Here is a 60,948-nt window from a genome sequence, read left to right as displayed (position 1 = left end):
ATTTACCTTATCTATACTGACTGCTAATTCTGGCTTCAATTTCACAGTGATTGAGATTATTTATTAATTTAGCACTGAATGCTAAAGAACGTTTGTTTCCAAATAGCTTTGGTTTAAGTGTGTTAGATCACAAAGGAGACTTAATTTTCTATGTATATATCACATTATTATTCTCCTTTTAACTAACATTTACAAATAATTACAAATAAGTAAAAAAAAATTAACCAATGAATTAATAGTCTCAAAAACAACAATCCCCACAAATAGAGGAAAACACTAACATCTTAATTTCAAAAACAGGGAAAGTCATTTCTCTGAACCATAAACATGAGAAGGAAATTTGGGGAGGTGGGTGTTGGGGTGCACTGGGGATTGAACCCAGGAGTGCTTAACCACTGAACCATATCCTCAGCTCTTTCTATTTTTTGAGACAGGGTCTCTCTAAGTTGCTTAGGTCCTCACTAAATTGCTGAGACTGCTTTGCCCTTCCCATGTTGCTGCCTTGACCTCTCGAATCTCTGGGATTACAGGCGTGCACTACCTCACACGATGAGAAGGACTAACCTCAAACTCACAAAGTGAAGACATGAGGCACCTACTAAATTGCCTATTTTCTTTTTAATAGCAAGATTAATGCCAGCTTTAAAAAAGGGAGGGAAAACTCGCACTAGAGACGGTAGCCTGGGACCTGAGTCTTTAAATTTTGGGGACTTGAGTATAGCCCACAGAGCTGTTGCAAGGCTGGTATGGCACGATAAAGAGCATAAGTGATTGTTACTTTTTGTTCTGCTCATTCATCCATCCGTTTACTTTTGTCAGAGATCATGGAAAAGAAGTGGAAAATCAGTTCTTTTCTACAGGAAAATCTGCATACTTTGCTAGAAAATTGGGAGTGAGACGAATAGGAAATGACGTCACACCCATTACGATCGGGGAGCGGGAAGACGGGGTTCAAGCAAGCAGAAGCGGCCTCAGACAAGGAGGCCACCTACGGTGCGCTCAACCTCGTCGGCATCTCTGGTTCTGCCAGCCCAGCGAACCCTGAGCAAAGGCGGTGGGAAGAACAGAACCCGCGGCTCTGATTGGCTACCCTCGAGCAAGGGGCGGGGCGGACGGAAGCTCCCGAGGGCGAGCGAGCGGAAGGCCGAGATGCAGATTTCCGGTCTTTGTGGCTCGCCGCTGTGGGTCGAAGCTTGTGCCCTGGCGGCTCCTGGGCTTCGCGGTGAGGGACACGGGCCCCAAGGCGGAGGGAGGGTAGGGCTGGCGCCCTATTTGGGTGCCGGGGCAAGATGGAGGCGATCCGCTCTTCGGCTTGCCCACCCCCGGGTCAGGGCAAAGACTCCGAGAGTCCTGGGGAGGCAGCAGAGGCCAGCATTCAAGCTCTTGCCTGCCAGCGGAAAGCACAGTTGTGCCTCCACCTCCGTGACTTCGCAACTGCTGTGGTTTAACAAGGGATATAAAGAATAGGAGGGCTGAGTGCAGCCGGGCTAGTTGGTAAACCGGAGATTCGTAGTCTGCATATTCTAATTAGTTTCTAAAGTTACCGTAATATTAATAATTTTTACTGTGTCCTTCTGAATGAACATAAAATAAAAAGCATACGCTTCTGTGGCTATCCTTCCCATCCGGAAATCAGATAGTGTTTGGTCTATATCTCAAAACTTGGTATATAATTGTTACTATGTTTCGTTTATTTTAAAATTTTTGCTCCCAGAATAACCTTAAGCTTTTTGACAGCTGAGCCTGATATTTTTTGCATCTTTTGTGTCTATATCTGTCATGTTTTTGAACTCATGTTAAGCACATTTTACAGTTCTAGCTTTGTTGATTCCTCAATAGATTCATGAACTAAAACCTTTTTAACTCAATGCCACCTCAGGACAGAGCCTGTAATAAGTGCTTCAATGTTTGGTAAAGAAATTAAGTGAATAAATGTGAACAAATGGAAAATATCCTGTAATGTTTTTTAAAATATTTATTTAGTTGTAAATGAACACACAGTATCTTTACTTATTTTTATGTGGTGCTGAGGATTGAACCCAGTGCCTCACACAATTGAGGCAAGCACTTAACCACTGAGCTACAGCCTCAGCCCCCTGTAATATTTTTATTTAAGTCAACTCATGTTTAATCTGAATTTTTTGAAAATGTGCTATTACTACCTTAAATGAAAATCAGCATTACCTGCTATAGATAGAAGCTAGCTAAAAATAAAAAGTCAGCACCACCAGCTGGGGTTGTGGCTCAGTGGTGGAGTGCTCACCTAGTGCCTGTGAGACACTGGGTTCAATCCTCAGAACCACATATAAATAAATAGAATAAAGGTATTATGTTCATCTGCAAATAAAATTTTTAATTAAATTCTACCTAGATGTTATTACCCTTGGAAGTCAGTCTGAGGTCTATATTTTATTTTTAAAAGTAAATAAGTTTTATATACATGTTAAAGACAAATTTCCCTCCTTTGTGTAATCATGATTGAGAGGGAATTGAAAAGGAAGTATTTATCTCACTGTGTGAGTCATGTTAATGTTTCATTCTTTTGCTTCTAAAAATTTTAACAGTATGGGCTGGAGTTGTGGTTCAGCAGTAGTCTGCTGACCTAGCATATGCAGGGTGCTGGGTTCAATCCTCAGCACCACATAAAAATAAAATAAAGGTATTTCATCCAACTACAACTAAAACAAAATTTTTTAAAAAATTAACAGTAGTAGAAATTCTAGAGAGTAGGTGACACTGAGATGTAATGATTTTTTAATGATTTTTAATTGATCATTCTGTTGTTGCTTATTAGACTCAAACCTGTTCCCTTTAAATGTTCTTTGAGTTATTGATCTATATTATTACAACTTCCTGAGACTTTTTTCCCTACCATAAGTTAACTGTGATTTTATATCCTTTAGGAAAGAAGAGATTACCCCCAAAATCTCTCACACACAGAACCTGGTTATACTGAGGTTCTTGCTAAGCTGTTTCATTCCAGAATGGCTGTGGATTCCAGAGCAATTTCAACTCAGATACCTCAGGATCATCAGGAACAAGAATTAATACTAGTGAAAATAGAAGATAGCTTTTCTTGGGGTCAGAAATTTAAACAGAATGGGAGTATCCAATCCTGCCAAGAATTATTTCGACAACAGTTCAGAAAGTTTTGTTACCATGAGACACCTGGGCCCCGGGAAGCTCTGGGCCGACTCCAGGAGCTTTGCTATCGGTGGCTAATGCCAGAATTGCACACAAAGGAGCAGATCTTAGAACTTCTGGTGCTGGAGCAGTTTCTGAGCATCCTACCTGAGGAGCTGCAAATCTGGGTTCAGCAACATAGTCCAAGAAGTGGGGAGGAAGCTGTGACCCTGTTGGAAGACTTGGAAAGAGAATTTGATGATCCAGTGCAGCAGGTGGGAACAGACAGAAGTCATGTGCTGTGGGAAATGGAATTTACAGCCTGGAGCATGTAGTATCATAACAATAGGATAAAAAGTTACATATCTCTTGAACCATAACCCTGAAGTATATCAGAGCTATGCCTCTACTCTCACAAGGTCTGTTTTCCTAGAGATTTTGCCACAAAGCTAACCATATTTTACTAATTTCAGGTCCCAGCTAATCCACAGGGACCAACAGTGCCATGGAAGGATTTGACATGTCTAGCAGCATCCCAAGAGTCAACAAACATTCAACTCCAACCTTTAAAGGCACAACTGAAATCTTGGAAACCCTGCCTTTCCCCTAAACGTGGTGAGGAATAGGAACTTGTCTGGGAACTCATCAAACTTCCAACACATGAGCATCACTGCTGTTATTCTAAACCAGTGGTGCTCATTTTAGGAGCTTTGTATTCAGTAATGCACATGAATTTCAGTCAGCCCTCCTTGTGTCCATTTCCTTATCATTCACTCATTCATTCAAACTTTATAGAGTGCTAATACATGTCTAGTACTATGGTAGATACTGAGTCTTACTTTCAAGTCTAGGTGGGTGGTGGATGAACAAAAAGACAATTCTAGTATAGTAAGTTATGGACTAAAAGTAGGCACTGGGTACTATGGGAGCACCAAAAAAAAATGGCACCTAATCTTAAAAGTTCAAGGAACACTTCCTGGGGAAAATCATCTAAGCTAAGATTTGAACTATGTGTAGAAGAAAGCCAGGCAAATAGGCAGAAGGATAAGTGTCCCAAGCAAAGGCCTCAGTCTTGAAGGTGAGAGAACAGAACTCATCCTAGAAAGAGTAGAATTCAGTTTGACTTGCGAAGAGAATTAACAAGGGAGGAGTGTTGAGAAAAAATAGAGAAGAAAATGGGATTCACATATACAGTTTCTTAAATAGAGGGGTATAGTTGAAAGGTGTTGGAGGAAGGAGAGCCATGGTTGAATTTGTAATGTAGAATTTAGCTTTAGGGTGGAGAATGGATTTGAGGGAAGCAAGACTAGAGGCCTGTTAGAGTCTTATAATCCAAGTGGCTAAAGTAAATAAATCATGTGTTATGGTGAGGCATAGGGAAGATCAAAGCTGAAAACTGTTCTTCAACATTAAAATTGCATTGCAGTTTCTGGTCATTGTTAAAAGCAGAGTATGAGAGAGGAGTTGAAGGTGTTTCAGTCTTGATTACCTTGGTAATAGTGGTGTTGTGTTTTAACTGGGAAAACAAGCAAATGTATCTGATGATATACTTGGTTTGGAGCATTTGAATACTTAGGAAATAAGCACAAAATGGATTGGGATATGGGGAGGCATTAACTTACAATATAAGTAGCAAATGGAGCCTAGGGGATAGAGAGCTTGTAGAGTAAGGATACATTAGAATCCAGGAAACAGAAAAAAAGAACTGAAGGAAGGAACACTGGTGTTTGAGTTATTAGCTTAGAATCTGAAAAGGAATAGTCCGAGAACTCAGTCAAATATGACTGGAAGGAAATGTCTCTAAAAGGCAGATGTGGTCCTTAGTGTCAATGCTACAGAGATGCTGACTAAATAAGACCCTAAAATTACCTATTGATTTATGTAGGTATCAAGTTTGTGACCTTGATGAGAGTAGTGTCACTGGAAGTGGTGGTATGAGCAGTTAGGTAAGGCAGAAACTAGATTACAAAATGGAGATGAGAACATGTCAAGAAATATTCTGTGAGTTAGAATGAGGTTGCTTGACAATGTAAGCAAGGAAGAGACATGGACAGTGACATCTTTGTAGGTAGACCCTTCAATTATCTCTCATAGAAAATGAATATAGAGAGTAAATGGAAAACTTTAATGTGTTTTTTGTTTGTTTGCTGTTTATCATTTCAGATTGTGAGAACAATGAAACAACAACACAGGACATTTCAGGAGAAAATTCACAGGGACTCTCTCAGGAACCTTCATTTGGAGTGGTTAGTGAGCGTGAAAGCAATTTAGACTGGCAACAAGGAAGTGCTATGGGGCAGAAACTAAAAAGATCCTCTCCACACAGGAGTAGTTTTAGGCAGGTGATTTTCACACACAAATCTTTAGGAAAGAGAGACCATCATGATGAGCCTCAAAGATGCCTGATTCTAAGTACAAACTCTATAACAAGTCAGAAAGTTCCTTCAGAAGAGAGACCTTATAGATGTGATGTGTGTGGGCACAGTTTCAAGCAGCATTCATCTCTAACACAACATCAGAGAATCCATACTGGAGAAAAGCCCTATAAATGTAACCAGTGTGGGAAGGCCTTTAGTTTAAGGTCATATCTGATTATTCATCAAAGAATTCATAGTGGTGAGAAAGCATATGAATGTAGTGAATGTGGAAAAGCCTTCAATCAAAGCTCAGCCCTCATTAGACACCGGAAAATTCACACTGGTGAGAAAGCTTGTAAATGTAATGAGTGTGGTAAAGCCTTCAGTCAAAGTTCATATCTTATTATACATCAAAGAATTCACACTGGTGAGAAGCCGTATGAGTGTAATGAGTGTGGGAAAACCTTTAGCCAGAGCTCCAAGCTTATTAGACATCAGCGAATTCATACAGGAGAGAGACCGTATGAGTGTAATGAATGTGGGAAAGCTTTCAGGCAGAGCTCAGAACTGATTACCCACCAGAGAATACATAGTGGGGAGAAACCCTATGAATGTAATGAATGTGGAAAAGCCTTCAGTCTGAGCTCAAACCTCATCAGACATCAGCGAATTCACAGTGGAGAGGAACCTTATCAGTGTAATGAATGTGGCAAAACCTTCAAAAGGAGCTCAGCCCTTGTTCAGCATCAGAAAATCCATTCTGGGGATGAAGCTTATATATGTAATGAATGTGGGAAGGCTTTCAGGCACAGATCAGTCCTTATTCGCCATCAGAGAGTCCACACTGTAAAGTAACTTGTGAATACAATGAATATTATAAATGCTTCAGTAAGATTTTTTATCTTTGTTAGAAGTGTTTTTCTTGGAGCAAAACTCCATAAAGGTTAACTACTAGGTCTTGAGTCATTCTAAGGCTTTATGCAACACTACACAGTGCTAGTGCAAATTGTTCCTTAAAAGCTTTTTCCTGTCACTAATGAAAGCAGAGGATGAAAGAATTATTACTTCCAGCTTTTCGCTTACTGTTAAAAATACTCAGGAAATATGAAAAGCAGGAATGTGACATTGAAACCTCATTTTCTATGAGAATGTCGTGAAAGGGGTTAGGGACCCAGGTTCAGTCACTGCATCTGATTGTCAATATGCCCCCACTTTGGGAGAGAGTGGACATCGTAAAGGACTGTTTGTCTCAGGAAATCAAAATTTTTTATTAAATCAGAACTGACAGCAGAAAAAAAAATGTGGGGAAAGTTTTATCAGTGTTGAGTCCAGGGCAGGTCAGCAATTAGATATGCATGAGAAGAAATAATACAAATTAATATATCCAACAATTTATTTTGTTTTTGAGAATTTTCTTTGTACTTGAGACTTGAGATGCAATGGAAGATCAGGCATAGTCTCTTGTCATGTAATGGGCAAGGCAGTCAGTCATGTAGTAGCACCATGGTGTGGTCAGTGCTATGTGACTCAAGGAGCTCTCAACTTTGGGTAAGGGAATAGGGGAAATGACATGAAAGATGAAAGGACTTAGCCAGGGGGAAGTGTTCATAGTAAAAGGAGCAACAGGTAAAGGCCAATGAAGCATTTTCTGTTGAGCTCTTTTGAAGTGGAGTCATGTCCATAAGAAGTATGGGTAGAACCAGTCTCTGAAGCACAGTGCCTAATGCAATATATGAGCCAATCAAGAAATTTCTGTTTAAAAAGGAAAAACCTAGAACACTTGGACAACAGAGGAGTGAATAGCTTTGTCTTGGTTGATATGACCCAAGAGAAAGGGCTAATATGTGGTTTCCTTTCCCAACCTACAGGCTAGGCTAGAATTTCTATGGAGTAGGTGGAGGAAGTGGAGGTTAAAAAGAGCCTTGGTAAATGTTAAGATTCTGACTCCCTCTCCTAGGTATGAGGACACCTTTGTTACAGTATTGGAACTGTTGTCAGGTTAATCCCCAAGTCCCTGAGTTGGAATCTGCCAAATCATTCATTTTCAAAGCTCTGTCCTTATAGTTCTAGTATACTTCCTTGGACTCGGGTGCTCAAAAAATATGTCAGTTGCTGGGTCTGTGACTTACTCTCCAGACACCTCATGTGTGATATTTCATAGCTTTTGCAAAGGGAAATGACAACAAGTAACAACTGTGATCAGTCAAGACTTCCGCTCTTCTGAGGAACCTAGCACAAAGAAGCTAGTATTTACTATAAGGTGGAAAGTTGTACAGGTTAGTCAGCAACAGAAGTGTGGGTTCTTATAGACATGACCCCATTCAAAAGACCTAACAGGATAGAGGAACAACATACCAAAAACAGATGTGTGTGGAAATCCTCTAGAATCTTGTGACTAGAAAAAGAATTCTAATGAGAAGCAAAGAGAATTAATGCTCTTATTGGAATATAAGTAGGCATGTGGTAACTAGTAAGAATGACAGCACACCTAATGTCCATTTTTAAAGAGAATATGAGAAAATGGAAGAATGATATGAGTTGGAAATATGGTAAAATGCAACAATACATGGTGAGAGCTGCTCAATTCATTTTCCTCTTTTTCCACAAAGAAATACTCAAACTGAGAAGGAAAAGACATTAAATAGGAATTGATATATAGCAGAAGGAAAAAATACTCTAGAGAGCTCTTACATGTAAGAAATGTAATAGGTATTTGCTAAGGGTTCTGTATGTATACATTATTTATTTCTCATTATAGCCCATGTTCTAGGCAGATGAAGTGAAGGCTAAAGGTCATGTCTAGAAGGTAGAACTCATAACCCTATGTAAAATCACTGCTATCTTCCCATGAAAAACTTCTAGTTGAAAAACTAGCATTAAAATAGGCAAATCACAAAAGAGTAAGTGCCAAGGGATAGTACATGTATGTCAATCTCATAAAATGTTCATTGAAGCAATTGATATGGCACTTTCAAAATTGATAAGAAATTCAGGGAAATTGGGACTCTATTGCTGGTGTCATGTGAGTAGACAGTATCTTAGCAATCACTACCAGAAGCCTTAAGCATTGCCTTTGGACTTTGAAATTCTATCTGAAAATATAGAAACCATCATGAATGTACAAAATCTTAAAAGCTGTTAAAATTTGTTGATTAATGTTGAAATAAAGCATTCATGATAGATTGTTAAATATTAAAATTGTACTATATGACCCCATGTAAAAAATATATTTATGCATTAAAAATACTAGAAATGTGCAATCCCAGTGGCTGTCTCTGGGTTGGTGAGGTTATAGGAAATTTAATGATTTCTTGTGATTTTATGTATTCAAATTTTTCTGCACTATTTAAGGCTAGAGGACAGGATGGGAGGTGTAGCTCAGTGGTAGAACACATACTTATTAGCATGCACAAGACACTGTTTGATCCCCAGCAACGAAAAACTAGATAGGAAAACTCAAAAAGAAGTGCAGGATATTGTGGAAATATTATGAAAAAATACTTGCTTTCTACAGCATTTGTCCTTTCCAAATCTCAAGTTTGTTAGCAAAATTAGCTTATCCTTGGTTTTATCATTGATTTTTTTTTAAATGGCAGACTTACCCATTTTACTCATTATATATATAAACAAGTCCTCTTAAAATTATAAGTCCTGTACAAATAGAAGCCATTCCCTAAAGACTTATGCTTGAAAAAGGCAGTAGCCAGCCAGGCTCAGTGGTACACACCTGTAATCCCAGCAGTTTGGGAGGCTGAGACAGGAGAATTGCGAGTTCAAAGCCAGCCTTAGCAACTATGAGGCACTAAGCAAATCTACTACAAAATAGGGCTGGGGATGTGGCCTCAGTGGTCGTGTCCCCCTGAGTTCAATCGTTGGTACCAAAAAATATATACATATAAAAAAGCAGTAGCCTTGTGGTCAAGACTTTGGTTGTTGGCATTAAAGGAGCTGAAGAAGATAATCCCACAGTTGAAGAAGCTTCAACATTTCTGTTTATTTAAAGAGGCACTGTTAATAAGCTATCAAAGGAAATTTTTTTTCTTTCACTATCCTTTCCTGGGAAAGAAAAATAATGTTCCCCCTGCTCATGGCTGTCTTGTTTCTCTTGCACTAGAAGCAGTCTGGAGGAAAAAATGTCTGCCTTAAATGAATTTTAAATGGATTAAAAACAGAAAATGTACAATTGAGGCAGAGTATATTAATATTGGTTTCCTGCCTTCCCTTTCTCCCTCAGTTTCATAGACTACAACTAATGGTTGTCTGGAAGGATTGGAAATTTGAACCTTGGCCATGGTCTCTCTAAGTTTAGATTTCGATTGTAGACCTGCTGAAAAGAAGGACATGATGGTCTCCCAGGTCCTTGGTCCTACACAGCAGTTAATGTTGAGGATTCTAACCTGGTGTGTATACCACCACCACCACCACCACCACCACCCCCCCCAAGAAAAGAAAGAGTCTTAAATCTAATGGACTAGGAGATGCATATGTTTAAAGAGATTCCCTAGTAGTCTCATTCTCATGGTCCTTCAACACCACCACCAGATGTCACCTCTTATGACTTTGCCAGTGAACTGCAATCATAGAGACCAGATAGTTTCCTGACACTTTTTGGCCCAGAATATAAAAATTGAGAATACCAATTCCATGAATTATTCCTACAACCTCTTTATCTCCTATCTCCCACTCCTGTTAGTGTTCTCCCTATTTCTGAATGAATAATTCCAAAGCAAAACTTTAAAACTCAAATTTTATTACATCTTGCTTTACATTCTCATACTGAACAGTTAAAGGGTATACTCAACATATAAATGTTAAAATTAGTAACTTTTATTTACAATATTTTTGCCAAGAATGTTAGGATTGGAGAAGAAAACACAAAGTACTCTAAAATGTTAAGTGTTTCTATGGGTAAAGGGATTGTGGGTAATTTATATGTTCTGTATTATCAGCATTTACAATAAGGAAAAACCATCATGCTGTTTAAAACATTAAATCATTTGATTGTCACCTACAGGAAAAGGCAACTCACTGTCCCATATGAAGGATCCCTTTAATCTTGTGGTTGATCTCACTCAATGACAACTGCGTAAACTTTGGGCACAAAGATCCTTCCCAATTTCATCTCTATTACCCACAATAACTATGAACATCAAGTCTTCAAAAATGTTTTTAAGGGCCGGGCATGGTGGTGCACACCTGTAATCCCAGCAGCTCAGGAGGCAGAGGCAGGAGGATTGTGAGTTCAAAGCCAGCAATTTAGCAAGGAGCTAAGCAACTTAGTGAAACACTGTCTAATAAAATACAAAATAGGGCTAGGGATGTGGCTCAGTGGTCAACTGCCCCTGAGTTTAATCCTTAGTACCCAAAAAAGAAAAACGTTCTTAAGTATTATTTGCCCTTAGGTTAATTAAAACTGCCAAAGTAAAAATTAGGAAAGTATAATTTTGAGGAATCTGGTTAATTCAACAAATATTTATTGCCCTCAAGTGGCTTAGAGTTTGCAGAGCTGGTGCTGAGGGTAAGGGTAAGGGAATGAAGAATATAGGGTCTGGGAAGACAAACTTCTCATTTCTGGGTCCCTGGAAGTTTCCCATTTCCTGAGATCCAGGGTCATGAAACACACACTCTAGGCCTCACTGTCCCTATAGCCTCCAATGTATATTCTTTATTTGGTGTGCATCATGCCTGTTTCCATAAGATGTACCAGTCTTCTACTACTACCCTCATTCTAAGTACTTGAAGATGTAATAGGTTATAAGTTCTGTATAGTGATTATAAATACGAAAATCCAACACATGTCTTCTAGGCACATGTCCTGGCTTCTTAGCCACATGTCCTGCCAGACTATGACAACTAATTCCTGCTAAGTGAAGAGTCCTGATGTCTCCAGATTCTCTTCTTTTCATGCCCTATATGTCCTATAACCTCTGCCTTCTTCTGCCCTTGACCTGGCTAATTTCTACAGTTTAGGTCTCAACTGAGATGTTATCACATCCAAGAAGTCTTTAGAGATCAGGTAAGGTAGCTCTGCCGTGTGCTCCAAAAACACCCTGGATTTATCCTATCAAAGTACTTATTGCACTTTACTTACTTATTTAGTAAATATGTATATTCCATTAACCCTTAACTCTGGGACAGCAATAACCATATCTGTCCCAAATAGCTAAACACAGCAGGTGCTTAATAAATAAGCAAACCTGAATTGGCCTTGTAGGAAGCATAGGGCCATGGAGAGAAATGGGAAGTGGGAACAATGAACTACCATTCCTCAGATAATATTAAACTGCCTTGGATCTTGCTAAAACAAGCCAGGGCATAATTCAACATTCCCCATACAAGTCAACATTTCAGGTAGTTGAATAATTCTTAGTACATGCCTTCACCTACCAAATGCACAAATGCTGAGCAGGGATCTTATCCTTGCCATCATGCAAGGAGCTCTTTTAGGTACATAATTCTGGACTTGCAGAGTGGCAGTTATATTTGGGTTGGTGAGGTAAAGGTGGTATTGATGAGAGGCTTCATGCAGATAGTTAGGCATTTCTAGAGAATACCCACCATTCTTTTCAAAGACCTGATTTAAAAAAAAAATTATTTCCACTTAACACTTAACAATCGTAACAATCAGGTGGATCTCCTCTTACAGAACTGAACTGGGCTGGAAGGACAGACACCCTACTCTCAGGAAAATTCTATCTTCTGTTGAGTCTCATCCTTAAAGTGTAGTTTTTGCATTTCACAATTATACAACTCTTACTCAGACTTAAACTCTGGTGTGTGTCCTTTGATGCTGCATAAGACCTGATCTATGTCTAAATGTTTTCCTACATTCGCTACATTCATAAGGTTTCTCCCCAGTGTGGATTCTCTGGTGCTGGGTAAGGGCTGAGCTCTGATTAAAGGATTTTCCACATTCATTACACTCATAAGGTTTCTCTCCAGTGTGAATTCTTTGATGCTCAATAAGGATAGAGCTCCTACCAAAAGCCTTACCACATTCAATACATTCATAGCCTTTATCGCCAGTGTGAATTTTCTTATGCTGAATAAGGGCTGAGCTCCGGCTGAAAGCTTTCCCACATTCCCCACACTCATAAGGTTTCTCTCCTGTGTGAATTCTCCGATGCCTAATGAGCTCTGAGCTGCCCCTGAAAGCTTTTCCACATTCACAACATTCATATGGTTTTTCACCACTGTGTATTCTCTGATGTCTAACAAGGTCTGAGCTCAAACTGAAGGCTTTACCACATTCTTTACATGCATAAGGTCTCTCTCCAGTATGAATTCTCTGATGTCTAATCAGCTTTGAGCTCTGGCAAAAGGCTTTCCCACAGTCAAAGCACTCATAGAGCTTGTCCCCTGTGTGAATTCTCTGTGGTGTAATATCATTTGAGTTCAGATTGAGATTTCCTTCAATTCCATGACATTCAGGGAAACACTGCTCTGTGGGGATTTTCTTGTTGAACATTGCCAGGCTGTACTGTCTTTCCTGGGAAGGGAGCTGACTCATTTTGTTCATTGTAGCACTTCCCCTTTGCTTCTCAGTGTTGTCCAGACCATCCAAAGCTTCTTCAACTATCTGTACTGAAGCAATTTCCCCAGGAAGTCTTCCTGGAGATATCATAGCAGTTGAGGCTACACATTCAATAATTTCTTGCTTTGCTGTCAACATTTTGTCAGCTACCATCTTGCCATCTAAAAGTGTGAATAGAAAATGCAAGTGTCATTTACTCTCCATGTAGAAAGAAAGGAAATTATTGTAGTAAGAGCAGAAAATAAAACAAATGAAATAGGTATTTGCTTATTAGGAGGAAAATTTCTTAAAACTAGCTTCCTAATCTAGGAAAATTCAGTGAAGTGGCCTGGAGTAGTGGGAGGTGACCCCCCTGAGAGTGACAATGAACTAGGAAAGCCCTTTGTTAGAGGTGATAAATAGGAGTATCAGTGAGAAATCATAAAGCTAGGAGATGATTCTGGAGTAGAGAAGAATATATTTTAGGTAATGCAGGAAAGGAAAAGATATGATGCAGAATAATCAGGGTAAAGATGTCTGAGTCTTAAATCAATGATACTTCTAGCAAAGTAAGAGAGCAGGAGATATGATTATAAAATGCTCAGGAGGTTAGTATTGAACAAAGGTAGCTGGTCAAGAACTAGAAAGCATGAAGGCAATAGCAGATTCTAGCAGGTTTCAAATGGAACAAATAAATACAAGCAATATAATAAGATACACAAAGCATGAGAAAGGAATGTTTCGGGGTTCCTGACTCACTCTGGGTTAGGTAGGAGCCTTAGGGGTCCATCTTTTCAAGTGTAAGGGATCAAAGAAGGTCGATGGAAACAATTGGCAAATGTGACTGCCTGGATCCAAATCCAGTTCTCATACAATATGCTCTTTTTTTTTCTAGATTTCTAGTAATTTACAACAGAAATGGGTGATATCAATTGAATTATGTCTAGAACTCTGAAGTTGCTCTCATCCTCCCAAAGTCCTCTAAACTTATATACGTTTTACAGATCAGGAAGCTGAGACTCAGAAAGAGTATGAAAGGCTATAGAATTAATAATTGGTAGAGTGAGAATTCAAACAAATCTGCTTAAACCCAAAGTTTTCAGTCTTTGTCTGAGTTATTTGCCTTCCCTTTGGAAAGAAGCAGGACTGTAGCTGAACTAAAAAAAATAATTTAAAACTCATTTTTTCTTTGGAAAAGTTATGTTTTTGTATGAAAACAAGTCTTTCGTTTTATATTCTTTAAGAAGTAATAGGTTTCTGTTAGAATAGCTCTTTCCTTTATCACACCTGCTATCTGTTTAGTGACATGTTTGGTATAAAATCCTTTTAACTAAGAATGTGACCTCTGATTGCTCAATGACAGATGCTTTTAGCCTTAATGTTCTTTAGATGATGTTGCACTGCCAATGCAGACCTCACTACTAGTTTGATGTCTCTCGCCCTTGGCTGTAGTGATGTTGGCTCCTCCTATGGTCTGAATATCTATGTCCCCCCAAAATTCATATGCTGAAATCCTAACTCCCAAAGTGATGGTATTAGTGGGTGGGATCTTTTGGGAGATGATTAGGTCATGGAGGCAGAGCCCTCATAAATCTGACTAGTGCCCTTATAAAACAGGTCCAAGAAAGCTCATTGGCTCCTTCTACCATGTAAGTATACAGGTGCAATCTATGAGAGAATGGCTTTCCACCAAACACCAAATATGCCAGCACCTCAATCATGGACTTCCTAGCCTCTGGAACTGTGAAAAATAAATTTCTGCTGTTTATAAGCTACTCAGTTTATGACACTGTGGAATAGCAGCCAGAACTGACAACTCCAGCCAGGTATGGTGGTGCATACCTCTAATTCAACTATTGGGAGGCAGAAAGATGGCAAGCTTGGGCAACTTAGTAAGACCCTAACTCAAAATTAAACAAAAAAGATTGGGAGAGTAGTTCAGGAATAGGGCATTTACATGAGGGCCTGTGTTCAATCTCCAGTACTATTGAGAAAAACAAAGACAACTCCTAATCTTCCACAACGGCCCCCTTCTTTGGAGAATTGTCCTGGATGATGAAAGCCACTAGTCCAGAAAACTACTTCACCCTCACTGCCCCTGCTGCATCAAAAGAGCAACTCTGCAATGCAATCATGCTCTTAAGGCTCCAGAACCTTTCCAAGGATTCAACCAAGATTAAGTTTTATCTGAGACTATATCATTCCTTGCTCAGTTCCCTTTCTAATTCTGTAAACCCTCTATTAAGATTTTTCCCAAAGAACATGTCCTTAATAAATTACCTGCATCCATAACTCCACCACCAATTCTTCTTCTAACAAGACATACTGTTAGGCTAGTGAAGAGCCTACAGGAAAATTATAACCCAAGGTTGTAAAAAAAAAAGGCATGGTGACTCTTATAATCATATCAAGGCAGATCCTCCCAGTGATATAAACTTTATGACTTAGGTGAAAATACGGATTATGCACATTAATTCTTCAGACATCAGCATAAAGTGACTTATCAGGAACCCAGTCAAGTCCATCCAAGATCACACACTTGGACACCAGGCATAAATGAGGTTGATAAATTTTGCTAAGTCCAAAAATGTCTAAAAGACAATCACTATTGCTGATAATGTGATTGAATCTATAACATAATGTCATTTTGAAGTGAAAAACAATGAAATAAAGTGTAACAGATAAAAGTTGGGGAGAAAAATCTACGTTAAAATCTATATTTTAAAGTAATCAGATCCTCACTAAAATATTTTATTTTGTCTTTATCCCTGAACCTCAAGAGAATGTGGAGAATTTGAAACATGACCAGATAAATAAACAGAAACAAAGAATACAGGAGTCAGAGACGGTGAGAGGCTTAGTTAGACAAAGGTCAAAGGTCAGTTTACTTATTACTTCAAGTACAAGTGTTTTATTAAAGCTCTGCAAAACAAACAAAAGGAACCAAATTGAGGCTAGGAATATTTCATATAGACTTGGGAAATAACTTTAATATTAGTATGCTAGGCTTCTATAAAAAATACCACAAAAACAGGCTTAAAGAAGAGGAATTTATTTTCTTACAGTTCTAGAGGCTAGAAGTAAAAAATCAAGTATCAGAAGTTTTGGTTTCTTCCCAAGTCAATCTCTCCTTGGCTTACAGATGGCCATCTTCTTGCTTATTCTCATGTGGTTCATCTCAGTCTGTGTTGTTTGTGTACTAATTTCCTCTTATAAGGACACCAGTTATATTGCATTAGAGCCCATTTAATGACCTCATTTAACCTCTTTAAAGGCCTTATCTCCAAAAAATACAATTATATCATAAGGTACTGGGACTCAGGGCTTCAATATATGAATTTTGGAAATATATAATTTGTCCCTTTAAAAATGCCAATAAGAAAAATCCCCAAAGCACTTAAGGAATTATAATGGAGTCTCTGGCCCCTGAGACCTTAAATAATCTACCCTAAATGATTCAGACAATATATATTTTGAATACCTTTGGCCTTCAAGGGTTGATGTCTTGTGAGCTTGGTTCCCAGTGCCGTGATGCAGGAACTGATGGAGCTTAATAGGTGGTCCCTAGAAGCCTGTCCTGGAAATGGATAAGGTATTTCTCATGGGACCCTGGTGAGTTCTTGTGAGAGGATAGAAAAGCCTGAGTCTGACCTTTGAGTCACTTTCACTGCTTCATGTGATCACTTGCTCCTGCATGCTCTCCTATCATGTCACTGCCATGATGCAACACAGCAGAACTGAGCCAATGCAGGTGACATGTACTCGAAGCTCCCAAACCGTGAGCTAATAACTTCTTATCTTTATAAAGTTAGCTGTCCCATGTATTACATTATTGTGATGAAAAAACAATTATAATCCATTTAGCTGTTTTAAGATAGGTGATTTGATCATTTTTTAAAATGCATTTTAATGTAGCTCCTACTTGGTGCAAAGGATACTTAAGAGAGTAGTATCAGGGTCTGATGCATGGAGGAAGGTTGAGAGGGAGTTTTCAAGGACACTTCAGTGGATTAATAGAACTGATTACTTTGGTTAATTGCTAAGGTTCAGGATCTGACCTTGAAGTTTATGTCATTACATGCTTCTCAATCAACACACTAGGTATGGATTTCCCTCTTGGAGTAGAATCTTATAAACCAAGTTCATGAAACCGAGCAATAAGGCCATCATGAAAATTACTATGTAATCATTATACAAAACAGAGTGAATTAATGCTTTTTTATTATAGCTAAGTTTCATAGGAAGTTAATAAGATTGCTTGATGAAGATGAAATCAGAATGATAATGAAAGTCTAATGACAACAAAGTAATAAGCTGATGTAGCTGGTGCCCCTAGGGATGATGTTGCCTTAATCAAAGTCCTTTTTGTACTAATTCTCAGCACCCATGACATCTATCAATTTATTGCCTCCTAATTTAAAATCTACCCTTCATTGTACTATCTGCATTACTGGCATGAAGCTGGCATAATATGGGATTTAATAGATACTGGGCTAGAGGGCCAGTGGAGGAGGAAGGAACTTTTCTTTTTTGATCTGGTGTGCTCTCTCGGTTTCTGCAATGTGGGGGACAACCAGCAGTGCATACCCCAGTGAGTTTCAGAGGCACTGCCCCCTCAGCAACTTCCCTGCAAACTCTGTGTCATGTTACTTCCCCATTGGGGGCTTCTGGAACCCATAGGGTAGCCCCTCAGTGAGTGTGACCAGCTGGGCACTTCACTGAACATCTCCAACTAGTGGGTCATGGCTGTTACCTCTCCAGAGAAATGTGGACTTCAGCTCTGGCAGATGGGACAAAGACATAGCACCCTCTTGCAGATACGTTCCTTCCTTGGGCATTCTGCCTTAAGCCGAGAGCCCACGCCCCATGCCTTACTCCTGACAATTTAGAGTTTTAGTATTTAGTTATACCACTTAACGGTTAATGCTAGTTACAGTCCATAATTCTTTTATTTATTTATTTTAATTAAGTATATATGACAGCAGAATGTATTTTGATTCATTGTAAAACAGTTCATAATTCTTAATGTTAATAAGAGAGGTAAATAGGGAGCCTACATCCTGGGAACAAATCTTTACTCCTCACACTTCAGATAGAGCCCTAATATCCAGAGTATACAAAGAACTCAAAAAATTAAACAATAAGAAAACAAATAACCCAATCAACAAATGGGCCAAGGACCTGAACAGACACTTCTCAGAGGAGGACATACAATCAATCAACAAGTACATGAAAAAATGCTCACCATCTCTAGCAGTCAGAGAAATGCAAATCAAAACCACCCTAAGATACCATCTCACTCCAGTAAGATTGGCAGCCATTATGAAGTCAAACAACAACAAGTGCTGGCAAGGATGTGGGGAAAAGGGTACTCTTGTACATTGCTGGTGGGACTGCAAATTGGTGCAGCCAATTTGGAAAGCAGTATGGAGATTTCTTGGAAAGCTGGGAATGGAACCACCATTTGACCCAGCTATTCCCCTTCTTGGTCTATTCCCTAAAGACCTAAAAAGAGCATGCTACAGGGACACTGCTACATCGATGTTCATAGCAGCACAATTCACAATAGCAAGACTGTGGAACCAACCTAGATGCCCTTCAATAGACGAATGGATAAAAAAAAAAAAAATGTGGCACACAATGGAGTATTACTCGGCATTAAAAAATGACAAAATCATAGAATTTGCAGGGAAATGGATGGCATTAGAGCAGATTATGCTAAGTGAAGCTAGCCAATCCCTAAAAAACAAATGCCAAATGTTTTCTTTGATGTAAGGAGAGTAACTAAGAACAGAGTTGGGAGGAAGAGCATGAGAAGAAGATTAACATTAAACAGGGACAAGAGGTGGGAGAGAGAAGGGAAATTGCATGGAAATGGAAGGAGACCCTCATGGTTATACAAAATTACATACAAGAGGAAGTGAGGGGAAAGGGGAAAAAAAACAAGGGGGAGAAATGAATTACAGTAGAGGGGGTAGAGAGAGAAGATGGGAGGGGAGGGGAGGGGAGGGGAGGGGGGATAGTAGATGATAAGAAAGGCAACAGAATACAACAGACACTAGTATGGCAATATGTAAAACAGTGGATGTGTAACCAATGTGATGCTGCAATCTGTATACAGGGTAAAAATGGGAGTTCATAACCCACTTGAATCAAAGTGTGAAATATGATATGTCAAGAACTATGTAATGTTTTGAACAACCAACAATAAAAAATTTAAAAAAAAAATTCTTAATGTTAAACTTTCTGTGTTCAAGTTTCTGTTACTGATACAGTATTCATCTTCATCTTAGAAATTGCCTTGTTAATGGGATTCAAGTATTATTTTTAAAACAGAATATTAGTTTTGAACATTATGGTATTATAGAGAATTTATTAAAGACCTTTGTTTTTAACCCAAGTTAAAACAATAATTCAGAGCCAATGGAAAAGTATTTCAAGGCAAAGGGGCGTTCTTTCCACAATACTTAGTGACAGCTGCAAGTGACTTTTATTAAGTAAAATGCACCATGGAACACTTGATCACCCTTACCTCATCCTCAACCCCAAAAGGGTTAAAGATCCTCACCTCTCTCGTGGAAAGCTTGGGGATCCTGAGTCTCACTCTTGCACTGGCCCTCCAAAGATGGCAGAGGGTGACTTAGAGACTTCAGAACTCCTGTGCATGTTGTGTTCTTCCAGATCATTTTCTGGCCACGAGCAGAGTCCTAGAAGTAACCAAGTACTAGCACTGTGATTCTAAGGATTCACAAGAGGAAACTCCCTAGAACAATAGGGCTAAACAGAAGGAATCAGAAACCTATTCAGATGATCAGTGAGAAAACAACAGGTCTAAAAATCCTAATGACATGAACCAATGAGTGAATAATTAATACACTATAAAATAGAAGTTGGATAATTCCATGAGGAGTCAATGCGACTCATAACAGCTTCCCCATTAACTTGCAATAGTCAAGCAAACAAACAAAACACCTACTTCTTACCTGTTGCCTTGATCCATCGAGTTCTTTCTCCAACTCTTCCAGCAGAGTCACAGCTTCTTCTCCATTATCTGGCCCCTGCTCTCGCACCCAGGCCTGCAGTTCCTCAGGCAGGATGGCCAGGAACTGCTCCAGCACCAACAGCTCCAATATCTGCTCCTTAGAGTGTGCCTCCGGTTTCAGCCACCGAGAGCAAAGCTCCTTGAGCTGGCTCATAGCTTCTCTGGGCCCACTGGAGTCAGAATAGCTAAACTGCCTGAAACGCAGGCGGAAGACCTCCTGGCTCTGGGAGTTCCTCTGAAGGCCAAAATCCTGCCCCCAAACATAATTCTCTTCTTCAACCTTCACAATTATAAGTCCTTCTTGTTCTTTCGGAGCATGGTAAGCCAATGCTGTGATCTCTTCTGACATTCTGGGAATAGACAGTCTGAAAAAGCTATCCAGCTGAGGCAGAGAAGAGATGGAAACTTGTATCTGAGGAATTCCTTCTGAATTCAAACTCTTCAGGGAGGCCCTGAAGTGGATAGTGCTGGTGTTATACAAGCAAACCATGTGCTTGGAATGTAAATACAGGTTTTTGAAGGCCAGTTGCCAGGGAATATAGCACTATAAAGAAAACTGACTAAAAGGGAGCTTCCATATAAATGATACATCTATAAATGATTCAAGAATTTGGGGGGATGTGAAACAAAACTTTAATATAGTCAAAATCAATTTGACCTTTGGGAATAATGTTATGCACAAAATTAAGGATAATAAATAGTGTTATATAAAGATAATCCTAATTGTGCCCATTCTCCAAATTAGACTACTGAGAATCATAAGCTGACCAAAGGCATACAGCCAGTGAGCAGAGCACTGGGCTCTTCAATCAAAGTAGTTAACTTCCCAAAGAAAGGAACTCACACTTCATAAGTACCTAATATAGGCCAGGTGATTTACAAATTCTATTTTATTGGGGCATGACAGTAATTAACACTATGTGATATTTTGATCCCCATGTTTTATAGAAGATGAAAGCTTTTTGAAAGTTAATGAATTTTCCCAAGGCCCCAAACCTGTCAAGACATGACCTCAGGGTTGCCTGGCCTCAAGAACTTCTCCTTTTTATTCCATAATTGGTTAATGCCCAGGACAACCTTGATTGTTACTATAAACTAGGAATAATGATGAAAAGATTAGAAAGGAGTTATGAAGAATGGCTATACATGTACAAACAAGGAAAAGTTATTCTTGAATTTGTCACAAGATTCTGAAACAGCACAAGGAAAAGAGAGATTCCTTCATACATTTTTTCAACAAATATTTGAACATTAACTATGTGCTAGCAGGCATACTAAACAGGAGTCTCAAGATAACGAGTTCTGTCTTCAAGGACTCAGTTTATTTAGTATGTGAAATTGACAGGTAAATACAGATTGATAAATCTAAAGATGATGAACACAAGAGAAAGACCACTGACCAAACCCAGGGAGAGAGGGGAGAAGTGTGAGAAGATGTGGCCTATTGAAGAAACTGAAAATGGTTTAGGGAGGCCAGACTAATGGTTGCCACCTCTGGCTATGTCTTAGTATAGAGGCACCATGAGAGATTCATGGAGTCAGAATCTCCAGGGATGGGGCTTAAGTGAGTGTCCCCAAGTGCTTCTAATAGGTAGAAGCCTGGTTAAGAATAATGTGCCAGAGCCTGGGGTACAATTAAGGAGAAGGGATAACTATAGGGAAACAGCCAAGTCCTCCAGAGTCCAAGGGGTTGATCCCTCATGGCCACAGGAATGGCTGGGGGATCTATGTGCCCTCAAAGAGAGAGAAGAAGAGATGAGTGAGGGTTTGTTGCAACCATTTAGACTATGGGAGTCAAAAAATATAAAGATAGGACACATTGATTAAGGGTTTGGAAGAAAGGGGAATCTAGAAGGACTCAGGTTTCTGGCTATGCCTGGTGACTGGAGGTTGTTGGTGTCATTTTCTGAGCTATTCACTAAGAAAGTTATGTCTGAGGTACCAACAAAGCAGCATTTCCTAAACTGTACTTTACCAGATATTAACAGGTGCTTCAAATACACCAAAACACAATAGAAACTTGGGGATGTTTTTCTTAATTTTTTGCAGAAGAAAAATAATAAATATATTTTTTAGTTCTTATTATGTGATAATTGTAATTTAAGAAATCATAAGGTTAAAAAATAAACAAAAAGGAATCACATGATGCTGCACTGTCAGACCTGTGTACATAGCATTTACCAAGGGCTGCATCACACCTATGTATCCTTAGTGACTATTAGTTTCTGTTATGTCTCTTGCCCTTTTTTTTCAATGTTTGTGGTATTATTCAATTTTATTATAAATATTATGCCTCACTAACTCATCTTCCATGGATGTGTGGCTGAAGGAAGGATATAAACTCCTCCATCTCCTTCATAGGTCCACCCCCTCTAAATCAGAATTCTCTAAGATTAGTCCTAAATTCTCCCCTTTTTTAACTCTCCACTTTCCTCCAAGGCTACCTAACCCTCACCTTTGTTTACCATCTTCTAGTATAGACCTCCTATCTGAGCTTCAGACCTATTTACCCACAGTTCTTCACTCCCATCATAACTCCTCTTGAATTTCTCAAATGCATATCAAATAGTACATTCATAAACAACTCATGATTTCTCCCATATCAAATCTGCTCTACATTGGTTCCCTTTCAGGAAACAGGAATATCTTACCTGGCTGTATAGACAGAAATCATCCATAACAAAATTCTTTCTTTTACTCCCTTCCTTTATATAATGTATATTAGCCTACTGATTTCATTGCCTGTCTGCCCATCCTAAACTCTGCCACCACCATATCCATCTTAACTGTCCCATCTGTCATACTTTACAATAACTTATCTACTGACTTCCTCAATGCACTGTACCCCCATTACTCTATTAATCTACATTGTAACCAGAGTGATCTTTTCAAATTGCAAATCTGATATGTTCTTATAACCAGTTTTGTTTTGTTTTTAATGATTTTAAACAAAAATAGACTAGTATTTCTCACAGTATTGTTTATTGATCAAGTTTAACTATTAGTTTCAACTTTTTTAAAAAAAATTGTAGTTATAGATGGACAGCATGCCTTTATTTTATTTGTTTATTTTTATGTGATGCTAAAGATTGAACCCAGTGCCTCACACATGCTAGGCAAGTGCTCTGCCACTGAACTACAGCCCCAGGCCCTAGTTTCAACTTTTGATCCCTAATGTGGTTGTGATCTTTTATCAGTTGGGCTGGAGATTTGAAGGTTCCAGTGGAGAAGGTTTCCAAGGGGTATTACTCACTGTCTAGCAACTGATTGTGGCTAATATCAGGAAGCTTGGCTGGGGCTATTAATAGGAATGCTTACACATTTTCTCTCCGTGTGCCCCTGACCAGTTTTTGTTGTTGTTGTTGTTGTTTATTTGTTTTTTAATAAAATCAACGTACTTTTAGTCAAGGTAAAGCTCTCTTTGACTGCACTCATTGCATTTATCTGGAATGCACTAAAGCATAATCAGAATCTCCTAGATGAGGTCCCAACAATTATATGTATAATATATTCTGCAAGTGATTCTGATGTACAACCAGGGGTTAAGAACCCTGGATTAGTCAAGGAGACACAGGAGACAAAGTTTAAAAACATTTCTTTCCCTCAAATCACTTTTTTCACTTTGTCAGTGCATATACTTTAATGGGATCATTTGGTTAATACCTGTTTATCTATGACTTCACTGTAAGGTACATCAACATTTTTGCTCACTATTATATCTCCATCACTCAACCCAATGCATAACTCATAACACCTTCTATCTATATAAAAGAATGAACTGGAAAATTCAAAGAGGTAGTGGTCAACATTGTCAAGTGCCTAATATGAACTGAATATTGTTCCCACAGCATTTCTCATATCTACCATAGAAAAGTGATCTTGCTCACAGAAAGAGTACCAGTTTCAGGGATGATGGTATAGCTCAGTGGTAAAGTGCTTGCCTGGCATGTGTAAGGCCCTGGTTCAGTACCCAGTATGAGCTGGAGACCAGCTTTGAAGTCACACGACCCAATTTAGACTCATGATGCAGTCTCTAACTAGTTGTCCAACATCATTCACCAAATGAATCCTTCTGAAATCCCATTTCATCTCCTAAACATGGAGTTAATAATGTAACATTGCAGAGCTACAGGAATTGGAAACAAAAAAAAGTATCTGAGTATGTGGACTGGTGTATAAAACATGTCTTTTTATTATGATGCTTTGGCATCTGGGTATTTAATGATACTGGAGAGACTGTTCCTCCCAGGACTAGCCAATCCCTAGAGATAGTAAACAACTCACCTGTGAGCATACCTTCCAAATGAAACCAACAGTCCCAGAGCCCCACCAACTTCTCTAAAGGGCTCTCATACTCAAGCCATTGCTCCCTTCTACTCACAATTCAGGATCAAGTATCAAACAACTAGGAAGAACCCCTCTCCCTGAGAATTCACTAAAATTATCCACATCAGCCAATCCTACCCTTGCTTACCCTGTCTTGATGGTTTCTTCCCATAGAACCCACAAAACAGGCTCTTGCCCATTTCCCCTCATTCCCTCTGCCTCTTGACCAATTGGCAGAGGAATTCCACATGCTTCCATGTAAGGCATGCCCCCTTTTCTTGAAAACCATAACAAAGTACATTTTCAAAGGCAATCATCTTCTGATCTGTGGTCCTCACTAAATCTGAACAATAAAATATACATTAAAAAAAACTGAGTAGGTACCCAAGACATCACAGATAAGGGTAAATTCCACATCACAAAGTATGGGTTACAAAATAGACTTTATTGGGGAAAATTTGCCAGCCAGCAGTTAGTAAAAGAAAGTATAGGTCCACTGATTCTCCCATCATCCCACCGAGAGGAAGTTTGGAAAAGGTGTTCTAGTGTTTCAGGGGAGAGCTTCTGCTACCTTCTTATGGTGCAAATTTGAGAAAGCAGTCTTGTCAGTGGGGGTAGAAACCAACTGTTTCTCATCAGAATTCTGGATTGAGGTATTTATGCAGCTGTCTAGCAAACCAGCTTTCTAGTACCTGGTGTGTGTGTGTGTGTGTGTGTGTGTGTGTGTGGTTTTTGGTAGGTGGGTGGAGCCTTGGGGAGGTGGGAACACTGAGCTTGCCTATAGCCCCTTCCTCTGGAAGAAGGCATTTCCCTCCCTGGTCAGAGTATATCCAGGCAATCCTGCTTGCTGAGGCCTTCGGTTCTACAATGTATCTGCTTTCTAATGTATGCATTACAATGAATCTACTTAATCACTTAATTGTAACAGAAAACACCAATTGAAACTTTATTAGACTCCAGCATTATCTACCTTTTAAGTGTCTTAATTTATTTCATCTTCACAGCATTCTATGGTGTACATTCAACTGTTTGAAGAGCAACAGAACATATGAAATAATTTATCCTAGGCTATATGGCTTCTAAGTGATATGGTCTGATTGTTTTGAAACCAACTCATCTGACACCAGGGTACATCCTCTTGGATGCCTACTCTGAGGAAGTATTGTTTCATAAATGCATTCTCCCACCAAATCAAAACGCCCTTTAGAAAAGGGCCTTCATTTTCCCACATACTTATTTAAAATATTTATCAAGGGGCTGGGGATGTGGCTTAGTGGTAGAGTACTTGTTGGAAATGCATGAGGCCCTGCCTGGATTCGATCCCTAGTACCACAAATCAATTAAGTATAAAAGTAGAAATATTTATTGAATGCCTATCTGTGCACTGAGCAAAGAGGTATCAAGACAGTGTCTTTGCCATCACATAAAAATAGCAGAGGCGCACGTTAAGCACACTTAATTACCTAACTTAATTGTGATGAAAACTACAAAGGGGAAAGTGGAAGGTGTTCCGGGAGTGTCTGATAGGATCACACCCAGACTGGAAAGCCAGGACGGATGGCTGACACCTAAAAGCTCACTTTGGCCGCCTGAGAAGTGGCAGTAAGGAACCCATCAGCGCCAAGTCCACCTCCTAAACCAGCAGCCGGGCACACAGGAGGCTGGGTAAGTGCTGGAGGAGTCAGTGACCGGTGAATGAGCGGTGGAAAAGATGAAAGGATGCGCTGACCGACCGGCCAGCTGACAGCTAACCTCGAGGGGCGGGCCCTGGTACAGCTGCCGGCTCTACGGAGACAAGCCGCGGGAGCCCAGGTAAGGCCGCGGGGAGGACTGAGGCCGGACAGGGGCGGGTTGGGAAGCACCCGGAGCCACGCTGCCAGACCTCCCCACTCACCCTTTGCTCTGCCGGCTGCGGGCACCGACCCCAAGGAGGGAGAAAGAAGGCCTCCCGCTGCTTGCTTACCGGAAGTGCGAGCGGGCGCGCCCCTCTAGGAAGACCGGAGGACTGCACCTCCGTGGTCCACACGCCTCCGCGCAGGACTAGTGTCCTGGGAAAAGGAGATGGTTTTGAACTCTTGATAAAAGTGCAATCAGAAGTTACAGTTGGAGCAGACCTTGAGGGCTGAATCAAGTGGTTTTCAAGGCATGTTCTGTATCCGTAGTGTCCTAAACGGAAGTCATGAGCCACGTGAGGCTCTAACTTGAAATATGGCTGGTGAGACTGACAAATGAGTTTTCGTCTTATTTAATTTGAATTGAACACATTTAAATTACTGCATGTGATTACTGGCTACCATATGAGACAGCAAAATCCCAGTGAGTGAAATGGGATAAAAGATTTTTAATGAAGTAGATCAAATAAATAAGGAGTGTCAATAAAAGACTGTAAAATTGTCTTCCATTTTAAAAGTCCATAAAGTTTATACACAGAACGTATTCAATTTGTTCATTCCCTTGAGGGGACTAGCAACACATTTATTGGTCTATAAATACCTAATTTTGTCACGGAAGAAGAGATGTCTCCGCAGAGGGTGTGAGGAGTTCCCAGAGAGAAAAGGGAACTTGACCCAGAACCAGTCTGGGGTTCTTGACCAACATGATGGGAAAGAATTTCAGCACATGCGGATCAAAGGCATACACAGAGGTAGTAGATAAATATGGAGGGTGGAGGATAAACTCAAAATAGAGATTCCTCTGTGGTAAAAACAAGGAATATGAATGCAGGCTATCTCCAGAGGGAGAGACAGACACCTTTGGTGTGCGGTGCTAATAAGGGGGCCGGTGCTAGCGGGTGGATAAGAGGTGCAGGCAGGGTGGAACTCCACAATTTCGTCAGTTTTTCCTTTACTTGCACGTTTCCCTTATTTTATAGGGGCATGCCACTCAACCTCAAGATTTACAAATGTGCTCTCTGCATCTCAGTGGTTGTGGACACTCCCTTTAAGGATTCAGTATCTCTCTCTATGGAAAATCCCTATCTCATTTTCACCTTGAGTGGTCCTGAGGATTGAACCCATGGCCATGTGTATGTGAGGCAAGCATTCTACCAACTGAGCTATATCCCCAGCCCTCATTTCCACCATTCTTTAATGAATAGATGAATACAAACATTATCCCTAACTGTCTTAGGTATATTAATGAAATATACCTAAGACAGTTAGTGAACTCATCAATAGTAAATAATTCTCTATCATTTGTTTATTTTCTTTTAAAAATGTTTTAACATTCTGATTAAAACATTGACTTTAGTTAATAATAAAGCAACAAATTTTATTAAACGTAACAAATATACCACACTTATGGAGAATGATAATAAAAGGGAACCTGAGGCTGGGGATACAGCTCAGTCAGTAGAGTGCTTGCTTCACATGCACAAGGACCTGGGTTCAATCCTCAGCTCCAAAAAAACGGGGGGAGGCAGGGTGCAATATGGATCTTCTGTGCTATGTTTGCAATAATTCTCTGAATCTAAAACTGTTCTATTTTTAAAAAAATTATTTAGAAAAAGCCAATACATAAGTTAAAGATGAATTTTTATTTATTTGTTTGTTTGTTTATTTATTTATGTGGTGCCAGGGATTGAACCCAGTGCCTCGTGCATGCTAGGCAAGCACTCTACCACTGAGTCACAACCCTGGCCCCCAAGATGAATTTTTAAATTGAAGGATACGGAAATAAGTCCAAAGACATTTTCTCTAAGCTTTTGTCATTGAAAATCCCAAGCCTCAGCCAGACCAAAGGAACACAAAAGGAACCCCTCCAGACTGGCACTTGACCAGAACCCTCATGAGTCACCTGAGGCCAATACTATAAGCCCAGGGAAACTCCCTATATTGACATTCCTGTTCCACCCTAAAATAAGCCAAGTAACCCAGACCCTAGCTTCAGCCACCTGCCATTTTCTGCCCTGAAAATGAGCCATGCCAGGGTTCCACCAATTGACTCTGATGCTAAATGCTGAATAAAGAAAAACCTGCTGATGAGATTTGCTTCCTGTCTCTTACCTTCATCGTGTTCTCATGTTATTTGTCCTAACAAAAATATTTTAATTGTAAAACAGATAAGAATGGGAAACAAGGGACAGATGCTGTTTCTGTCCCCTTTCATTCCTGGGGAGGTCCAATAAAATGCTAGACTTCCTCACTATAACCCTTGTGTGTCTTACCTGCTCTTTTTCTTTTGTTTCTCATCTACAACATTTTTTTGTGACTTATTTTATTTTCCAGATCTTTAATTCTTTCTTCAGTTACATATAATTTACTTTTAAACATATCCCTATTTCTGTTATGAATTGTTTTAAAGGTTTTTAAATATTTTTTTCAGTGGTAGATGGACACAATACCTTTACTTTTTTTTAATTTTTATTTTTGTAGTGCTGAGGATCGAACCCAGTGCCTCACATGTGCTAGCAAGCACTCTACCATTGAACTACAACCCCAGCCCAGTTTCCTATATTATTTTTATATTGCTTTTTATGTCTATGAAAAAAAAATGTGCATGGTTGCAAGTTCAAAGCCAGCCTCAGCAACTCAGTGAGGCCCTGAGCAAAAAAAAAAAAAAAAAAAAAACAGGCTGGGGATGTGGCTCAGTATACTGGGTTCAATCCTTGGTACAAAAATAAATAAATAAAAGATTTCATCTCTATTCTGAAGTCATAAAGATACTTCTGCATATTTTCTTCTATAAATTTTATTAAATATTTGCTTTTCATTTATGTCTGTGATATACTTCATTTGTGTGCAATATGAGGAAGGGATCTAATTATTTCCAAATGAATAACCAAGTATCCAAGAGTCAATTATTGAACTGTCCTTTATTTTTCACACTGCTCTTCATGCCAGCTCATCTAACTAGATGATGATAATGATGATGATGATGATGATTTTGTTACTGGGGATTGAACCCAGGACCTGATTCATGCTAAAATGTGTTTTACACTCCCTACCTCTCAGCTAGATTATTTATTTTTGATTCCTCAAGTAGTGTGTGGTGGCAGTTTCTGTAGGCAATTTCACCCATCACAAAGCTAGCAATTTAAGAATGACAAATAACACATCAAAACTACAAGTCACTCAATATTGCTTGCCAGTCTTACTGTTTTCTAGCTAGCTCAAACTTTGCACAAAGACTATTTCAAAGCATTTCCACTTTACTTAAATTTTCAGTTTCTACCTTCACCTTTATTCTTAAATGATGCATAACTCAACTTTTTTTTCCCCCAGTGAGTTTAAAAACTTTCAGCCTGGAACAATCTCAGTTTCCCACTAACCTATCCTATCTTGCACCCATCTCTCCTGCAACCTTTCGATTAGTATGGAAGGAGGGTTCCTGGTATCTCAAAGACCTATTCCTCCATCTGTCCCAACCTCTTCTTCAGCTATGCCATCATCCATACTCCTTCTCTTCCTCTTCCTTCTCCTCTTCCTCCTCCATTTGTGGTTCTGGGGATTGAACACAGGAACATTTTACCTCTGAGCTACATCCCCAAGTCCCCACCTCCCTTTTAAATTTATTTAGAAATAGGATCTCATTAAGTTGCCAAGTTCCCAACTTTATTTGCCTCAAACTTGTAGTCCTCCTGTCTGAGTCTCCCAATCCCTGAGCAGGCCATTGTATGTGGCTTCTACTAGATACCACCTTGTTCACTGCTTTAGTAAGCTCTTTCACTGCTGTGATTAAAGGATCTGACCAGCACAACTGTAAGAGAAGAAAAGTTTGTTTGAGAGCTCACAGTTTCAGAACTCTTAGTCCAGAGAAGGCCAGTTCCATTCCTCACGGCTTGAAGTGAGGCAGAACATCATGGCGGACAAGAAGTAGAGAGAGGGGTTGGGGCTGTAGCTCAGTAGCGCTTGCCTTACATGTGTGAGACACTACTCAAGACCACATAAAATAAGTAAATAAATATTGTGTCCATCTACAATAAATATTTATCCATCAAAAAAATTTTAAATAATAAATAAGTAAATATTTATATTTACTATTTATAGTAACATCCTATCACTTTTGCTGTATATAGAGATTTAGTCAAGGGAATTGATAGCTTATCATCTTAGTCATTTTCTGTTAACCAAAAATCACAGGTTTTGCTCACATTCAAGGGGAAGGGATCACACACAGGTATAATTAATTAGGGGTAACCATAGGGTATCTCCTACAAGTATTTCTTACATATCCCTACTGCTCTCCATCTTCACTGTTACCATTCTAATCCAAGCCACCACCATCTCATGTTCACACTAAAGTTAAAGGTGAATGTCACTGCCCTGTTAAGAACCTTAAGAATGGTCGTTGAATAAACGACCCATTCTGGCTGCTGCCAATCTCTCTAACCACACTTTTAGCCAGAAATGTTCATTTAACACATTAAGCCTCAAGTTTTCAATTTTCCAAATATAATAAATATTCAAATATTATTTCAAAATTACCATAAGTAGTATATTTGTTGTTCACTTTAAGATATTATAGGTGTTCCATACCTGGGATGATGGGGCAAAACAGGTTAACATGTTCTAGCCTTTTTTTTTTAATTCAACTTTATTTTTTTAGTTATTTATAGAACTTTATTTTTGTTTATGTATATGTGGTGCTAAGAATCAAACCCAGTGCCTCACACATGTTAGGCAAGCACTTTACCACTGAGCCACAACCCAAACCCCCTGTTCTAGCCTTCTTATTCCCTGACTTTGTCAACTCATCTTCAAGAAATATATTACAAGTCTAAACCTGAGGAACTTCCAGTCCTAGAGCCTAAACATGGACGTGCACCATTGGAACTTCCGGATCTGGGGGCCTAAACATGGAAGTGCACCTGAGTGCCGCAGTCTGGCTGGGCACAATTCAGGAGCCACTTGTCAAAAGAAACAAACTTTATTTTTAGAACCACACACGCCAAACAAAACAGCTCCTCAGGAAAAACCTTCAGAGCCCAACTGCCACCATCGGCTTCCCACAAGCCTCTCAACCTCCTACACTCCTCCTGCTCTTGAGACTGATTGGCTGGGTCGCATGGGTGGAGCCAAAAAAAGTCCCCCAATGAGCAGCTCCATAGTCTGAAAGGGCAGGGAAACAGCCCAATGAGCATCACCACAGAAGAGCCAATCAGTTGGCAGCTAGACGTTTGCTGGGGCTGCTGTGAGTCAATCATCAGCTGGCAGCTGGAAGTTTGCTGGCAGCTGGAAGTTTGCTGGGGCCCCTTCGGCTGTGGCTCTCAACACCTGAGGAACTTCCAGATGTTATGGTCTAAACATGGAGGACTGAGGAACTTCCGGATCCAAGAGCCCAAAGATGGATGTGCACCTGAGGAACTTCCTGATCTGGGGGCCTAAAAATGTACGTGCACCTGGGGAACTTCCAGATCCAGGGGCTTAAACATGGACGAGCACCTGAGGAATCTCCGGATCTGTGGGCCTAAATATGGATGCCCGAGCAATTTCCGGATCCAGGGGCCTAAACATGGACACCTGAGGAACTTCCGGTCCTAGAGCCTAAACATGGCTGTGCACCTGAGGCACTTCCGGATCCAGGGGCCTAAACATGGACGCCTGAGGAACTTCTGGATCCAAGGGCCCAAACATGGACACCTGAGGAACTTCCAATCTAGAGCCTAAACATGGACGTGCACCTTTGGAACTTCCAGATCCAGGGGCATAAACATGGACATGTGCCTGAAGAACTTCCGATGCTACGGCCTAAATATGGAGGACTGAGGAACTTCCGGATCTGAGAGCCCAAAGATGGACGTGCATCTGAGGCACTTCCGGATCCGGGGGCCTAAACATGAATGTGCACCAAGGAACTTCTGGATCCAGGGGCCTAAACATGGACATGCACCTGAGGAACCTCTGGATCCGTGGGCCTAAACATGGACACCTGAGAAACTTCCTGTCCTAGAGCCTAAACATGGACGTGCACCTGAGGCACTTCCGGATCCAGGGGCCTAAACATGGATGCCTGAGGAACTTCTGGATCCGAGTGCCTAAACATGGACTTTGGAAATTCCGGATCCCGGGGCCTAAACATGGATGTCTGAGGAACTTCCGGATCCAGGGGCCTAAACATGGACACTTGAGGCACTTCCGGATCCGAGGACCTAAACATGGACGTGTCTCTGGAACTTCTGGGTCCTTGTGCCTATAAAGGGGAGGACATGACTCTCAGAAGGGATGTGATACATGAAGAGGAGCGGGGCATGCGGCTTGTTGGGAGGCTGACTCAGTTGTCGCACCCTGAGCTTGAATGTGACGGTGGCCTCGCTTCCCGGCCTTCCCTTGGGTGTCACTTCCTCCCCTTCCAGGCAGTGCAGGGGAGGAAGTGAGACCAGGCGCAGGGGCCAGGCCCTGAGGAGGGACACCTGTCTTTCTCCTCGCTTAGCCAGGCGCCCAGCCTGGCTGGGGACAGGGACATCTTGTGACACTGGCTACCTCCTGCATCCCTGCCCCAGGACCTCAGGGACCACAGGCAGGGACAGTTCTTGATTCTCCCCTGGCCGCTGACCCTCAGTTCCGGGGTCTGCTGAGGGAGAGCTCTGTCTCCCAGAGGGTCAGAGGGGCCCCTGTGACCTGCTGCTCCTTACCCACAATCATCCTGGGCGAGCACAAGTCAGGACACCAGACGCTACTGAGAGTGACATCTCCTAGATGGGCGGCTGGGGACTTTGCCTCTGTCCCCAGGCCTCAGACACCAGATGATCCCCCCCAGAGACAGAAAATAACCCCACACTGCCCAAGACTTATTTTTAAGCTTTGGGTTCTGAAATTTTCCTGCTGCCACCTTCTTTGTGAAGCCAGTTTTTCAACAGAGACAATATTCCAGGGGTGGGGGGTGGGGGGACAACAACATGGAGTTAATCAAACCAAGCTGACACATCTAGTCCTCCAAGAGAAATCTGGATTGGAGGGAGAACAGCCATTCTCAACTGGCGAAATAGTGAAGTTCCCTTGTCCTTATTTTGTGTAAGAAAAATAAATAATCTGATGTTAACTTATGAAATTATTTTTGATGAGTGCTTGGTTCATAGGAAAACTGATTCTGTTTTATGGAATGAAGTGTTACCTGATTTTAAAATTAAAAATGAAGCCAATTAGGATTGTTAAAAAAAAAAAAATATATATATATATATATATATATATATATATATATATATATAAAACAAGAAAACTACAGGCCAATATTCCTCATAAACATGTAAGATTTATAAACAAAATTTTAGCAACTCAACCTCACCAATATATAAAAAGGATAATATGTCATGACCAAGCAGGGATTAATACATGAATGCAAGTTTGGTTTAACTTCAAAAATCAATGTATGTAAGTGGTATGTACGTAAGTAAGTGGGCATGTATGTAAGTGGGCATGTAGCTCAGTGGTAGAGCACTTGCCTTGCATGCATAGGCACAGGCTGAATGTTATCCCCAGTACGGAAGGAAGGAAGGGGGGGAGGGAGGGAGGGAGGAAGGAAGGAAGGAAGGAAGGAAGGAAGGAAACAAATTAGGGATTCAGCTTGATCTATGCAGCCCCTTTGAGTTGTAATTGCCGTGACTTCCCTGAGTAACCCTGGTCTGTTTTCCCTGAATAGTTTCCCAGCATACTATAATTTTTACAAAAACACTAAAGGAATATGTAGAGCTTTATGACTGGTCCCTGGTGCCATCAGTGCCAGAGATGTGCCTGATATCTTTGTTATGGGTTTAAATAAACCAGGTACATTTTGATTTTAAACAAAGTCACTTTGACCATAGTCCCCTCCCTCCAAACCAAATGACAGGTAGCCACCTGTCTTGCTGCCACCCAAGACATGCTTCTGTCAGTAGATACCCCAGTAAACTGCACTCTATGATCCTGGATATGTCTACCTCTTTCTTTAGTTTCATAGAGCCAGTTCTCATACACTGGGAACAGTTCTTTCTGCAAAGGTGAATTGCCATACTAACAAGCTAAAAATGAAAAACATATTGTCTTCTTAAAAGATATTTAAAAATCCACCATACAGTCCTGATATAAATTCTCAATAAACTAGAAATAGAAAATAACTTCCTCAATATGATAAATGATATCTACCAAAAAGTTACATCTAAGATACTCATTCTCTCCAAATTGATCTCTAAATACAATTCAATCTCAATCAAAATTCCAGGAGGTTTTTTTTTTTAAAAAATTGACAAGCTGATTTGGAAATTTATATAGAAATGCACTGGAGTTAGAACAGATAAAACAAAAACATTAGAAGTCTCACACTACCTGATTTGAGCCTTATTATAAAGCTACTGTAATGAAAAGTGTAGCATCATGGGACTAGGGGCATAGCACATTGGTAGAGTACTTGCCTAAGACCCTGAGTTTGATCCCCCAGCACCAGAAAGGAGGAAAGGGGAAAAGAAAGGAGAAGAGAATTTTTCCACAAAGGTTCAGTGGAAATTCAGAGGAGAAAGAAAAGTGCAGAACAACTGAATATCCACATACAATAAAAGAAACTTTGCCCCAAATCTCAGAGTATGTTTACCATAAAATTAATTCTGGGCTGGCATGGTGACATGTGCCTGTAATCCCAGTGACTCAGAAGGTTAAGGCAGGGGGATTTCATGTTCAAAGTCAGTGTCAGCAATTTATCAAGGTCCTAAGCAACTTACCAAGACCCTGTCCCAAAACAAAAAATAAAAAAGGGTTGGGGATGTAGCTCAGTGGTAAAGCACCCCTGGGTTCAATCTCCAGTACAAAAAAAAAAAAAGAATCATAGGCCCAAATGTAAAATCTAAAACTCCAAATAATTTCTGAAAGATAAAATATAAGAAAATCTTGTGACTTAGGTTAATTTGTAAAGATTTCTTACATACAACAACAAAAACATCATCCATAAAAAGAACTAAATTATAAATTATATTCTTAAACAAAATTTAAAACTTCTGGCTTCAAACAATTAAGAGAAAGAAAAACAAATTTATGATATATTTGTATAGCATGCAGACAAAATATATATACAGACACTTCACCAAAGGAAGATACACAGGTGGCATATAAGCAAATGAAACAATGCTACCATTCATTAGTTGTTAGGGGAATGCAAATTAAAACCATGATGAGATACACAGAGTTGGTAAGGATGTGGAGAAACTGGAACTCTCATTCATAGCTGGTAGGAAAAGCAAAACTACACAGCCATTCTGTAAAAACAGTGTGGCAATTTCTTGAAATGTTAAACATACACATGGGGGAAGGGGGAAGCAGATGTCCATATAAACTTTTTTTTAAAAAAGGACTTGTACTATTTTTATACCTTTATTTTATTTATTGATTTTTATGTGGTGCTGAGGATTGAACCCAGGTCCTCACACGTGCTAGGCAAGGCTCTACCGTTGAGCTATAACCCCAGCCCCTCCATATAAACTTTTACACGAATGTTCATGGCAGCTTTATTTGTGATGGGGAAAAAAAAATAGAAAACCCAAACGCCCATCAACTGGTGGGCTAATGGATAAACAAACTGTGATATATATACACACAATAAAATTTTATTCAGCAACAGTGAATTATTGATACAGCAATATAGATAAGGTCGGTATAATAATGCTCAGTGAAAGAAGTCTACCCCTCCCCAAAAAGTACATTTTAAATGATTCCATTTAAATAAATTTCTAAGTTTACAAAACTTAGAATCTAAAAAATCTATAGTAACAGAAGACTGATCATTACTGGTAGGAGATGAGAATGATAGCCTGCTGGCGATAGGAAACTTCTGTAGTTGACAGATGTGTTCACTGTTTTGATTGTGATGATGGTTTCACAGCCCTACACGTATCAGAAATCATCTTTCTCTCTCTCCCTCCCTCCCTCTTTTTCTTTCTCCTCCTCTTCCACCTAGCCCTCCTCCCCTCTTTCTCTTTCTTACCTGGGGATTGAACTCAAGGGCATTCAACCATTGAGCCACATTCCCAGCCCTTTTTTGGTATTTTATTTAGAGACAGAGCAGTCACTGAGCTTCTTAGCGCCTCGTTAAATTGCAGAGGCTGGCTTTGAACTCGTGACCTTCCTGCCTCGGCCTCCCCAGCCGCTGGGATTACAGGTGTGCGCTAGGGCGCCTGGTTTCTGCCATTCCTTAACCTCATTTTTTTTTTTTTTTTTTCCAGTTTTCCAGCCACTAAAGGATTTATTGCTGAGCTTCATTTATTTCTAAGGCAGCGGTTATCAAAGTGCGGTTTCAGGACCAGCAGGATCACTTGAAAACACGGACTTCCCTCCCAAACCTGAGCCACAATCTCTGGAGGTGGGGTCCAGAGATCAATATTTTAAGGAGGCCTCCACGTGATTCTGCTTGCGTGGGGGAGAGCACAGTAAGAAAGTTGAATGAACGCTCTCCTGTGAATCTGATTACATGAGAGAGGATGGGTTAAAAAGCGCGTGCGAGCTAACGAAGAATTCATTATTCGGTCAGAAAACTAGCCAGCCCCTGAGAGCTTTCCGGAAAGACAACGGATTCCGACATTCACCTTAAGAATCTACAGACGGGACAGCAAGGGATCTGCCGCTGGCAGAGTACCTAGCTAAGGATCTGCTGGTAGCAGCTCAGCGGACGTTCATGGGTTAATTGCAGGGAATCCGACCGCCAACCCTCGGTGCCGCCCTGCGCATGCGCGGCCACGCGCCATAGAGCTGAGCAATCCTCCCAGATTCCTAGAGTGGACAGGGCGATGCCTGGCTCGCTGCGTGTGAGTCTGGATAGGGAGACGGGGAGATGTTCGAGGTACGCAAGAAGTCGGCCCACCCCAGGCCGAGGTGTCCCAGGTGATCTTGTCTGACAAGCGGTTTCCTGAGTCCATGGATAGTCAGAGCCGCCAGGGTCGCTCCTGGGCAAGGGGAGCTGTCGGTATGGGCGTCGAGTTCAAATGAATGAATGAACGCCAGAAAATTGGGGAGCTGGTGGAATCACGTGGGCGGAGGAATCCTCGCGAACCAGCCAACCGACCCAGGAAAGAGCTGCCTGAATTTGTGAGTGTTAGAAGGCAAAGAAAGGAAAACGATCACGTTGATGATCAGTAGTGACCATTTTGTAAAGGCAGCAAATAACATTCTTAACCACTGAGACAAATGCCAAAATTCTCTCCCCAGCGTTCTTTCCAGTTACCCCAATTTCGGTAGAATTAACTCCCAATTTTGTTTTACTAGCTCTCGATTTGGAATGGGGAATGTATGTCCGAGAGGGCTAATGCCAGATTCCTGGATAATGGGAAGGAAGATAAATAAATTCTAATAGAAAAGCATTTGGAAATTAAAATTTCGGTTTCTCCTTCCCTTCTTTTATATCTAGAAGCTGTGTCTGGTGGACTAGTCTCAGAAATTGCATCTCTAGTTTGCACAATGATTCCCTTCTGAGCCCAGTGGTGCCAAGTTGCCTCCAGGTCTCAGACCCTTTTGTGGACAAGAAAATCTTACAGAAGAAATGATAATTCTCCAAATGATAATTACTCCCTGAGGTGTCCATATTCAGTCCATGGAGATCCAGTTCAATTGTAATTTTCAACAACATCACCTTCTTTCAGGTGAGGAGCAACATAGTTTATCTTAGTGTTTTGAGGGGATAGAATATTGCCTCATGCTGGTTTCTTCAAATAATATTGGTATTCTTCACTACCTATGTCTACACTGTGTCAGGCAATACTATATCTTTTAGTGCTTCAAGCAAAGTCTTGCATCTTTATCAAATTCTCATGCAGTTCCCTTTTTTTTTTTTTTTAAGGACCCGAGTCATCTATTTTTGCCTTTATGGTCTATCACCTTAGTACCAATCTGTCAATGTTTGGAATGTCCTCCTTATGATCTTTTCACATCATCTCTCTCATCTCCTATAGGGTCAAATTTGAACATTTGGAGTCTGCTGACATGGATCCAAATACTAGCTTTGTCACTGCCTCCAGTAATTTTACAGTTCTGTTTCCCCACTTTATAAGTGTATAATAGTTCATGTCTTGGGGGTTTTCTTGAGTATTGTGTCTATGTATTACTCCAAAATAAAGGACCCCAAAACTTAATGACCTAAAACATCAGATTTTTTTAAAGTTTTTAAAAATATTTTTAAAATATTGATGGCCCTTTATTTTATTTATTTATTTATATGTGGTGCTGAGAATTGGACCCAGTGCCTCACACATGCTAGGCAAATGCTATCACTGAGCCACAACTCTAGCCCCAACATCATATTTTTAAACCATATTATTTCTTATAGTTTGTAGGTGGCTAACTTGAGCTGAGTTCAGCTGGGCAGGTTTTTTTTTTTTTTTTTTTTTTTTTCCTAAAACTGTCTGGGGTCATTCAGGAAGTCATCTAGTGTCTCTGATAGGGCTGGATCTAAGATGGTATCAATCACATGTGTAACTGTTGCTGTTTGTTATGGCTTGTGTTCAGAGCCATAGCTGAAGGGGCCCCAGCAAACTTCCAGCTGCCAGCAAACTTCTAGCTGCCAGCTGATGATTGGCTCACAGTGGAATAAATTGAATAAAAAGTATCAGACCCCCTTTAAAAGAAGACAATATAACTGTGAGGAATGTGGACAAAACTTTCCTTGGAGTACAGGCCTTATTCAGCACCAGAGAACCCATTGGAAAAAAACATATGAATGTGATAATTGTGGAAAGGTCTCTCAAGTGAGCTCAGCTCTGTTTATGCATCAGAGAATTCATACTGGAGAGAAACCCTATCCTTGTAATTGGTGTATTAAAAGTTTCAGTCGGAGTTCAGACCTTATTAAACATCAAAGAGTCCACACTGGTGAAAAACCTTATAAATGTGATGAATGTGGGAAAGCCTTTAGTCAGAGTTCAGATCTTATTATACATCAGAGAATCCATACAGGAGAGAAACCTTATCAATGCAGTCATTGTAATAAAAGTTTTAGTCAGCGCTCATACCTAGTTAAACATCAGAGAATTCACACTGGAGAGAAGCCTTATACGTGTAACCAGTGTAACAAACAATTTAGTCAAAGTTCTAATGTTATAAAACATCAAAGAATCCACACTGGGGAGAAACCATATAAGTGTGATGTATGTGGGAAAGCCTTCAGTCAGAGCTCAGACCTTATTTTGCATCAGAGAATCCACACTGGGGAAAAGCCATATCCATGTAATCAATGTAGCAAAAGTTTCAGTCAGAATTCAGACCTTATTAAACACCGAAGGATCCACACTGGAGAGAAGCCCTATAAATGTAATGAGTGTAGAAAGGCTTTTAATCAAAGCTCAGTTCTTATTCTGCATCAAAGAATTCACACCGGAGAAAAACCCTATTCATGTAATCAGTGCAGCAAAACTTTCAGTAGGCTTTCAGATCTTATTAATCATCAACGAATTCACACTGGAGAGAAGTCTTATCCATGTAATCAGTGCAATAAAATGTTTAGTCGAAGATCAGATCTCGTTAAACATAGAATTCATACAGGTGAGAAACCCTATGAATGTGTCGACTGTGGGAAAACCTTTAGTCAGAGCTCCAACCTTATTCTACATCAGAGAATCCACACTGGAGAGAAACCTTATCCGTGTAGTGACTGCACTAAAAGTTTTAGTCGCTGTTCAGATCTCGTAAAGCATCACAGAATACACACTGGAGAGAAACCATATGCTTGTAATTTGTGCAATAAAAGTTTTAGTCAAAGTTCAGACCTCACTAAACATCTGAGAGTGCACTTTGGTGAAAAGCCCTATTGTTGTGATAGTTATGAGAAAACCTTCAGTCAGAGTTCTGACCTTATTCTTCATCAGCGAATTCACACTGGAGACAAACCATATCCATGCACACAGTGCAGCCGAAGTTTCTGTCAGAACTCAGACCTCATCAGACACCAAAGAGTCCACACTGGGGAAAGACCTTATAAATGTAATGAGTGTGGGAAGGCTTTCAGTCAGTGCTCAGCTCTCATCCTGCATCAGAGAATCCACCCTGGGGAGAAACCATATCCATGTGACCAATGTAGCAGAAGCTTTAGTCATTGCTCTGAACTCATTAATCATCAAAAAATCCACACAGGTGAAAAAATCATATAAATGTGATGCGTGTGGGAAAACCTTCACTATGGGAACAGATCTCATTGATCACCAGAAGATCCACACTGAGGACAAAATGTACCAGTGTGTTCAGTGCAGCATAAATTTTAGCCAATTCTCTGATCTTATTAATCATGAGAAACTCCATTCTGGGCAAGACAGTTTAAATGTGATGAATGGGGGGAAACCCTTACTGTATACAGCAACTTTATTCATTTCCAGAGACACCATACCAGAACAAAAATCTTATGAATGCTATTGATGACCATGAAAAAGGTTTTAATCAATATTTAGCTGTTACGCTCAATTTAAAAACAAAACCCATTGGAGAGAAAACTCAATCAGTTTTTATAATGACAATTTAATTTGAAACCCATACATTACTAAAATTAAGAAAAAATCTGAGGAAGAGTTCTGAGATTTGTGGGAAACCCTTTATTGTGAATAAATTTTTTTATCAATTGTCTGTTAGCAACAATAGAAAGAAATTCTATCTTTGCTATAATGTAAGAAAAGCTGTCTTTTATTCAGACATAGTCCACAAAAGAGGAGTTGTATTATTGTAAGAAATATATAATAACATTAATGCAGAAGTTATCAAATATTTTTAAATTCAATGTGTAGAGGTGTTTAATCAAAACTCAAAAGGAAATGTATCAGTTTTAGAATCTTAGCTCTTTAGTAAGTGTATATTACCAATGGTATATAGAAATTATTTTAGAGAATGTGGAGAAAACAAATCCCTTTCATATCTAAGTTGGCATTTATATAGATGTCTGAGAACTAGAGAGTCCTACCTTATGCTCACGCTAGGTATCTATGCATTCATCGTGTGTGAACACACTATGCTATTGTGGTATTAAGCTTACTAACTAGATATCCCAAGTGCCCCCTTTTCTCAAAAGTTATTTTGTTTTGGTTTGGTTTGGTTTTCCTAGTAAGCATGAGCTTGTTCGAGTTCCTGTACTATACACAACAAGTGCTGATTTATTTCACTGTCAGTAATGCAGCCCATAAACTTTAAAATGTGAAATCACTTTCTCATTGCCATTTAATTACAGCTTTGAAATGTGGAACAGGATTTTTAAAAGCAAATTTCTTTGTCAAAATATGAAGATTTTTCTATTACTGCTTATCTTGTCATCTATTGAACAAAATGGTGGCTCTGATATTGTTATTTATAATAAGAAATATATACAGTATTTCCTCTGTATCCACAGGGTATACCCAGTGGATGCCTGAAACGTTGGACAGCACTGAACTCTATAATGCAATGCCTTTTCCTTCTTAACTAAGCATTTTTCCTGCACTTTGGCTGTAACTTTTACAATTGGAGGTGCAACACCAAAGCTAGAATGCGTTTTTTTTCTATCCACAATTTCACAGTAGAAGATTCATTCTTACCATAGATCTTAGCAACCTCTGCATACAATTTTTTTTCTTTCCATAAATAAAAATTTCACCTTTTTAACTAAAGGAAGTGTCTTGGCTTCTCTTTGGTATATCCAAATTGCCAGCATTACCTCTATTATACATTGGGGCCATTATTTCTTAAAACAAAAGTTACTTGAACACAGTATGATATAAATCAGTCTGTCTGATGACCAAAACAGCTACTAAGTGACTATTCTGGCCAATGATTTAGTCAACCACACCTACATTAATGAAGCCTTTATAAAAGTCCAAAAGGACAGGATTCAGAGAGCTTCCAGGTTGACACACTCAGAAGGTACTTGGAAGGTAACCCACAGGGCATAGAAGTTCTGTGTCACTTCTCACAGAACCTTACCCTATGCATCTCTTCCGGCTAGCTGATCCTGAGTTGCATTATTTTATAATAACCAGTAATCTAGTAAGTAAACTGTTTTCCTGAGTTCAATGAACCATTTTAGCAAAAAATCAAACCCATAGAGAGGGTTATAGGAACCTCTGATTTGTAGTCAGTCAGAAGCACCAGTGAAAATATGAACATGTAATATGTGCCTAAAGTTGCTGACAGTCTTATGAGACTGTCTTTAGCCTGAGAAGTCTGAGAGAACTCCAGATAGATAGTGTCAGAATTGAATTATGTGATATCCCATTGCTGGAGTTGAAAAACCCCACATATCTCTGGTAACAGATATGTGTAAGTATAGAGAAGATAGCAAATTTTTCCTGTACAGAAGCTAAAGTAATGACCTACAAGATTAATTTGTATGGTATAGTCTGTCTAAAAATAAAAAGAACTTTACTCTTGGTTTTCAAGTGGTAGCACTCATCAGACTTAAAAAAAAAAACTATGTATTGATAAAGGAAAACATACATGCAGAATTTTCAACTGAAAAATATAGTTTTTAAAAAGACAAGTATAAAAAATTATCCTTGTCTTTTTGGTGTTAGCCATTTGATAAATTCTACTATCACTTTCTTTGATTATCTCCCATAATTATCTAATTAAATAATTTAATAGATGTTGTTAAATTATATAGTCAAGACTTTCGGGGGGGTTATACTCTATGCAAAGAATATATGATCTCTTCAATAAAGCATGTATTGCTAGTGATTGAGAAAACACATGGCTCAATGTAATCATAAGATGCTTATAAGAATTCAGAGTAGGGGGCTGGTGTTGTGGCTCAGCACTAGAGTGCTCACCTAGCATATGCGAAGCCCTAGGTTTGATCCTCAGCATCACATAAAAATAAATAAATAAAATAAAGGTATTGTGTCCAACTACAACTAAAAAAGAAAAAAAGGAGGAAGAGTAGGAAGGATTCCATTTTGATCAGAAAGAAAAGGGAGCTTTGTGGAGCTCCTAAATTTGTCATCCTTTAAGGTGATCACCTGATCCAGACACTTTAATTTTTCATGCCTATAATTTGTGAATAAGTATTGAATAAGAAATTACCAGATCTATTATCAGATCTATTAGAGCCAGAGACATCAATATTAACTCATGTATATATTATATACACACATAACACACACAGAGAGAAAAGCAACTACAGGACATATGTCTATATATGAGTTAGTACACACACTACCCGGCTCTGTTCTCCAAGGTTACCTAGAAGAAATGATACCCCAGTAACAGGCTACCCAGATCTTGGTTTCTAAGTATTATTCTCCAGAAAAGGAATCAGGGCTCCTTTGAGAAATGGATGATTCTAGGGCTAGGACACGGAAAGTGTAAGATGAACTTGAATCATCCTGTAGTACAGAAAATAAACAAGAAATCTAATGACAAGAGAATAAAGGCATGTCAGAAGAGCACAAAGCCTTGGACTTGAGTTGTAACTCAGTGGTAAAGCACTTGCCTAGCATGTGTGAGGCATTGGTTCTGATCTTCGGCACTACATAAAGATAAAAAAAATAAAGATCGTGTCCATCTAAAACTAAAACACACACACGTGTGTGTGTGTGTGTGTGTGTGTGTGTGTGTGTATTTTTTGTTTTGTTTTGTTTTGTTTTTTTAAGGAGCACAAAGCCAACCTGAAGGCATTTACAAGGTGGAATATACATGAGTCCATACTACAAGTAAACATGGAAGAGATAGCTTCCTTATGGAAGAATTCCAAATGATATATTTAGATTCTAACCTCTTCTAGGATGTGGGGGACATATCTGAACCCCAGGCCCTCAGAGGAAACTGCAACTATTGACATGCTTCAAGGAAATGCAGTGTGGAAAGGGGAAAATACTAACTATAGTGGAGGAATCTGGCAAAAACTCTTAATGTAGGGTTTCTCAACCTCACACTCTGGATATTATGGGCCAGATAATTCTTTGCTGTGGTGGACCTGACCTGTCAAATATAATGTTTACTACTATCCCTCTCCTTATCGACTAAATACCAGTAGCAACTCTTTCCTAGTTATGACAATCAAAAATGTGTGTAAGGGCTGGGGATGTGGCTCAAGCGGTAGCGCGCTTGCCTGGCATGTGTGTGGCCCGGGTTCGATCCTCAGCACCACATACAAACAAAGATGTTGTGTCCACCGAGAACTAAAAAATAAATATTAAAAAATTCTCTCTCTCTCTCTCTCTCACACAAAAAAAATGTGTGTGATACTGCCAAATTGCCCTTGAGAGGCTTCTCATCTGCCTGAGAAGCAATACCTAAAGATTATAATAACTATTATTTTTTGTAGATATCATGTACCACTTGGTATGATGCAACTAGAAGATCACTTCAGCTCTATAGTTGTTTTTTAGCTTTTTTTTTTGTCTTGAACCCAGGGGTACTCTACCACCTGAGCTATATTTGTGGTTCTGTTCTTTTTAGTTTTGAGAGAGGGTGTCACTAAGTCATTAAGTTGCTGAGTCTGGGTTTAAACCTGTAATCCTCCTGCCTCAGCCTCCCAAATCACTGGGATTAGAGGAATGCACCACCATGCCCAGCTATAGTATTTTAAAAAATAATTTGTAGTCCCAAAATAACTAAAATCAGAAATGAAAGAGCATTTTACTGATAATACTACCAAAAAAGTAATACAAGAGAGTAATAATTGTATACCAACAAGTTGGATAAACCAGATAAAAATGGAAAAATTTCTAGAAACAATTTATTAATTATATAGAAAATATGAATATACCTATAATGATAGGACTGAATCAGAATTTTTGTTTTTGCAGAAAAAAACAACAAAAAGCCCAGGGCCAAATGGCTTCACTGACATTTAAGGAAGAAACACCAGTTGTGTTAGTCAGCTTTCTGTTACTGTAACAAATACCTGGTATAATCAACATGTAAAGAGAAAAGTTTTGGCTCATAGTTTTAGAGGTTCCAATCCATGATTGTCCTAGTTGCTTGTTGCTTTGACCAAAAGTAGTCAATGTCATGGATAGCCAGAAAGAAAAAAAAAAAAAAAAAGACCTTGGGTCTCATACTCCCCTTCAATGGCATACCCCCAATGACCTAAAGTCCTCCCATTTCTAAAGGTTCTACCACCTCCCAGTAATGCCATCCTGGGGACCAAGACTTTAACACATAGGCATTTGGAATACCATCAATAACCAAACCACAGCACCAAAATTTATTAAAATATTGCAGTACAGGGAATACTTCCAAACTCATTTTATGAGTTTGGAAGTTACCTGTTACCAAGCCAAATGACTATTTAAAAAAAACACAGAGACCAATACCCTCTGTGAATACTGATGCAAAAATCTTTAACAAAATGCTAGCCAAAAAAATCAACACACATTAAAGTAAATCAAGTGTATATTGTTAAATCAAGTGGGACTTAATTTTGAAGTAACACGAATAATCTAACAAAAAATCAGTCAATATATCATAGAACTGAATGGAAGAGAGAAACGATAAATCTTATTAGATGATGGTACATAAATCTCATTAGATTCTGACAGAACATTTTGACAAAATGCAACACTTTTTCATGAAAGTACTCATACTGGAATAGAAGCAAACTATTTCAACCTAATGAAGGCTGTATATTAAAAAAGAAAAAACCTAGAGTTGACTTCATATTCAATGGTGAAAATATGAAAGCTTTCCTCTAAGTCAAGGATGGCTGCTTTCATCACTTCAATATAGTACTAAAAATCCTAGCCAGATCAATTAGACAAAATGAACAAAAAGCATCCAAATTAGAAAGGTGGAAGTAAAATTATCTCTTTTTAAATTACATAAATCTCTCTTTGCAGATGACATATACAGGAAACACTTAAGATTCTTTCTCTCTCTCTCTCTCTCTCTCTCACACACACACACACACACACACACACACACACACACACGTCTGTTAAAACTAATAAACTAATGAAACAAAGTTTCAGGATACTGCTGGAGATGTAGCTCAGTGGTAGAGCACTTGCCTAGCATGTGCAAGATCCTGGATTTGATCCCCAGCACCACAAAAAAGAAAAAAAATACAAAATTAACATCCCCAAATAAGTGATATTTCTACACACTATTAATGAACAATATACAATCATACAGTCTGAAAAGAAGGTGAAAAAAAACAGCTCTGTTTATAATAGCACCCAAGAAAATAAACTACTTATGAATAAACTTAACCAAGGAGTCCTGAAAACAACAAAACACTGCTCAAAGACACTTGTCAGTGACTTTCCATTGCTATGACAAAAACACCCGAGAAACAGCTTAAAGGAGGAAAGATTTGTTTTGGCTCATGGTTTCAAAGGTTTCAGTCATGGTCAGTTGGCTCCATTGTCTGTGTCCCTCGTTAGGCAGCTCGTAACAGTGGAAGGCTGTGGGGAAGCCCAGCTGCTTACTTCATGGCAGCTTGGAAGCTGAGAGAAGGTTTAAGGGGCTGGGGACAAAATATACCCTTCAAAGGCACACCCCCAGTGACCCACCTCTTCCAACTAGGTGCCACCTCCTAAAGTCTCCACCACCTGCCAATAGTGCCATTGGCTGGGGACTAACTCTTTAACACATGAGTTCTTTGGAGAACATTTTAAGATTCAAACTATAGTAACATTAAAGAAGAAAACACATATAAGTGGAAAGATAAGTACAATTCCTATCAAAATCCCAATGACAAGTTTGCATAAATAGAAAAAACAGAGTTTCTCACTCGGGATGCCAGCTGCCAGGTACCTAGCATTTGGCATGGCCAGAGCCTCACCTCACCCTCACCCCCATCCCCAGCCAGCCTGGCCCCTCAGATGAGAGCTGTGACTAGGCCAGTACCAGCAGCAGCCTCACCATCTGCAGTTGGCTCACTTGCTGTTGCAGCCCAGAAGCCAGTTCTGATAGACTAAGGTGGCAACCACTGCAGCTGGTGTGGCTTTGGGCTCTGCTTTCTGGCACATGCTGGGCCATGTCATCACTGGGAGCTTCAGTCAAGGAAGTAATGCTGAGCCCTCAAAGCCTGATATCACTTACCAAGAGCCTTCGGGGAAGGCAGCTAGCAGCAGCTTGGTGGCCTCTGCTTTTATGAGAAAACAATTTTTGAACTGTGCCAAGAACCAGAGTGATACTAAGCTCTGTAAGGTTTTCAGTGAGATGCTAAACAGTGCAGAACTCCAAATGTGTTAGTCTAATCAAGAAGTTCAAGTTGAAGAAATGGAAAATCAACTCTGATGACCAGGTTACTTTAGCATAAAACTTTAATTGATAGTGAAACTATGAAATGTAAAACCTCTATAGCTTCAGTTATTCTGAATGGCAGTAAGTATTCTAACTGTATAGAAGTTCACTGTGTTGGTACTGAGCATTGATTTAACGTTTTCACTAAATTTCGTTTGATCTGCTTATCAAAAGGCAATTGCCTGGGTCTAGTGGAACTCTCATACTGCCTGCCTATAGGTCTAAGGGGCCCACAGGAAGCTTCACAGGAGCTCCTTCCCTATAAACCATGTTGAAGAGGAAAAAGTGGCCATTTGCAAAATCAAGTATTTGCACACTGTAGGAAAAGTTAGATGGCCACCTGCTTTTATAAGTAATAGAACACAACCACAGCCTATTTGTGTGTTGTCTAAATCTTCTTTCTGCTGCAATGGCAGAGTTGGGTATGTACAACAGAAACTTGCCCACAAAGCTGCAAATATTTATTATCTGTCCCTTGAAAGAAAACGGTAGCCAACTGTCGGGGACAGTTCCTGTGGCCTAGGGCTGTCCCCTGCCCAAGGAAAGATGGGGCTTGGTTTTGGGCCAATTCAGCCGCCTTTGGCGTAAACAAGTTTGTGCCTGTACCAGGAAGTCCACCCCATTGGCCGGTAGAAACCACAAGAGCTCGGGCCCAGTAAATGCTTCCTGTCTTTCCTATTATGTGTCCACAAGGTTGAGATGTGACCTCCTCTGTGATTGGCTCCTATGTCCCATATATACTACGCACTTTCTTGGTACCGGGTTCCTCTTGTTTCGCCTTCAATAAAACCTGTCACAGTTCCGCCGGGTCCTTGTCTTTCTTTTGTTCGACTCTGCTGGTTGGAGTCGGCAGCCAACCTCTGATCTAAATGAGAATTTTCTTTTTACAAAATTTTATTCAGACCGGAGCAGGAAGCCGCGACAGCCGCCCAGCCAGACCGGAGCAGGAAGCCGCGACAGCCGCCCAGCCAGACCGGAGCAGGAAGGCGCCAGCTGCTCAGCCAGACCGGAGGAGGAAGTCTGGTCCCGCCCCGAGTGCTAATCTCCAGGAAGCCCATCAACCCTTAAAACCCATCAAAGTGGGTGTGGCTACCAGCACAGTTGCGGCTGATCCAGGTACCTAGTTTCCAACTCCCCCACCCTTAGCTGCGATAACTCAGAATATATCCCACAAGCTTTTGGGGATTGTAGCTATCAACACAAAACAACAACTGTAGAGGCACCTGGTTTCTACCTCAGAGACTAGAGTAGGGAAGATACAGGTGGAAGCTCATTTCCCTTCACACTGGCTATACCCACCACCCTGAATACAGAGGCTCAAACTAGGAATAGACAACGCCACCTACTGGAAGCAAGGAAAACAGTGTTCTGAAAGACTTTTTTTTTTTTTTCCTCTCTTTCTCTTTTCTTCTCTCTCTTCCACAACTTCAGCATATGTGAAACCAAGAACTGAGCATGAACAACTGAATTACCAAAGTAATATAATATAGAGGAATTGCATATACCCCACCTCCCCCCCATTTTTTTTTCTGTATTTCTATCTTACTTCCCTTTCCCTTCTCTTATTTCTCTTTTCTTCCTTGTTATTTCTTTTCTTTTCTTTTTTTTTCTAATTCATATTCTCTCTATACCACTTTCAATCTCCTAACTTTTGCTATCTATACATAGGGTAACTATCTAAATAGGAGGTTGAGTCTATACATTCTTCCATAAATTACCAGTCGAGTGGTTAGAGTTCTCCAAAGGTGCTAAGTTAGTTTAACCTCATTCCCTCACTCCTTTCTCTTTAAGTATAACATCCTTCGTCTGAAATTAAGTTTTCTTTATGCCACCAGATATGGTACGCCTTTTATGAAACTAAGGAATATATTCTTAAGTAATAATTAAATCCAATATCTATAGTCTTAGAATCTAACTATAAATGTATTAATAATGAAAACTTGTCCTTAGATAATGTACTGTTGATATTGGGATCTGTTAACATTGTCTTTCTCCGAAAAAGAGGGATATTGGAGCTATTCAAGAACAATACAAATATATAAGGGGAAAAACATTAGCTCAGCAGTTTCACAAAGCTAGAAAGAATCATGAGCAGTATGAAAAGACAAGGAAAGAAAGGTCCACAAACAATACAGGTCAATTCAACATTAGATGAGGTAATATCTGCAGCTGATGGAATGTCAGACAAAGAGTTCAGGATATACATGCTTCAGATGATCTGGAGTCTCAAGGAAGACATTATTCATCAAATTCAGACAATGAAAAATCACTTTGACAATGAATTACATAAACAAATCCAAGAAGCAAAAGATCAACTCTATAGGGAGATAGAGGATATAAAAAACAAACAAACAGAAATCCTGGAAATGCAGGAAACAATAAACCAAATTAAAAACTCAAATGAGAGTATTACCAGCAGAGTAGAACACTTGGAAGATAGAACTTCAGACAACGAAGACAAAGTTTTTCAACTTGAAAAGAACATAGACAGCTCAGCGAGAATGTTAAGAAATCATGAGCAGAACATCCAAGAATTATGGGATAACATCAAGAAACCAAACCTAAGAGTTATTGGGATACAAGAGGGTACAGAGGTCCAAACCAAGGGAATGAGTAATCTATTCAATGAAATAATACTAGAAAACTTCCCAGACTTAAAGAATGAAAAAGAAATCCAAATACTAGAAGCCTACAGGACACCGAATATACAAAATCATAAGAGATCCACACCAAGACATATAATAATGAAGATGCCCAACATACAGAATAAGGAGAGAATCTTAAAAGCCACAAGAGAGAGGAAGCAGATTACATTTAAGGGTAAACCAATCAGGATAACTGCTGATCTTTCAACACAGACTCTGAAAGCTAGAAGATCCTGGAACAACATATTTCAAACGCTGAAAGAAAAAGGGTTCCAACCAAGAATCATGTATCCAGCGAAATTAAACTTCAGGATTGAAGATGAAATAAAAATCTTCCACGATAAGCAAAAGTTAAAAGAATTTGCAGCTAGAAAACCAGCTCTTCAAAACATCCTTGGCAAAACATTACAGGAAGAGGAAATGAAAAATAACAATGAAAACCAACAACGGGAGGTAGTACAATAAAGGAAAAACTAAGCATAGAGGAAAAACTAATCATGTTAAGTATCATACATAACCAAATATGGCTGGAAATACAAACCATATCTCAATAGTAACCCTAAATGTTAATGGCTTAAATGCACCAATCAAAAGACATAGGCTAGTAGAATGGATTAAAAAAAAAGATCCAACAATATGCTGCCTACAGGAGACTCATCTGATAGGAAAAGACATACACAGACTGAAGGTGAAAGGTTGGGAAAAATCATATCACTCATACGGACCCCGGAAGCAAGCAGGGGTGTCCATACTTGTATCAAATAAAATAGACTTCAAGCCAAAGTTAATCAAAAGGGATAAACAAGGACAATACATACTGCTCAAGGGAACCATACACCAACAAGACTTGACGATCATTAATATATATGCCCCAAACAATGGTGCAGCTACGTTCATCAAACAAACTCTTCTCAAGTTCAAGAGTCTAATAGACCACAACACAATAATCATGGGAGATTTTAATACACCTCTCTCACCAATGGACAGATCTTCCAAACAAAAATTGAATAAAGAAACCATAGAGCTCAATAATACAATAAATAACTTAGACTTAATTGATATATACAGAATATACCACCCAACATCAAGCGGATACACTTTCTTCTCAGCAGCACATGGATCCTTCTCAAAAATTGACCATATATTATGTCACAGGGCAAAGCTTAGCAATTACAAAGGAGTTGAGATACTACCATGCATTTTATCTGATCATAATGGAATGAAATTGGAAATCAATAATAAAATGAGAAAGGAAAAACCCTACATCACATGGAGATTAAACAATATGCTACTGAATGAACAAAGGGTTACAGAAGACATCAAAGAGGAAATTAAAAAATTCTTAGAGGTAAACGAAAACTCAGAAACAACATATCGAAATCTTTGGGACACTATGAAAGCAGTACTAAGAGGAAAATTCATTTCATGGAGTTCATTCCTTAAAAGAAGGAAAAGCCAACAAATAAATGACCTCATACTACACCTCAAAGCCTTAGAAAAAGAAGAACATATCAGCAGCAAATACAGTAGAAGGCAAGAAATAATTAAAATTAGAGCAGAAATCAATGAAATCGAAACAAAAGAAACAATCGAAAAAATTGACAAAACTAAAAGTTGGTTCTTTGAAAAAATAAATAAGATTGATAGACCACTAGCCACGCTAACAAAGAGAAGAAGAGAGAGAACCCAAATTACTAGCTTACGGGATGAAAAAGGTAACATCACAACAGACAATTCAGAAATACAGACGATAATTAGAAATTATTTTGAAACCCTATACTCTAATAAAATAGAAGATAGTGAAGGCATAGATAAATTCCTTGAGACATATGAACTACCCAGATTGAATCAGGAAGATATAAACAACCTAAACAGATCAATATCAAGGGAGGAAATAGAAGAAGCCATCAAAAGACTACCAACCAAGAAAAGCCCAGGACCGGATGGATATACAGCAGAGTTTTACAAAACATTTAAAGAGGAACTAATACCAATACTCCATAATTTATTTCAGGAGATAGAAAAAGAGGGAGAACTCCCAAATTCATTCTATGAGGCTAATATCACCCTGATTCCCAAACCAGAGAAGGACACCTCAAAGAAAGAAAACTATAGACCAATATCCCTAATGAATTTAGATGCAAAAATCCTCAATAAAATTCTGGCAAATCGTATACAAAAACATATCAAAAAGATTGTGCACCATGATCAAGTAGGATTCATCCCTGGGATGCAAGGCTGGTTCAATATACGGAAATCAATAAACGTTATTCACCACATCAATAGATTTAAAGATAAGAACCATATGATCATCTCGGTGGACGCAGAAAAAGCATTCGACAAAGTACAGCATCCCTTTATGTTCAAAACATTAGAAAAACTAGGGATAACAGGAACTTACCTCAAAATTATAAAAGCTATATATGCTAAGCCTCAGGCTAGCATCATTCTAAATGGAAAAAAACTGAAGGCATTCCCTCTAAAATCTGGAACAAGACAGGGATGCCCTCTCTCACCACTTCTATTCAATATAGTTCTCGAAACACTGGCCAGAGCAATTAGACAGACGAAAGAAATTAAAGGCATAAAAATAGGAAAAGAAGAACTTAAATTATCACTATTTGCGGATGATATGATCCTATACCTAGAAGACACAAAAGGGTCTACAAAGAAACTACTAGAGCTAATAAATGAATTTAGCAAAGTGGCTGGATATAAAATCAACACGCATAAATCAAAGGCATTCCTGTATATCAGCGACAAATCTTCTGAAATGGAAATGAGGACATCTACCCCATTCACAATATCCTCAAAAAAAATAAAATACTTGGGAATCAACCTAACAAAAGAGGTGAAAGATTTATACAATGAAAACTACAGAACCCTAAAGAGAGAAATAGAAGAAGATCTCAGAAGATGGAAAAATATACCCTGTTCATGGATAGGCAGAACTAACATCATCAAAATGGCAATATTACCAAAAGTTCTCTATAGGTTCAATGCAATGCCAATCAAAATCCCAACGGCATTTCTTGTAGAAATAGATAAAGCAATCATGAAATTCATATGGAAAAATAAAAGACCCAGAATAGCAAAAGCAATTCTAAGCAGGAAGTGTGAATCAGGAGGTGTAGCGATACCAGATTTAAACTGTACTACAAAGCAATAGTAACAAAAACAGCATGGTACTGGTACCAAAACAGGCGGGTGGACCAATGGTATAGAATAGAGGACACAGAAACCAATCCACAAAATTACAACTATCTTATATTCGATAAAGGGGCTAAAAGCATGCAATGGAGGAAGGATAGCATCTGCAACAAATGGTGCTGGGAAAACTGGAAATCCATATGCAATAAAATGAAACTGAATCCCCTCCTCTCGCCATGCACAAAAGTTAACTCAAAATGGATCAAGGACCTTGATATCAAATCAGAGACTATGCGTCTGATAGATGAAAAGGTTGGCTCCGATCTACATATTGTGGGGTCGGGCTCCAAATTCCTTAATAGGACACCCATAGCACAAGAGTTAAAAACAAGAATCAACAAATGGGACTTACTTAAACTAAAAAGTTTTTTCTCAGCAAGAGAAACAATAAGAGAGGTAAATAGGGAGCCTACATCATGGGAACAAATTTTTACTCCTCACACTTCAGATAGAGCCCTAATATCCAGAGTATACAAAGAACTCAAAAAATTAAACAATAAGAAAACAAATAACCCAATCAACAAATGGGCCAAAGACCTGAACAGACACTTCTCAGAGGAGGACATACAATCAATCAACAAGTACATGAAAAAATGCTCACCATCTCTAGCAGTCAGAGAAATGCAAATCAAAACCACCCTAAGATACCATCTCACTCCAGTAAGAGTGGCAGCCATTATGAAGTCGAACAATAACAAGTGCTGGCGAGGATGTGGGGAAAAGGGTACTCTTATACATTGCTGGTGGGACTGCAAAATGGTGAGGCCAATATGGAAAGCAGTATGGAGATTCCTGGGAAAGCTGGGAATGGAACCACCATTTGACCCAGCTATTGCCCTTCTCGGACTATTCCCTGAAGACCTCAAAAGAGCGTACTACAGGGATACTGCCACATCGATGTTCATAGCAGCACAATTCACAATAGCTAGACTGTGGAACCAACCCCGATGCCCCTCAATAGATGAATGGATAAAAAAAATGTGGCATTTATACACAATGGAGTACTACGCAGCACTAAGAAATGACAAAATCATGGAATTTGCAGGGAAATGGATGGCACTAGAGCAGATTATGCTAAGTGAAGCTAGCCAATCCCTAAAAAACAAATGCCAAATGTCTTCTTTGATATAATGAGAGCAACCAAGAACAGAGCAGGGAGGAAGAGCAGGAGGAAAAGATTAACATTAAGCAGAGTCATGAAGTGGGAGGGAAAGGGAGAGAAAAGGGAAATTGCTTGGAAATGGAAGGAGACCCTCATTGTTATACAAAATTACATATAAGAGTTTGTGAGGGGAATGGGAAAAAATAAGGAGAGAAATGAATTACAGTAGATGGGGTAGAGAGAGAAGATGGGAGGGGAGGGGAGGGGGGATAGTAGAGGATAGATAGAGGATAGGAAAGGTAGCAGAATACAACAATTACTATTATGATGTGTAACCGATGTGATTCTGCAATCTTTGTAATGTTTTGAATAACCAATAAAAAAATAAAAAAAATAAAAAAATAAAAAAAAATTTATTGATTTATAATAATAAAATAAAATTTTTCCCTATTGTTCTTTCACAACACATTACCTATCCATAAGCATAGCTTTACATCATCACTTTAAATTATGTCTATAGTGGATATTTGTAATTACTTTCTCAGCCCCCCACCCCCCACAGCCCTACTCTAAGCTTTCTCATCTAATTTTCCTTGAGATAAGTCACTCTCCTTCTGGACCACTAGCTTTTTGAACTTTAAATTTTGACATAATATCAAACCTACAGAAAAATTTAAAAATAATATGAAAAATTCCAACATACTTTAAAAACCAGATTTCTCAAATGTTAACATTTTGCCACATTTGCTTTATAATTCTCTACTTATGAATCTATTTATTCTGACATATATACACACATATACTGTGTGTATTGCCATATGTGTATTGAAGTTTTGCCTGTATTGTAGAGTGAGTTGCAGGCACAATTCCTTAGACCTTTATTTTATATTCAATAGACCTTTCTTTCTTTCTTTCTTTCTTTCTTTCTTTCTTTTTGGATGGTACAGAAGACTCCAGGTACCACAGTCCAGCCTCTTGGGAATGTAACCCTGTCTTCCATATGCTTGTAGTCTTACGATTTGGCTTCTCTTATCTGTTCCTGTGCCTTTTTATTCATTTTCTTCTTTCATTCTTTCACTGTAAAAACAAGTATTCGAATCACCAAATGGGCAAAGGAACTGAACAGGAACATCACAGGAGAAATGCAAGTGGCCAACAAATATATGAAATAAATGTTCAACATCACTGAGGCTCTCCTCTGGGATCCACAATGTCCAACAGGAGCACAGTGGTGAGCACCAGGCTGCCTTGTGGGAGGCCCCACATCCTCACCGGAACCTCAAAGCGGAAAGGACAGATGGGACATCATCCCAGAGGGCGACAAAGCTTCTTGGCCAGGAGCAGAGCAGGCCAGGCAGTCTTCCGAAGATAGGACTTCACCTGCTTGAAGACACGTGCATCTCCACCATCTGCCTGAAACTTCTATTTTATTTATTTATATGTGGTTCTGAGAACCGAACCCAGGGCCTTACACATGCTAGGTAAATGCTCTGCCACTGAGCCACAACCCCAGCCCCACAATTCCTTTTTGATATTTAACTAAAGTAGGATGAAAGAGGGTTTGGGGCAGGTATGGCATGGTCTGACTTACATGTGTTTTGCACACCTGCCTAAATAGTCACTGTGCCAAACCAAGCTTATAAGCCTCTACTTAATTGTAGGGCCAAAGTTTTCTGCTGCATGTTACTGATGCAGATTGCTTGGTGCCATCCACCCCCGAGACTGCTGACTCCTGATCACTGCCTGCTTCTCATCCTATGCTGTTTTCTTGGAGCCTGACTTCTTCAGGGGTTGCTGCTGGAGGGACTGAATGGTGGGAACTGGAAGTGTGAAGGAATTGATGCTCTGTAGTGTAAGGTCAATCGGAGGAGGAGGGGAGTCTGCCAAAAAGTCTTCTCTCTCCTGCATATCACATAGTGAGAGGAAATGGAGTTCATACTGCCTGCACTCTCAAGTTGTTCAGTGAGAGTAAGTGTGGGAGACCATCCTTGCACGTGATTGAGTTTCCTCCCCAGCTGGGTGTGAGGCGCTCAGAAACTTTTTGTGTTAGAGTTTTCCCCACCCTTCTTGGATTTGAGAGCTTGTCCGTGTGGAGGTGTGTCTCACCACTGCCCTCGAAGATCCAGTCATCTCACCTGACCTTGGAACACTGCTCCCCTTGACCTTCATTGGATGGGATTTTCCCCAGAATTCTTAGTTCCCCAATAAAAGCTCTCTCCCTAGAGTGCTTGCTCTCTCCCTCTCTCACTAGCCTCTTCAGTAAACCTCACTACTTCCCCGGGTAGCTTGAGGCTGGGGGTTCAAGGAGCTGTCTTGGAGCTAGTTAAAAGGTAATTGGAATATTTGATATTTAACTAAAGTAGGATGAAAGAGGGTTTGGGGCAGGTATGGCATGGTTTTAACAGAGTACCTGTTAAAATTTATCCTCCTAACTGTGTCTTTAATTTAAACTCCCTGAGGATTTTCCCTCATGACCGAACTGTTCACACCATCTGCACTGGCTGCAGACTAAATGTGGCGCCCAATGTGGGGCATGAACCCTGAGATTAAGAGTCTCATGCTCTACCGACTGAGCTAGCCAGGCCAATATCTGAACACAAGCGAATGAATTCTGAAACAGTTCCTTTTTTCCTATGAGGGCTCAGAACATCCTGTCAAAGTTTATTTGCATTTACAAATGCTAACTACTTAATAATAAATTCACAAGCACCTGGGTCTCTGATTGATCTGTTAGCTGTTTGATAAAGTCTATCTACAAAGTATGAGTACAGCTCATCTGTGCCCTGTTTAACCTTAGTCAGAACTAAACTAGACTGGTTCCGAGAGTTAATTTGGTGCCATGCATTTAGCACATGCAGTTATCTGATAGTAGACTTCAGATTCGTAATTCAACTGTCTTTCCAAGTCCACAAATTCACCCATCCCTAAAAAACATGTCCACAGGGGTTTCAATATCCTGCCTTCGATTTCTTTCTGCTTGCTATGAACAATAATCGGTGGTCCAACAGGACCTCCAAAGCAAAAAATCTCCACCGCTTAACAAGAGCACGCGATAGACACCCAGTCACTGGGAGGAAGTGGCTGATGACAAATTGAGTAAGCTTTGCACAAATGGCGAATTAGGGCCATATACATCACAAGCATTTTTTTAACTCCTTAATAGTTTTAAATAGTATTACCGCATGGACGCGAACACGCTGATCTTGGTCGTTAACCTATTCAAAAACTGGGAAAAACTAAAATCCACTAAAGTCCTCCCTGGCTTCCTGAGCCTTCCTGAATCCGCGTTGTAACAGTGTGAGAAAAGTCATTGCTCGCTCAGAGTACCTGTTAAAATTTATCCTCCTAACTGGAAGCGGCCGGATCTAAATGGCTGGAGCAGGTCCTGCTAGACGTAATCTGTTAAAATTTCCTGGTAATTCCTGGATTTCACTGTCTGACTCATCTCCCTCAGTCTGAGACTCATCCGTGTGTCCTTCCTCGCCACTGAACCATTCACACCGTCTGTGCTGGCCGCCGACTAAAAGTAAGCAAACACCTGTGCCTCTTTACAAGCTGCACGTCTCAGTAACACCTACTCATATTTGCTCTTCCTTGCCTCACCTTTCATCTGCCCTCAGTCATGCTTTTATGGAATTGCATCATTCTGACAATGTGTTAGCAATAAGGTTTTTGCCATAGGCTGTGTTCTTTCAGGAATCCAGAGTAAGGCAGGCATCAAAGTGCACATAACTGGTAGGCAAAGAGATGTGAATCTGGAATTCACAGAAGAGGTTGAGGCTGGGGATATAGATTTTGGAGTTGTAGATAGTATTTAAAGATATAAGACTAATTGAGATCAACTAGGAGTGAATAGATAAAGAAAAGAGATCTGAACAGTGTGCTCTCTAGCATTCCAACATATAAAAACAAGACCAGAAAGATGAGGAAGCAAAGAACATTGTTCTGGAACCAAAAAAAATATGTCAATTTTGCAAAATACTATGGATAACTAAGCAATGTAAGTCTAAGAAATGAGAATTGTTATCAATAACAGGGATGTTAGCAAACTTTGCTAGAACTCTTTATGTGGAAAAGAATTTGTATAAAATATATGGTAATGTCACCCTTCTAATGCCTAGTACAGATGTGTATCTTCTTTTTTTCTGATCCTTCAGGCTAGAAGTTTATTGATTTCATTAATTTTTTTTCACAAGAAGGCTTTTGGTGTAAATAGAAGAAATTTATATTTTTCTCTTTTCTATTTTATTGATTTCTAAACTGTTATTTTCTTTGAGTTTAATTTATTGTTTTTCTATGTTCTTAAGGTAGAGGCTGAAGTAATTGAATTGAGAACCTTTTTTTCTAATATAAGTGTTGTATTGATACAAAATTTCCTCTTAGTACTACTTTAGCCATTATCTCATTAGTTATTAATGGTATTATTTTAATAGACTATTTAAAATCTGTCACAAGGCATTCAAGTCAGAATATCCTCTAGGCAGTTGTAAATATGATTCTGGGTAGAGGTAAAATCTGTGGTAGATCTGGTTATTAAAAATTGATGCCTTACAAGTGGATCAGATCATCCAGAGGTTATTGAAATAAAGAAGAGGAGGAGAGGGATTAGGGGAGGAATTAAGGGAGGGCAGATTGATCAAAGTACGAACTACTTAACAAACATATATGAGCTCATCACCATAAATCCTGTTACTTTGTACAATTGACATGACAAATAGTTGGGCTCAATGGTGAGGTCCTATTATCCCAGTCATTCTGGAACCTGAGGCATGAGGATCTCAGGTTGGAGGCAATTTAGTGAGATCCTGTCCCAAAATAAAAAATAAAAAATTCTGGGAGTATAACTCTGTGGTAGAACCAGTGGAAACCCCACTGAGTTCAACCCTGAATACTACCAAACAAGCCAGCAAACAAACAAAAACTAACAACAAGGAGAGGAGTGTAGGTGAGGAGGTAGAGAAAGGGAGAAAGTGGGAGAGAGTGCACCAAGCTCAGGAAACCACAGCATGGTTGCTGGGAGCCATCAGCCAAGTAGGTATGACAAATTCCTTGCCAGCTTACTCCCATGCTGTCTAGTGGAAGGACTTCTGAAAGGTGACCTTGCTCAAGGACCAGGGCAGGATCCGTGTTTAGGGTGTTCCCCCTTTAGAATAGGGCAGTTTAGCATAATAGGAGAGTAGGGTGTTTCCCCTTTAGAATAGGGCGGTTTAGTAATAGGAGATTAGGGTGTTCCTCTTTTGGAATAGGGCGTATCCTGCTGCTGAGTTCCTCTTGAGTGCTTAGGGTCAGACAGTATTTTTTGAGAGACAGAAGCCCATGCGGTGTGAATTTAGGCAGGAGTGGATTTGGGCGGATTGGATTTGGGCAGAGAACGTGGATTCCCCCAGAGCGTGTTTGTAGACGGCCGGTGTGAGTTCGGGAATAAAGAATTGCTGTTTGAATCTACAAGCTGTGTGGAGACTCGTGATTTGTGCCCAGCGAGAGACTGCGGCATCTGGTGGCCCGTACGCGGAACGTCTGAAACTTGGAGGTAAGTGAAATTGCTCGCCCCTGAGGGAAGGCGAGAGAATGGGTGACCATTTCAGAAAACAATGTGTTCTTCTTTTGATTTATTTTGTTTTTCTTTCAAGCTGCCTATCCCTAGAAATTTCTCAGGCAAACTGGAAAAAATGGTTGACTAAAGGTTTGAAGTTTGTCGGCCCTGAGGAAGAGAAAATTGATACAACGATTTTTTATTCTGTTTTTGCTTCATTCAGTTTCGGTTTTGTTTTGTGTTATCTTATTGGGTTGCGTTATCTTTATAGTAGATTAAAACAAACTGAAAAGATGTTAAGTAAATTGTTAGAGGTTCAGAACATGGTGAAAGACATTTTAGATCAAGCAAAAGAGAAGGTCTCTCCAGCTAGTCAGACAGAGGAAGAAAATTTAAAGGAAAAGGGGTTGTTAGGAAAAAGGCCACAACAGGAGGCTGTTACTAACTCCGTTTTATCACAAGAGGGTTTAATTCAACCAACAGCCCCACCGATAGAGACAGCTGAGTGGCCCTCAAACCCCGTAGTTGATAAATGGAATCCTGAGACAGGACCTCAAAGATTAGCATGCCCTGTACTTGAACAGGTAGGAGGGCAGCGAATTCACCGTGCTTTAGATTTTAAAACAGTGAAGCAGTTAAAAGAGGCTGTAACAACCTATGGTCCCCAAGCTCCCTTCACGGTGAGCATGGTCGAGTCCATTACTAACTTGGACATGACGCCAGCAGATTGGGCTAGCATGTGTAAATCTGTGCTAAATGGAGGACAATATTTGTTATGGAAGGTTGCCAATGAGGAATTTTGTGCAGAGACAGCTAGGAGAAATGCAGCAGCTGGTTACCCTCAAAGAAATTTAGAAATGTTGCTAGGAAAAGGACCTTATGAGGGTCAGCGGCAACAAATTGAATATGATCCTGCTATATATGCACAAATTGCTGCAGACGCAGTTAGGGCATGGAAGACTTTACAAGGACATGGAGATTTACAAGGTCAGCTATCTAAGGTAATACAG

General features: G+C 39.6%; 3 protein-coding genes across 4 annotated transcripts; 2 read left to right on the top strand and 1 right to left on the bottom strand.

The window, feature by feature from the left end:
* The first annotated feature begins 1,145 nt into the window (after positions 1-1,145).
* Znf397 (zinc finger protein 397) lies at positions 1,146-9,915 on the top strand. The gene is made up of 4 exons (XM_076837189.2): positions 1,146-1,222; positions 2,904-3,398; positions 3,597-3,738; positions 5,287-9,915. Exons 2-4 carry the CDS (start codon positions 2,985-2,987, stop codon positions 6,333-6,335), a joined length of 1,605 nt encoding a protein of 534 aa, XP_076693304.2. The 5' UTR covers positions 1,146-1,222; positions 2,904-2,984; the 3' UTR covers positions 6,336-9,915.
* Positions 9,916-10,247: 332 nt separating this feature from the next.
* Positions 10,248-20,471, bottom strand: Zscan30 (zinc finger and SCAN domain containing 30). 2 transcript variants are annotated; one of them, XM_076837190.2, is made up of 3 exons: positions 19,977-20,471; positions 19,562-19,700; positions 10,248-13,175 (listed from the first exon to the last, which is right to left on the bottom strand). In XM_076837190.2, the coding sequence occupies exons 1-3, from the start codon at positions 20,382-20,384 to the stop codon at positions 12,244-12,246; spliced, it is 1,479 nt and encodes a 492-aa protein (XP_076693305.1). In that variant the 5' UTR covers positions 20,385-20,471; the 3' UTR covers positions 10,248-12,243. The 2 variants fall into 2 exon arrangements, with proteins under 2 accessions (XP_076693305.1, XP_076693306.1); XM_076837191.2 differs by lacking the exon at positions 19,562-19,700 and having other exon boundaries at positions 19,977-20,037.
* An 18,345-nt stretch (positions 20,472-38,816) lies between these two features.
* LOC143382883 (uncharacterized) lies at positions 38,817-40,653 on the top strand. The gene is given in 2 exon segments (XM_077105609.1): positions 38,817-40,369; positions 40,371-40,653. Coding segments are annotated over 2 exon segments (1,836 nt in total).
* Positions 40,654-60,948: the final 20,295 nt, after the last annotated feature.

The sequence above is a fragment of the Callospermophilus lateralis genome, chromosome 17 (genome assembly GCF_048772815.1).
Source record: "Callospermophilus lateralis isolate mCalLat2 chromosome 17, mCalLat2.hap1, whole genome shotgun sequence".
NCBI lineage: Eukaryota > Metazoa > Chordata > Mammalia > Rodentia > Sciuridae > Callospermophilus > Callospermophilus lateralis.
The sequence above is the reverse complement of the archived record's forward strand: the minus strand, read 5'-3'. Positions and strand labels throughout refer to the sequence as shown.

Bases quoted from the DNA above. Each gene is read 5' to 3' on its own strand.
- Znf397 (XM_076837189.2), top strand. From the start codon at position 2,985: ATGGCTGTGGATTCCAGAGCAATTTCAACTCAGATACCTCAGGATCAT. The intron at 3,399-3,596 runs GTGGGAACAGAC...TACTAATTTCAG, and splicing joins TTGATGATCCAGTGCAGCAG to GTCCCAGCTAATCCACAGGG. The intron at 3,739-5,286 runs GTGAGGAATAGG...TTATCATTTCAG, and splicing joins CTGCCTTTCCCCTAAACGTG to ATTGTGAGAACAATGAAACA.
- Zscan30 (XM_076837190.2), bottom strand. From the start codon at position 20,384: ATGTCAGAAGAGATCACAGCATTGGCTTACCATGCTCCGAAAGAACAA. The intron at 19,701-19,976 runs GTAAGAAGTAGG...GGTTACTTCTAG, and splicing joins TCGATGGATCAAGGCAACAG to GACTCTGCTCGTGGCCAGAA. The intron at 13,176-19,561 runs GTGAGGATCTTT...TCACACTTTTAG, and splicing joins CCAAGCTTTCCACGAGAGAG to ATGGCAAGATGGTAGCTGAC.